The 72,089-nt window shown below is 25.1% G+C and overlaps 3 protein-coding genes across 3 annotated transcripts in view; all 3 read left to right on the forward strand.

Annotated features, from left to right (window-relative positions):
- Positions 1–26,984: 26,984 nt before the first annotated feature.
- Positions 26,985–35,147, forward strand: LOC145839142 (alpha-(1,3)-fucosyltransferase fut-5-like). Its single transcript, XM_082946752.1, has 8 exons — positions 26,985–27,044; positions 31,800–31,829; positions 32,374–32,469; positions 32,698–32,774; positions 33,405–33,518; positions 33,762–33,971; positions 34,391–34,589; positions 34,818–35,147. Exons 1-8 carry the CDS (start codon positions 26,985–26,987, stop codon positions 35,145–35,147), a joined length of 1,116 nt encoding a protein of 371 aa, XP_082802878.1.
- A 9,743-nt stretch (positions 35,148–44,890) lies between these two features.
- On the forward strand, positions 44,891–50,206 carry LOC145839143 (alpha-(1,3)-fucosyltransferase fut-5-like). The gene is made up of 8 exons (XM_082946753.1): positions 44,891–44,902; positions 46,878–46,907; positions 47,451–47,546; positions 47,761–47,837; positions 48,462–48,575; positions 48,821–49,030; positions 49,450–49,648; positions 49,877–50,206. The coding sequence occupies exons 1-8, from the start codon at positions 44,891–44,893 to the stop codon at positions 50,204–50,206; spliced, it is 1,068 nt and encodes a 355-aa protein (XP_082802879.1).
- Positions 50,207–68,241: 18,035 nt separating this feature from the next.
- LOC145838076 (WD repeat-containing protein 36-like) overlaps positions 68,242–72,089 on the forward strand; it is a 9,797-nt gene continuing 5,949 nt past the window's right edge. Inside the window, exon 1 of the mRNA XM_082945612.1 lies at positions 68,242–68,460. Within this exon, the coding sequence (XP_082801738.1) occupies positions 68,347–68,460 (114 nt within the window). The 5' untranslated portion in view covers positions 68,242–68,346. The remainder of the gene's footprint in view (positions 68,461–72,089) is intronic.

Here is a 72,089-nt window from a genome sequence, read left to right on the forward strand (position 1 = left end):
AAACTCTCAAAAAAAGTTCTAACTAGGATTTCTCATTTCTTGGTTTCGATCAAGTGTCAATTGCGCGGGTGGTAACTAAGCGGTTGCCATAGTTTTTTTTTTACCTTAATTTTAAACAATAATTGAAACGTTTTTTATTTATTGTTTTTTGATTCTTATAGTTTGTCTTATGTTTCACACATTTACATATTTTTAATGAAATGTTTTTATTCCAGATTAAGAATTGCTATAAAGCTTAAAAAACATTTTTTTTCTATATATTTAAGTAATTTATTTGTCCATTCAAGCTGACTTATAGTATCTTTTTGATATATATTTAATTCAATGTTAGACGTCTTTGTTATTTCTTTATTTTGTAAACTTTATTTTAAACAGGGCTGCCAAACAAGTTTAAACGGCTAGTTTAAAAAACTAAGACTAGTTTAAATGTGTTTAAGACATTTTTTAAACTCATATGCGTTTTAAACTTTTATTTTAATTACTTTAAACAAATCTTCGAATTTACAAAATAGTTTTTATGACTAGTGTGTAGTTTACTAAACTTATTTCACAATGGTTAACAAAGTTATAGCACAACTATCAAATATAAAAGTTATTTTAATTACGTGGGCAGCTAACTACTAAATAGTATAACAAAAGATGAAAAAATGCTCCTGTTAAACGTAAAAATATACACGCTAAATCTTATACTAGTATCTTATTTGTATGAAGGCGTTTAGTTTTAAAACAATAAATTATTCTGTACAACAAACAATGAACTTCACCGCATGATCAACAACAACAGCAATCGAGACAACCCACGACCGGTCTCGTCCTAATTAGGACTCATTAGGCAGGCATAGTCGCGAGAAACCGCTGTTGAGATCTAACCAAGCGGGGGTAAGTATGAAGTACTGAAACGACTGTTTGTGGGTAAAGTTGAAAAATTTTTGTTGATGATGGCCGAAATAAACACTAGCTAAAACTGATAAAAAAGAGTGTAGAGACTAAATCTCACTTCAAACTTACAATATCTTAGACGTTGGGCTGTCAACAATTTGGCTTCGTCATTTTTTTAAATTTATCTACAAACGGACGCTTCAGTGCATATTCAGTTAAGCCCGCTAGGTTAAGATCACAACAGCAGTTTCTCGCGAATAAGTCTATCTGATATGTAAGGACAAAACCGGTCGTGGGTTGTTTCGGATGCTGTTGTTATTGATCGTGCGGTGAAGTTCATTGCTTATTGTCGATGGCGAATTACATCTTAACTTTCTTGATGATGGCCGAAATAAATACTGGTTATTCTGTATAAGTGTTAATGTAGAATATAGTGGTTTCAAAAATTAGTAAAAATTATAGTAACTTGATGAAAAATTAATAAAACTTTTATAAAAGTCTTAACTTAAAACAAATCAACAATTAATGTTTTTTTCGGCTATAGTTTATGTCAAATCTTAATGATGCCATTTAAAAAGTCTTAAACTCTTAAATAAACAAGAATAGATTTTATTAGAGTATGACGTCACAAAAAGTATGGGTGCCTGAAAAACTTATACCTTAAAATTTGTATTACAAAAAAGTATAACGTAAAAACAATTTTATAATTCATTTAAGTTATTGAAAACAAGTGTTATAAACAAATTATGCCTTTGTAAGTTGAAAAGGAATCTAAAATACCTAAAATTTATTTTTATAAATTTTTTGTTTAGCACGGTAAAGAAATCGACGTACAAAAATAAGTTTAAAAAATCTTTTGGTCATAATGCTGCTTAATTGTTAAATTTAACTTTGTGGTGTTTTAAAACAGTCGCTTTATCTAAAAATTAAACATTTAGAATATTTTTATTTAAACCTCAAACTACTGTCGAAATGATTTTTTTATTGTTACGAGTTTTTGGACAGTATATACTTCCGCTTAAAACTAAAAATGTTTACTTTAAATACTACAAGTATAAGTAAAACACAATAATTGAAAAAAAAAAGAAAACTTTTTTTTTAATATTTATATCATCTAAATTAGCTACGGAATCAATTAATTATTTATTCTTTAAAATATAAGTTATTTTATTTCCAAACACCTCCCCCTCCCTAACAGACTATTAATTTACTTATATCAATTTTGAACAAATGTGTTATGTCATTTAAACAATGCTTTGGGAAAATCGGCTATTTGGTTGTACTTTCTTATAAATGTGCATTTACTATTTGTTTTTGTATGTACTAAATTATTGCGTTTTATATTGAACAAATAAGTTTAAACTTAATAATTAGTTCTTTATGAATTTAGATTTGTTTATTCTTTTGTTTATGTTTATTTTTAATCTTAAAAAGTTAAAGAAATAATTGTTTTAATTTCATTTTTCTTCTTGTGTCCTGTTAAAAAGACTCAAGTTTTAATGCCTGAGTCCAACATTGCACAACAATTATTATAAAATATAATCAATAATTCTAATTAGTTTTAAAATTTGTTAGTACTAATATTTTCTAGATGTTTCTAATTGATAAGCTTATATCATTAAATGTTTAAAAACACTTGTTAATTCTTTGTACTTGATATTTTTTAGACCAAAACTTTCAATTAAAAAAAAACTAGCTATGGTCAGCATAAGCTTTTTGTTAAAATGCGAAAGTTAAATAAAATACTTTTTATCAAACCTTAAAATTTCTAAACAGTTAACAAAACAAAATGACTAAATTTCACGATAAAAACACAATTTTTAGATTTGAATACACTAAACCAGGGGTCGGCAGCTTTATGCAACTCGCGGGCCAATTTTCTTAAGAAAAATTGCTCACGGGCCGCACTATTTAGAAAAAAAGCTTTGAGAGCCACATTTATTAAAAATATTTTTTAGTAATCATTAGCAAAATATTAATTGAGATCGAAAATGGATAAATTAAGCAATATTAGAGCACTAATAAAGAGTATTTATTGAATTAAGAGCTTAACTATAAGTTTTTATCACAAATTTTTAAATTTTCATTGTTTTCGAAATGTATATTTTTGGCTGCAAAGGAGTTTGCGGGCCGCAGATTTTGTCTTCGAGAGCCGCATTTGGCCCACGGGCCGCTTTTTGCCGACCCCTGCACTAAACTATTTCACACACAAAATTTCAAAAATGATTATTGTTTTAAGTTTTCAAAAAAAAGCAAGAAGCTGTTAGAAATATAAACTATTACTAATGATTTCAATAACTTTTACATATACCAATATTACTTTACTACTTTATTTTTTAGAACAATAGGAAAGGTTATTGTTTTAAAATTTTTAAACATTTAAACAGTATTGCAATATTGGTATACTTACGTTTCCCACCTGCACAATTTCCATCCATTTTTTTTTTCATTTATTTATTTGTTTTACTTGATTTTGTTTTTTACTATAACTCTTACCCATAACTCTTAACCTTGGTCGGTAACCGGTTCTAGGATATGATCGGGTGGGGATTGTCCGGGTGGAAATGAGCAGTTTCCGTAAAATTTAATGCAATATTAAAAATAAGAACTTAAAAGAGTGTATGTTCACGGAACTTATCTTAACATGTTCACGGAACTTATCTTAACATGACTACGAAATTATAATAACAACTATATTAAAATATAACACAACGTACATAAAAGAGTAGAAGTATACTTGACATGCTAGACCTGCATAAAATCTCTGTATAAGCTGTCACTCATAGCAGTTCAAGCTAAAACTCTATTCGGTCAAGGTTTCTGACTGAATAGACATAACGAGAATAAATGAAATTTGTTATACATAAAAATGTTTTTAATTTATTTATTTCAATAATGTATTTATTGTGATTAGGCAGTATTGGATTTGTTAAAACCAATCATTTGATTAAGTACATTCTTGCTTTTCGAAAAATTATTTGAGGTTTGACAGTTTTAATTTTTATTTTGATAAATTTAGACTTGTTGAAAAAGCTAGCATGTTAATAAAATATTTAATAGAAGACTAGTACTCAGAAAGTATAGTAACAGAACAAATAAGTATAGTAGAAGTGGTAGTATAACAAGTAGTAGCCAGCTACTTGTTTCTAGAAGTGCAACGAAGGAGTCAACAATAAGTTTAAGAACCAAGGGAAAATTAAAATTATATGACTGCAATGTAATTATTTAAAGTAGTTGTAACGCTATTCCAAGTTTCACTTGAAAACCGTCTTGTTTTTAAGAGAAAATTAAGAGTTTATTGCAATTAAATTCTTGCCCGGGCAAGTCTGATGAAACAAAAAGTGAAAAAGAGAACAAAGAGAATGAGAGCGCAGTTCTCTTTTAAGAAACTGACTGACGAAAGTTTTTAATGTTTTTGGTCACAAGTTGATAAGGTGATACGACAGACTGAGCTGTGTGGACAGAACCGCCAGGAGTTGCATAGACTGTTTACAAGAAAGACACTTGAATATTGGTAATGAGTTGTTTTATAAAATGTTAGTATATATATTTATAATTTTATTTGTTGGATTTAAAGATTGTTATTTAAAGAAAGTTTTGTAATTCTTTTACTGTACATTTTATAGCTCTTTTGATTTTCAATAAGTGAATTACTGAAAGCATTTTTTACAGTTTATAATATAAAGTATTTTCCACATAAGTGACAGAATTTTATAGTTCTTGAAGTTTTTTACACTTGGTTTTGCATTTAATATTAAGTGTTTACTTGGAATTTTTATAAGTTTCTTAGAACTTTAATGAGTTTTTCATAATGGTTAATATACAATATTTTAGTACACAAATTACATATTTAATAGTTTTTGTGATTTTTACAATTGGTTTGTATTCATTGAAGTTCGTTTAATAGAGAAACCTACTCAACTGTTGTGCCTATATTATCTAGTAACATTAAGTCTAGAGTAAAGTAATAACTATGCCAAATCCCAATAGTAAAGTCACACTCAGATTAGGCCCTAAGCGTAAGAATTCTAGGGTAAATGAACCTTTGGATGTTGGGTCACTAACTCCCTATGGTTTCATAGTGAACTTTCTAATTATTTTCTAGAACTGTTATGAGGGAGTCATCAATAGTTCAAGCAAAAAAATACAGGTTTTTTTTTCTTGTGACGTAATAAAGTAGAGAAGAGAGTATAAAAAGAAAGGAGTATTCTTAATAAGCTAAAAAGATGTCGTTGTTGGATGGAACGGTCGCAAGAGACATTCGGAATTCTGCAGAGGGTTTCATCTTATTGAAGTAAGATAGAAGAATTGACTTAGTCGTTGAAAGAACTCAGCCTACAGTTAGTTACTAAGTTTAAGAAAGCCTCGAGTCAGTTGTGGTAGAACTGTGTTTATTTCATTCACTTTACCACATATTATTGTTTTTGAACTCGCACTAAATAAATCAAAATTCCCTTAAAATTGTTTCGTTAACATTAGCTGAATAGTAATATTAACATAACATTTAACGAGCGTTCCATTTTAATGTTTGTATTACTATCATTAAACAACCTATTGTATAATTCCGTCCAAACGCTTTTCCCTAAAAATTCTTAATAAACGTCAAACTAGATCGCAAACGCGGGGAAAAACCCTAACCTAAACAACCCTTTAACTTGACCACGACCGAACGACAGAGTATGATTGTATATTAAAAAGTAGTGTTAAGCATTATAATTCAAATATGCTGAAATAAGATTAAACATTTAAGTTAACATATAAAGTTTCTTATATAATCAAATCTCAACTACATACTGTTTCTGTCTCTTAAATAAATCAATAATGACAAAAGATTTTCAAAGGGATAAGTTTTCGATACTTACTTGCAGAAATCAATCTTATAATATGTTTTTGAAAGCTTATTTAAAAATATTCTTAAAAGTATTTAATTTAAGTTTTGTCGGGTATTTTATTACGTGTAGAAAACAAATAATCAACAGTATAGAATAAATGCATGTAAAACTTGGTGAAATCATTTTTGATAGTTTTAAACTCAAATACATATTTTGTAACTTAAGTGTTAGATAGTTCCGATATTAAATGTAACCCTAAAATTCTAGTTGTAAAATGATAGTTCAATTTGTTATAAATTTTACGTGTAAAGGATCGAAAAAGTATTAAAAAATATATAAGTTATCATTATTTTTTTTCATCAAATAAAAAAGACCACATTGCACTGCACGCTTTAACAACTAAATTTTAATAAGAAAACTGAGCAGAAAATTACTAAAAGTCAAGTGCAGTAAGTTACTTTAAATATACAAAATTTTATATTATAATTAAAAACAAAAGGTTTATAAACTTATAGCCTTTCTCTTGTATTTTCACAATTAGTAAAAGTGTACACATGCATAATAAAAACAAAAAGCTGTTATTTATTTTTAACTTGTTGTTTTACAAGCTTTTTATGACAAACTAAACTATTTACAGGTTAAAGTTAAACTAACAGTAAAGTATAACAAATATACGCAACCATGTAAACAACAACAGTAAAACAGAGTGTTTGTAAAAATGTAAATTATACAAATTTCGCTTATGTAAAATTTTCTCTTTGTGAATTCTTATGAATAGCGGTTGTAGAACTGATAGTTGACGTGTGTTTCTCTCTCTATAAAAATTTATGAATCTGCTGTAACTTCCTGCACAACTACGATTACTCGGAAGGTGTTCAGGATGAATGGCTTTCTTCTAGAATGTTCCTTGTCATTTAAAAATGAACTTTTTCGTTTTTTTTTTTTGTTATTTGTCCAGCCTGTTATGAACTCATTGAGAGACCTACGTAGTCATTGCGGAAACAAATTTAACGAATAGTTGTTAGTTTATGTAGCAAAATAAAACTGTTACTTAACTAATTACGATAATTTTGACATACCAGGAAATATAAACAAGGAAGGAGTTAATTAAATAGTAACAAATTTTAGTATAAAAATGCATTTTAATTCTTTTTAAATTATTAGAACAAAAACCGATTGAAAATCGGTAAAATCGAAATACTGAATTCGAGAGAAGAACATATGAAACTTGTTTTATGTTTACTCATTGTTCGTTTGGAGTAGTTATTTTTTATAGTAATATTAAAATATTTATTTTTGCTTAAAGTTTTACAGAGTGTTGTGAAGTTTAATTTAACACAGCTCAAAGTTATATACAACTATTAAAAGAATATTTTCATAAAACTAAGTTAATAAACACTATAATTTAAAAAGTAATTTAATTTTTTTATTTTACCAAGTTTAAATAGAAACTAAAATTACTAACAAGGTTCATAATTTTCAGATTGTAGCAGCTTTTTGTGGCTCATCAGGTGCTGTTACCAGTGAGTTTAACTGTGTTTTATAATGTACGTATAACATATTAGAAAAGTAGTTTAAACTTAAACTGTTTTAGAACTTATAAAGTTTTTAGAGTTCGATTCAAAAAAAAATATTGTTAAATATGTGCATTTAAAAATTGTATTGGTTACACAAAAAAATAGTACATTCGATTAAAATATATTATAAGACATGTTACTGGTATTACTGAGTAACAAAAAAAATGAAGTTTTTTTCAACTTTCTTAAGTTCAGAGAGCAAAGTCGCGGTAAAGCACAGCTTTATTACCATTTTAGACAACTCTTTTTACCTACCCTAAATATATCAAAATGTATATATACAAAAACGTAAAACGTTTACAGATTTGTATGACGTGAAAATTTCAACTGATACCGGTAAACCGTGCGACTTGTCAAAATCAACATTTAACGGCAAGACCTACCAGTTCTGCGCTCTCGCTGAAACTATTCTCGATCCGTTCTGCTACATTGAAAAATCCGCTGTCACTTTCACCGATTGGGACTATTGCAAATGTTGGTGCGACCTCAATTTTCAACTCTTGCAAAACATTTTGTTCTTACAAATGCGATACATTTTTGCTTTTTATTTTATTCACGTTGCAGCAAAACGTAATACAGCAAAAAACTAGAAAAAAAAACATGTGCGTTTGTTTTGCTTAAATTAACAAGTGTTTATTTAAAGCTTACAACTGGAATGTGGCGTTCAGCAGCAGTGTTATCTCAAACGAAACCAACGATCACAAGGACAGAAGGTACAAGTTTGATTATTATGGCGAAAATTTTGCGGTTTCAAAATACGCGGCAGGTCGCCTTGACCAGGCTGATTTCAAAACCAATTTCACCGTCGAGGGCGACTTCAAAACCGGATACAAGGTTTGTTACGTCATAATTTCCAAAAAATAGTTCTAATAGTATATATCATGCTCGGATGTCTACTTCTTTTTTTAATAAGCTTCAAAGTTCAAACTTTTTATTTGAGTTAATGGATACGAAAATCTTTTGAGAAAATATAAAAACTAATCTTCTACAAGAGAAGCAAAAAATTTAGTAAGCTGTATGTTTTCTAACTGCCATATACTATTTAACTATTCATTTTAAGTATATTTTTTTTGATAATAAAAACAATGGTTTTATTTATTAAATATTTCATTAAAAAAAAACTAGACTCCTTTTCAAAGTTTTAACTTTAAAGACTATATAGTTTTATCCAAATAAAAAAAAAAATTAAACTTATTTAATCAAATATATATCTTCATAGATTGTTGTGCCTGAAAAGTACACTGGAAACCAAGAACTGTCTCTCGAAAGAAGAATGTACGACGAATCGATGGACAATCTCAGGTGAGGTATTGAAAAACACTGAAACAAGCACTACTCGTAACCGCTGTACTTTACACATCTTCATGTTCATTGAAAACTTCAACAACCCAGCGCACTATAATTTCAGGCAAATACTCGCTCCGTTCGCCAGCGCATCCGGCCAGATGGCCAACTGGTGGGTGAAGGACGTCAACGGCAACAACGGGGACTACTGCATCGTTTACAACCACGAGAAGCACTTCGTGGCGGCGGTGGGCTGCGACCTCGCCGAAATTTCCGACCCGAGCCTCGAGTACGCGTGGGTCGTGCAAGAGTACAAACTGAATTGAATAAAAAAGAGTGTTTTTGTTTGATGCGTTTGGATGCAAAACGACGCAAATGCGAATAAAAGACGTCTATATGTAAAACCTTTTTCGATGCTCTACTTTTATCTAACACAATCTTGAATAAATTGACAATTCATTTGTAGCGCTTAAACCTTCGGTATAATCGTGTTTTAATCTTAGTTTAATAATTCGCGCAGTTGTCTTTTACTTTTCAGCTACTTGAAACTTGTTAAGATGTGTAAAAAGTGCCTTCATATTTAGCCTTACAAAAACTAAGAATAAAGAAAACAATCGAATTTATTGATTTTTTGTTCATTATATTAAACGTAAGATAAACTATTTCCACTTAAAGAGATATGAGTAAAATGAATAATATAAACGGGGTAAATTTTTATCATAAAAAATGTACCAAATAAGAGCTTATCTTTTACTTTCTATCTGTTGTTTTGGCTTATTTTACAATTAAGCATTTTTATGACCTGAAGGTAAATCATACTTATGACGTCATAAATATTGCAGCATCATGTTAAATGTAAATTTCCACCTAACTTCCAAGCGTTGCGGTAAAAGCGTTTGAAATCAACAATGGTGTGGTGACAATCTGTTAAGAAAAAAATGTCACGTAACTGAAATTCATGAGATTACTTAAAAGAATATAACAGAGATATGCAGTAGTTAAGAAATTTTTGTCGCCAAAAACAAATAAGTGGTTAAAATAAATTGAAGTAAAATTAACATAAAGTGCAATCTAAATTTTAAGGTAAATGTTCTGTAAAAATTTACTCTTTAACTAGAATTGTAATATACGACTTTAAAGTCGACAGTTCAGAATTACAAATAATTTGCTAGCTTTTTATGACGTCGTGTTAGCAAGTTTTATTTGGCTAGTTGTTATTTACAAACTATATTTTGAATCTGCTAGTGATCTTTGTCGCTAAACTTTTGTGCTTTTACATTTTAACCCCACCAGGTACATTACATTGCGATGTTTCAAATGTTAGTATTTTAGTATCTTATTTTAAATATCTAAATACTATATGCATTTATTTCTAACAAATCTTAATATGTTTGTGGGTCCAATATACAAAGTTTCTACTAATTTGTTTAAAAGTTTCCTTAACTAATCCAATAAATTTCTAACTTGACATTTTTGATTTAAATTTTAAATTTTATACCCTTATCCCACCTTACCCATACGTATTAAAAATTATTCAAAAAAAAAATTGATTCTTAAAAGTTAAAAAATTCATGAAATGTTTTTTTTCTGACTTAGAAAATATTAGGGGAAACATCTTAATGTTTAAACAAGACTCTAACAAGATGTAGTCCTACAGGGCATATGGGAGCTACTGTTAATATCTACGAGGGGTTGCGCGTTTAAGTTAGAGGGTAGTGAGCTAGAGCTTGTAGGTTCTATGGGGAGCTAAGAGGTAAAGAAGATGTTCTGCCTGCGTATCTTTTTTTCCGCTAATCGTTTAGACCTTTTCAAAACTGGTGCCAGTAGGTTACTTACAATGTTATAGAATAGTATTCCTGAGTTTCCTGAACTCATAAAGTTAATTATAATTTTAATGAAATTATTAATTAACTTAATTAATATAGTTTAAATGTAACGTGAGTTTATTCAAGTTACAAAAAACAGCTAAACTTATTAGTGATTTCATAAAACTGCGAATAAACGATAACAAAACTAATAAATTCTAATGACAAAAAATGAAGTTATTGTGACGACTAGAAAGTAGAAGTGAAAAAATTTTTTTAAGTTGTTTACGTTTTTAGTACGAGATCACGTGGCCAAGTTAATATTGACCCTCTCGCGCCACCTGAAGTGATTTTATAACAACAAATACAAAGTTTGTTACAAAGATATCCGATGGATAAAAAAGAAATTAAAAAAAAAAAAAAGTCATATAAAGTTTGAATAAAAAACTTTAATGGTCCCATGCAGTTTTCATTTGGGTTGTTTTCAGAAAATCAAAGTTTGCTAGTTGCTTCAAATCATCTGAAGTTTTGCCCAGAGTTGTATTTGTAAAATTTGCAAACTCGATTTTAATTAAAGCTGAAAACTTAAAGTTGTCTATTTTCTTTGTTACTGTCATATACAGCAATAAAATGTTTGTATGGAATTATATAAAACCAGAAATTTGATATTTATTTAACAAAAATTACAGAAAATTTTTTTGCTTATTTAATTTATTTGCTTCTATACCTTAGTTAGATTGAAATTTAAAGATCTTTTATAATTCACATTCTTTTTTTGTTGCTTAATTTACTTGTTAGCTTACAAATCGTCTTTAATTAGTTTGCGTTGAACTTTGAAAGCTAGTACTTGTAACGTTTTTTTCATGCTCAGTATACCATTTAAAACTGGTGCATAATTGCAGAAATAGAATACCTATTTGGTAAGAAACCCACAAAATACCCCAAGTTAAAAATAAGAATTTGAAAAATTTAAAAAGTCATACAAAATTTAAAAAAACTGATTTCATTAGGTTTGCTTTCAGAAAATCAAAATTTGCTAATAGCTTCAAACCATCTGAAATTTGCAGAGAGTTGAATTTGTAATTTTTGTCAGTTTGAATGTTTTAAGAGCTAAAAGCTTAAAGTTTGTCTTTTTCTTTATTACTGGCATAAAGTAATAAAATGTTGGAAGGGATCTATATAAAACCTGTTTATTGATAATTTTTGAACAAAAGTCAGAAAAAAAAATCAAATAAGTTTTGCTTGTAGTAAACTTTAATTTTACACTAAAAAAGATTGTGGCCTGATGGATTAGGGGCCCTAATGTCGGCTTTAGAAATTCTCTTTCATGCTACCATAGTTTTTATAATCTACACATTTAATTTAAACCTTAAAACAAGTTATTGATTACACAATAAAAGTTTTTTTAAACTAAGTAAAATCAAGTTATGACTTATGGTGTTTCTAACATTAAACTTTACTAATTAAACTACAAGTTGTTACCTAAACTACTATAAAAGTTATGCCAATTAAATGTTCATGTTCACAAATTAAATAAAGTTTTTAAGTTAAGTTGAATAACTATTTTTTTATTAACATTTTGTTTTTTAAGATGAATGTTGGTTTACATTAAAACTTGGTTATCTGAGCTCACTGCTGACTTAATTGTGACGTAATCATTTCGATGTGAGGCGATAGAAAAATTTATGTTGTTTGCAATTGCTAGGTTATTTATTTCACCTCAAAAACATATTATGTTGAGAAACAAATTTATTTTTAACTGAATTCAAACTTTGTTCAACTTTTCAGCACAGCTGCTTTTTTATTTATCGAAATATTAACAAATTTCGGTTAATCAATTTCATATCTAAAAATCCACATTTAAATAGCCGAAGTTTTTCAATTTAGAATCTGCCGAAAGTATTACTTCTAATTTTCAGTTTGGCTTCATTATCCCTATTCAATTAGGTCAATTTTTTTTTCTATGCACTGAATTTTTTAAAATTTTATCTGCTTAAAACTATAAATACCTGACTCTTTTTAAAAGTTACACATATATTTGATACACGAAAGTCAAAAAAATATTGCATTCGATATCTTAAACTTGTTTACTAACATTATTAATTTTTAAATAATTTCTATGATCAGATATTTTTTGCTTTTTGTGACTTCATTTATAATTTGGATGTACTGAACTTACTATGGTGTCTTAAAAAAAATAAAAGTTATTTTGTTTAACGTTCTTCTGTTAGATTTTTTGTTAGATAACATAAAACTTAATAATATGATGTTTATTTAATTTACAAAAAGTGTTGAATGCTTTGATTTGCTGTAAAACAAAAGAAATCACTTTAAGTAATAAACAAAAGAAAAAATAAACCTTACATCTTGCAAATAACTTGGATTTAAAAAAAGATTATTGGTTGTAGTTAATATAAGCAGAAAAAAACTTATGATATTGAAACTACAGATATTGTTAGTTTAGATTATAAAATATATAAAATATTTTTAATTTTTGTGAAACAAAACAAATTATTTAAAATAGCTATTAATTGAAATTAACATCTAGAGTTGTAAGAAGCAAAAAATTTTAATAAAAAAATATTACTTTTTGTTGCTGTAAGCAGACAAAATTCTTTGAGTATAAAAAAAGTCTTCTAATAAACATTTATAGAACTGTTTTTTAAAGTAAGCCTTTATATATTCTAACAATTTTAAAGTTCTGTTTAACAAACGCTCATTCGTGACTTAAAAAATAAAGTGTTCGGATCAAACAAAGTCAGTATTCACAAATAAAGTTGCGTTCATGATCGGGGGAGTTGAAAACGGTGTTTGTGTACGCGTTGTTCCTGAAGTACCAGTACAAAAAATCATAACCGTCGTCGCTACGAGGGTAGCCGTGAGGATACCAACCGTTGATGTCTACCTCCGCTCCGTCGATGCTCTTCCTCCAGATGCTGGTATCCGTCTCGTCTCTCCTGATTCCCAAGTGGTAGTGATCATCAGGCGATATTCCTAATTCTTGGGCGAGTATTCTGAAGAGTTTTATTTCAACAGTTGATTTAAAATAAATTAATATTTTAATGCTTAATAATAACAAGTTATACAGTATCCTTCTTTTATTACACTGACATATGTTTCTGTGTGTTAAACGAGTTAACAGTAGAGTAGAAGCTAAAGTAGGTATGTACATGTGTCCATTAAAAATGTAAGTAATTGCTGTAGATATAATAATATATAAAATACTTAATGTTAAATTCTACTGTTGTAAAACTATATAGTATTTGTAATTATTAAGTCTAAATTAAATAAATTAAAGTAAAAATATAAAATGAAATAAAAAACCATAAAATAAACTATTTACTTAAAATGAAGGAAGAACTTATTCTAAGTATTTATTGGTTACTAATCATTGAAAAATTATATCTAATAATTACGTCACAAATATATGAACATTAGGACTAGATAGTTAATTTATAGTACAAAGTTAGATAATTTATTCTTTATATTTGAAAATTCATTAAAGCGCTTTAATTTAAAAAAGTAATATGTAATCTATTGTGAATAAAAAGTAAAACAACAAACATAAATTATTTAGTTAATATATTTAACAATAGTAAAGGCAATAAAAGCCAAAGAAACTTGATTTGTTATGTATTTTACTTATTCAATATTTACAATAGTTTAATCTAATTTATAACAAATTAAGGTTAGATTCAATTAGAAGACAAATTGAATTTAAATAAAAAGTTTAAAACAAAGCACAAAAATCAAACTTGTTATTAATCTTTCAAAGCCCTGGCCAGTAATTAAGCCACAGCGACATACATAAAAAACATCATGACTTAAACTACATATATATTATAAAATAAGTAATTGATAAATTAGTTTTTTAGGAAGGAGCAGTCGGGTATCTAAATTAAAGATCTTATAAAGATAATTTAAACATTTATTAGTTTAACTATGTTCTAAGTTACGGGTTTGTGTTTAATACAAAAGTTGAAAAGCAAAACATAAAACAACAAGGTGGTTATTTGCCAAGTATAAACCTGCAGTAAAAATACCTCTAGAAGTTCTATTGGGCGTAGTAGGTAAAAAAGCACGGCTTCCGTAATTTGAATAAAGTTTTCCACTTAATTTTGGAACTTAACACATAAAAAAATATGAAAAATTATAGTCGAAGAATAAAACGACCATATAAATTGTCGGAGAATAGAAAGCGACACGTGTTAAATAAGTATATCAAACTAATTGAATTAAACTATGTTTTTAATTAAGATATACAATTATATTGATATATACTAAGTCAGTGTGTGTTTATGTAACGGTAAATGAAAAATGAAAGGTGATAAAGTGCCAAGGTGTTGTTTAAGAGAAATCGTCAGTTGTGTACACAGCTATCTGAAATATCACGTCTTTTATTTGTAATTGTTTACTATCTCCTGCTACAACTTACTTTAATTAAAGGTTGCATATTTGGCAGATCTTGCTCACGCTACTGACGTTATTGTTGGTGTGACGATGGATGCTCTATTCCATTTCTGGTTTGGTTCCATACCTATCAAAATACTGCCAAACAAAATATATTAATCTTATAGTATTCTTTTTATTTACATGCTTAAAAGTGTATTTATGCCCAGTGTACCTATGTTTAAAATTGCCTCATGTTGAACAGAAATACAATTTAATAATAATAATAATAAGGCGAATTGTATATGGGTTAGACATGAGATCATTTTAAAGATAGATATACTGGGCATAAGTACACTTTTAAACATGTAAATAAAAAGAATAGAACAAGATTGTCTAATTTTGAACGAACATTAAATGAACCCGAATGGCAATTGTAGCAGAAGATAGTAAACAATTACTAAATAAAATAAATGATATTTCAAACAAATGTGTACACAACTGTTACTTTTTGTTCACAATAGATTACATACTAGTTTTTTAAATTAAAGCGCTGTAATACTTTTCCAACCATTAAGAATAATTTATCTAAGTTTGTAGTATAAATTAACTAGATATTCCTAATGTTCATACATTTGTGACGTAATTATTAGATATATTTTTTTGAATGATTAGTAACCAGTAAATGTTCAAAATATGTACTTACTTCTTTTCAAGTAAGTAGTTTATTTTATGATTTGTTATTTTATTTTCATTATTACTTTATTTTATTCAATTTAGACTTAATAATTACAAATATTACATAGTTTTACAACAGTCGAATTTAACTTTAAGTATTTTATCAATTATTAAACATTAACGTATAAAAATCTATAGCAATTACTTACATGACTTACATATAATATTAATTTTATTGGACACATGTATATACCTACTTAAGCTTCTATTTTTTTCTAACAGTACTTATTTTTTTACAGAACTCCGTTGAAGTGTATTAACTCGTTTAACACACAGAAACATATGTCAGTGTAATAAAAGAAGGATAATGTATAATTTTTTATTTTATACATTCCAGTATGCTTGTTTTGCTAGGATTTTTTTACTAACAAACGCTTAAATTTATACTTTGATTAGTTATTTTAATGTTTATTATTATTTTGTCTTATAATTTAACTAATTTGGTTGAAGTTGTTAATAAAACTAAAAATGTTCATTTTTATAAGCTTACTTTAAATAAAAGTTAATGCAAGGTTTCTTTTATACAACAATGTATAAGAAAAATAATAAAACTATTTACCTAGTTTTAATACATTCAAAAAATTAATTTCTTGATGTCATTTATATGATAAAAAAATTAATAAATGATAACACGTTAAAAAAAATTTATGTTACATAAAATTTGTAAACTATATCGACTTTTTTACAAACCTAAACGTTTTCAAAACTTAGAAAGTAAAATAACCCAACTAATTCTAGAATCTAGATGTTAAGGAACTTACATTCTTCCGTCATACGTCAAAATTTTTTGAGTTTTCTGGATGAGATCACCACCTCTTGCCTGGCAGTGATCTCTCGCTTGATCCCAATACATTTTTTGATTGACAACTTCAAATTTATCTGTTAATAATACAGTACTAATCAATAACTTACGCAATATTAAATCGGTATTAATTAAAACTCATTTACTGACAGTCAACAAGTTTTAAAGTTCTCTCAACTAAACAGTTAACTTGTATCTTTTCTAGTTTTCTTTATTTGAAAGCAAAAACTTTATTTTTAACTAACAATCGTTATCTGAAAATAAAAATATCAATGAAATTTCAAATATTTATAATCTTAGTTTGATACTTAACTTTAATTCTTATTAAGCCTTAGATATATTTTAGTGTGTATTTTAAAGATTTTTCACTAGACTACACAGTAATAATCTTCTTTAATAAAGTATATGTAGTTAAAAGTATTTTTTGTTAGTTTTAATAAACTTTTAAAGTAAACAATTTTTAGACAAACTTCAAAAGATATAAGCAATATTTTATAATTTTTAGCACAAAGACACCTTCTGCTTTAAGTAAATATATTTTTTTCTAACATTTTTCTTCATTTATTTTAGTCATATTGTAAATAATTACCGTTTGACGTAAGTGTTATTTTTTAACCTCTACTCAAATCTTAGATTCTCAAAAATACATTTTAAAGTTTATGGATTAAAAACAAAAACAAAAGTCTAAACAAAGTTTTAGATTAACTCAATGTAATGGTATTTTGGCGGGTAGCTGTCAAATTTTCACGAGCGTACAAAATTACACAAGGGGACAAAATTGCACTAAGATACTTTTGCACGAAGACAGTTTTGCACGAGGGGATAAAAATTTACGCAGATAAAATTGCATGAAGGGTCACTTTTGAACTGCAGACAGTTTTGCACGGAGACATTTTTGCACGGGTTAAATTTTATTTTTTTTATTTAATTTAATTTATTTTTTTTTTACTATCACTGTTATCCCTAACCCTTACCTTCGGTCAGTAACTTTTTTTTTCTTTTTTGTATCAAAATATTTTAAAGTTCTTTTTCTGTTTTTTATGTTTTTAATCTTTTTCTGTTTATTTTTTACTCTCGGGCAACAATGTAACTCGTGCAAAATTGACCTTTGATGCAAAATCGTCTTCGTGCATTTTTTTTTCCTCGTGCAATTTTATAATTTATAAAGATTTCATTACATTTATATAATTATTGTCATGTCACAGTATGAATTTTATATTGTTAAATATACAAACCGAAGGCTAGAATCCGTCCCCGAAAAAAAAAACCACCACAATGATCAAATCCAACCTAACTTAATTTTTCGTACGTTATTTATTTATTTTTTACTTCTTTTTAACCATAAACCCTTACTTTTGGTCGATAAGTAGCTTTCAGATTTGATTTCGCGCAATAATGTAATCAAATATTACAATAAATAATAATTGAAGTTTTTTTTTTCTGATAGTGTAGTTAAAACTTACTAGTTAAACATTTGAAGTTTAAATAGTTTTGTCACTGATATTACTTTTAATATAATAATTATAGTAGGGGATTTCCTTTTACTCTACAAAAGGAATTTTATGCTCTCGTGCAAAATTGATTTTGGTCAAATTTGGCTTCGTGCAATAAGTGCTTTTCGTGCAATTCTGTTCTCGTGAAATTTATTCCCCTCGTGCAATCTAGACCCGTTCACATTTTGGCTAGGTAAAGGATAATACTTGAAAGATTTAAAAAGATTATTAACCTAAAGTTTCTTGAGTTGTTGCTACTGTAGAAATCTTAGATGTTTGCACCGCAGTTGTTGCTGCAATAGGAATCTCAGATGTTTGCGCGGTTGTAGTTGTAGTTGCAATCGGAATTTGAGATGTTTGCGCAGTTGATACTGTTGTAAAATTCTCAGATGTTTGCGCGGTTGTAGTCGTAGCTGCTTCTGTGTAGATGTGTGTTGAAGTTGGGACATCACATCGAGCCTTTAATTCTGAAAAATTAATTCTCAATGCACAGCAGTACAGTAGTGTGCCCTCAAAAATGGCGACCTTTAAGCTTTCAACCGAAAAAATATTAATATTGAAAAATATTTTAAAAACACTATATGTACAATTCGAGATGATTTAAAGAAATTTGAATAGTGCCAGAATTGATTTTCTGAAAGCAATTTAAAATAGTTGAAAAAAATAACTTTTTTACTGTAAATTACACCATGAGGTATAACAAAAAAAACTATAATTTTTGAAAGCTTTAAAGTCAAAAAAAAATAATTTTTACATACGTTTACTGTATTTTGTCAAAATTTTTAATAGTTCTCCTTCAAAGTATTTTTTTAGTAACATAATATTAAATTATTTTTTTACTCTGTAGCTCTTACTTTTCATAAAGGTTTGTTTAAATTTTAGTTTAATACGATTAACTGCTTTAAATTAGTTTTCTTATGCTCCAAATATATAATATATAAACACTTACACCATAAAAGGATATTTTTATTGAATTTTAAAGATACTGAATTAATTTAAGTTAAGTTCGCTTATTTAAACGTCATTAGCTTTAAAAAATTTATAATATTTTAAGTTCACTTCAGGTGATTTCTGCTCTTATGACGTCATAATTGTACAAAAAACAATCTTTGGGTTTGAGCTTTACAAAATGCCTTTAAACATAGATCCGCCTACAAAAAGATAATACTTATAGTGTTTTTTGTTTTATATTTTACTAAAATTTGAATATTTCTATTATTTTAAATTGTTTTTAGAAAATCGATTTTAGCACTATGAATTTATGAAAAATCATAAATTTCTATGCACATTGTATTTATATGATATTTGATAACTATAAGATTTTCAAGTCAAAAAACTAAAGGCGGCTTTTTAATAATTTATTCATTTGTTTTTATAAACACCCCAGTGCAAAAAGCTCATTGTTAATAAAGAATAAAAAAATTGCTTTTACCCTTAGTTTTATACAATAAAAAACTTTGTGTACCTTTAATATTTCTTAATGAAACGAAAATATTTATTAACCTTCAAATGTGAAATTAAGTATAAAGTTTGTACATTGTTTCTAATTTTTGTTAATTAGAAAGTTTGTATTAACATTGAATTTTTTATTAAGTAAAAAGTTTTAATTTACCTTCAATTTTTTGTTAAGTAAAAAGTTTGTATATGTCTTTTTTTTAATTGTTGAAAAGTTTGTATTTATATGTAATTTTTATATAAAAAAATCTTTGTATTTACCTTTAATTTTTTTGTTAAGTAATAAGTTTGTATATACATGTACCATTTTTTTAAGTGAAAAGTTTGTACTTATCTTTAATTTTTTTTTAATAAAAAGTTTGTATTTACATTCAATTGTTTTTTCTTGCTCGTTAATTTTCTTTTCCATGACCTTTACATAAAAAATATAGTTAAGTTTTTTTTAACTATAGTTTTAAAACTAACAAACCTTCTCAGTTTCTTTGGTGATGGAAAAAGTACCTACAATAAAGAAAATGCCAATAGTGATTAAAATCACTATTAATATTAAATTTAAAATCAAACTAGTTTTAAAGTATTTATCCATTTTCTAACAAAAAAAAAGCATTTTTAAAAGCTTTATTTTACTTTTCGTTTTGGATGTAAATTTGCATTATATTAGCAACTGTTTTATAATTTTTTTCATAATTTTTAACGAAAAATGTAGTATTTTGTACAACTTCCGTTTTTATTTCTTTTAACACAAAATTTACACAGAACAAAAACGTTATTTGATTAGCTTATGCAAAAAGATCAATGATAATATATTTAACATTTTCGTCATATAACATTATGCTAAGAGTGTATTAAATCTCATGATATTATGTAAAACTTTTAAAAATAGTCTTTTATAATATTTTTTTTATAATATTAAAACAAGTTGCTCAATAGTTAACTTAAGCAAATTATTAAAGTTAAGCCTAACTATTTGTAAAATACTCTTATAACTTTAGCTTGAAATTAAATTATTTGGTTTTTTAAAAACCAAAAATTTGAGCTAAACTAAAATGGCTAGTATTAAAATTTTTTGTTTAAAAATTTTGTAAATCTAAACCCTTACTTAAAACTGTTCTAATAATTTAACTTGAAAAAAAAAGTTTTTGCTTGTACTGCATCAACTAAGTTAATCTAAAACGGAGGGCTATCAACAAAATTCATGTTGGCTAAATGTGCTACTGTACAAATAAAAGCTAAACTAATCTGACTATGAGTTTGTATAAACTGTAGATTGGTGATTCATAGCTAACGCGTACACGAAATTTCAACACGTTTAAAACACGGGATTTAAACGCTTTTTAAACAAGTAAAAATTAAGAAATTTAATCTAATTACTTTGTTCTTATAAAAATCAATTTACTCAGTAAATACACACGAATTCATAAACTTATAAATTGTAAGTTTAAAAAAGATAGGATAACGATATAAAGAAGTATTCTTTTAAAAGTTAAAAAGCTTTAAACTGCATCTTTAAAAGTCTAAAAATAGATATATTTCAAAGTCAGATCTGTTGCCTTCAGCTTCCATGCCTCGAAGGCTTTCTTCATACATTCCAACCTCATTGGAAAGCTTCGCGCGCGATCGTGTTTCTTGCTTTAAGCCTTATATGCCTTTCGGCCACACTCGAGTGAATGATACGATACAAATTTTTATTGAAATTATAACTTATACTTTTATTTTTACTAGTTGAATGCCTTGAATCAATTTTGATTGAAAAGTTGAGAAAAATAAATTTTCTTGCAAGTTACATATGGGTTAAGCATTGGAAGTGAGTATTTAGTAGTGAATTAGTCGAAAAATTTAAAATAATAGTAAAATTTAGATTAAAGTTTTTATGCTAAAACTAATTAACTACTTTAATTTTAAAAAAAGTTTTGAATAAATAGCTGAGAGTATCGCACACCGCGCGCAGAGCTTGCTTTTGTGCTAGCCGAATAAAGCAAATAAATAATATTATAAAAAAAAAAATACAAAAAATTAGAAGTTTTTAATTTTTGTACTAATTTTCAAATACTCTTAAAAATTTAAGAAGAAGCAAAAAAAATATATCTTATCAGTAAACTTTAAAACAAATGTAAACGAATGTATCTCAACGAGTTCATTACAAGCAGGACAAATAACAAAAAAAAACGAAAAAGTTTGACAAGGAACATTCTAAGAAGAAAACCATTCATTCGTGAACACCTTCTGAGTAATCATAGTTGTGCAGGAAATTAGATCAGATTCAAAATTTTATCTAGAGTGTGAAAAATATGCCGCTATTACAACCGCTATTCAGAAGAACTCGCAAAGAGAAAATTTTATTTATGCGATATTTGTATAATTGAATTTTGTATTTATACTGTGGTTTTACTTGTGTTGTTTATGGGAATGGGTAAGAGTAACACGGTGCGTCACTTTGGCACGGTGTGTCACTTAAGCGTAGTTTGTGAAATTAAGGTTTTAATAAACTATTACCCTAAAGAAAAACAATTAAAATGTTTCACCGCAAAGCAGACTTTTAAGTTAGTGGTAATAATGACTGATATTAAAAAAAAAAGTTTAGCTTTTAATAAAAATTATTTTTTAATTAATAAAAATTTTTACAAACACTTTGTTTTCCTTTTGTTGTTTATATTGTTACGTATATAATATTTTACTGTTTGTTTAACCTGTTAATAATTTAGTTTGCATTAAAATGTTTGTAAAACAACAAACCATAAATAAAAAACAACTCATGGTTTCTATTATGCATACAAACTTTTACTATTTCTAAAAATACAAGATAAAGGTTATAACTTTACAAACCAAAGTTTTTTTTTAACTCTACTATAAATTTTTTGTATTTAAAGTAACTTAATGCACTTGACTTTTAGTAATTTTCTGTTCACTTTTCTCACTTTTTTAATTAAAGTTGTTAAAGCGTGCAGTGCAATGTTGTCTTTGAAAACTTTTTTTTTGATGATGAACAAAAAAAAATTATAATTCATATTTTTTAAAATAATTTCTTATGTCTTTACTCGTACAATTTGTAACAAGTTGAACTATCATTTTACAACTAGTACCGAATTTTAGGATTAAATTTGATATTGAAAAAACTAATACTTCAACTACAAAAAGTATATTTTAGTTTAAAATTATCAACAATTATTTCACAAAATTTTACATGCATTCATTATATATTGCTGATTATTTGTTTTCTATACGTAACAAAATACCCGACAAAACTTAACATTTAATACTTTTAAAAATATTTTTAAATAAGTTTTCAAAAAATATTATAAGTTTGATTTCTGTAAGTAAGCATGAAAAACTTATCCCTTTGAATTTTTTTTATCATTGTTGATATATTTAAGAGACGGGAACAGTAAGTAATATAATTTAATATTATTAGAAACTTTATATTTTGATTTAAATGTTTAGTGTTATTTCAGCATAAGTGTATAATAAAACTTAAATTTTACTTTTTAATAGATAATCTACGCTTTTCAGTTATAATAAAGTTTTTTGGTTAAAAAGTAAAACACAAAAAAAATAACACTAAAAAAACACTAAAATAATCGTCATAAAACATGTATACGCGTAGTAGCTTAACCGGATACACCTTTTCTGCATTTCTTTTGTTTTTTATTTTCAAGTTTAGCTGCTCACAGCTAACAGAACAAGTTTATTTCCTTCAACAGTGCTTGATTAGCAAACACTTGTATATTTTAACTAATTAAGAGAAATAGCTGATACCAAATACCTTCGATAATTTTAGTTTAATACATACTCTTTTGAGGCAAAAAAAAGAACTTCAGAATCATTTTCATTGTTTACGTTTAAATACTAAAATCTAAAGTTAATGTTTCTTTTGAATAAATTTATACATTTATACAAGTAGAAACAATCGAAATAATAGAAATATAATTGTAAGTATTGTATATTTGTAAAAATGTTAAGCATAATCAATTGTTATTAACTAAATCAAGAAACTTAATTATTTTATAATTAAGTTTTTTCTAGTACTCCGACTTTACAAGACTGATTCAATAAGCTTATAAAGTATACTGTGTTATACAAAAACTTATATTTTTGTTTTAAAGTGGTATTCAGATAAACCTCGATTCGAGCAGCGAAATATATGTTTGATAATACGATATGAATATAGTCAAAACATTTAAGTATTTTGCATATATCTAAAACTTAAATAAAACTACTATAGAGTTACATTTGTTACTTTATTATTTATAAAGTTATCAAATTAATAATCTTCACAGACTATTTAAGTTTAGCACATATTGTACATAAATACAGCAAATGATTGTTCAATGTTTTTACAAACTTAACAAAACTTTACAAAGACTATTTAGTCGTAACAAATTTAAACTATACTACACATAACTTTTTTTCATTTTCTGCAAAAAATATTTGTTTGTTTTTTTAACGGCTTTGTATAACTGATTAGTAGTAAGTACCAGTAGACGTTTTAAAGAAAAGGAAGCAAGTATCTTGTTGTTATTGTGTGAAATAAAAGAAAAAATACTAAAGTTAATATATCATCACGTCTTTTGAAAATACTGTCGTTACGTGCTTACAATAAATGACCCCCCCCCCCTTAATTACAAAAATTAATTTTAGTGTTTTGATTGAACAACAGTATTAACTGTAAGTTTTGTTATTAAGTTCACTAAATATTATCTTAATTTGCTGAACTCAAAAAAATTGAAAAATGTAAAACTATAATTGCAGCAATTCTCAAAGTGGAATGAGCACAACTCTTTTTTTTTCTTTTTTTTTTTGCATCTTTAGTCATAAAAGTTTTCAAACATCATTATAGTAAATAAAAAGAAAAAGCTCAAAGTTTTCATGACCCTTTTAGAATAAATAATCATCATATGTAAAAACTAAATACTTGAACTTTATTTAGCATCGACTTTGAATTTATTATGTAATACTACTGCATAACTTCATAATACAAAATAAAGTATCAAAAAACTATAAGTTTAATATAGCAAGTTTTTACTGATACCTGATCTTACAGCAAACATTACAACTAAAAGAAAATGACACAAAGTTAAATAACAATTTACTTGGTTACTTGCAAGTTTTACTTTTAAACAACATTGTAAGAAAAGTGCCTTCAAAATTTCTTTATTGGTTCGTAAGACTAATATTCGTTCATTTGGTGTTTTATTCGTGATGAAACGCCAGCCGTTTAAAAAAGTAATTTTAAGCTTACTGTAAGTTTACTTAAACAACACAATTAGTAATCGAATATATTTTATAGACGCTTTTATGTTTTTTTTTTTTATAGATAAACTTTATATATTGCATTTTATTGTTTTGATGAACATTTAAAGTTCGTTACCAAGTTGTGTAATGCAAGCTATACCCACGATAGGCCAAAATAAAAAAAACACGTTATTATTACTTTTATGAAATTAGTGTTTGACTTATCTTTTTCTTATTTCAAAATTCTAATGAACTTTGGTAAGCTTTTTGAAATTAGAAGAACAAAGTAAATGTTTGTTATTTTAAAAACTGACGATTAAATTTTGATACTAAATCTGTCATCACGTTATTTCGTAACAATAAACTTTGGTGTGATTATTGTGTTTATAAAAAAATATCTTAGATTAGCTTTAGTTGTAAAATTTAGTTTAGTTTTATATATTTTTTTACTTTAGCAGTGTTAAGCATTTTATTTTTTACTTTAAGTAATATATAATTGTTTTTTTGTAGGTTTGGTCATCAAGAGAACATTTTTTGCAAAATTTTTGATCAAAATAAAAGCAATGTTACTACTCACATTACTCACTACTCAAATTAAACTTATACTTGTAGTTTTTATCCTATTTAGAACATGTTACTAGTATTACAATAGTAAATATACACGGTGTTAGTCTGTGTGTATAAAATTTATTTTATTGGCACTGAAAAGTTTGTAGCTTAAAAAAACACTTTAAATGCCGTTTGGTTGTCAATTTCTATCAGAAAAAGTTAGGCGCAGCATATATTAATAATTCCTAACACGAATGTTAAAATGAATGAATGTTAAATATAGTTTGTGTTTTCCAACAACAGTTTGTATTTTTTGCAGTCTAGTGTGCAAACAACTTAGTTTTTATTAATTAGTTGTGCGCAGTTTTTAAGCTGCTGTTTAAATTTTAAATCTCGTTTACATTGAGTAATAGAAATAATTTTTGTGGTTCTATAAAAAAAACAAAGTAAAGCATTAGCTTATAGTAGTGATTTAAAAAATTTAAACGTACAATATCTTGAAAGTACATATAAAAGGTTTATAAACTTAACCAAAAACTGAAGATTTTTATCAGTTTATATTAAAATCACAAATTTAGAAAGTTTGGAAGGTTTATTTATTAGTTTTGTAAACTGATTAATGTAGAGTATAATTAAGGATTTCCTAAAGTGAGCAATATGACCGCCTTAAAGGGCATTAAAAAATTTAGGGGGCCATAAGGAGCAAAGAAGCCAAAATGGGTGCTATGAGTAGCTAAGGATCCACAGGCATTGGGATACAATTTTAAACTTATACTAGATATTCTGGAATTGATGGTAAAAGAGCAAAAAAGAGTTCAGGTTTTTTTAAAGAAAGTTTTAAAAGAAATCTAATCAGAGGAGGCCATAGCTTTTTTTTACAGTGGGCCTTAAAAAAGTTGGGAAAACTGCTTCAAATTTTAGTTTAGTATAAAGATTTTTTAATATTTAACCGAAAATAGTTACCATCTCTCAGGTTTACAATCATTGTTCAATTAAAATTCGCGAGCCAAAAAATTTTAAACAATGAGATTTATATAATAGAAAACTTTATAAACATCGTGTTTTTAGTATTCCTATTATTGTCAATTTTTGTAATTTTTTGCTTTTTAAGTTCTGTTTTATGTAAAGTTTGTACAGTTACAAATGTTTTCATTCTATTAATTCTATCTTAAAAGTAGCTTATAATCTTGAAAGTATAACTTAATCTTATTTTTATATTTGAGTCCTTATTCCTTTACACAGATTTTTACATTTGAGTCTATGTAATGTAACTATTTTCATTTTGATATTTAAAAATCCTTATACTAAACTAAAAATAATACTACACCTTTATCAGTTTTTAGCAACTTTATTATGACGATGTGCGCAACGAAATTAATTAAAAAACTTTCAAAAGTTTCAAAATGAGTGATTTATATTTGTATTTTATAAGTAACAATTGTAAAATTTGTTTTATTTTTAAAATGTTTTTTTTTTCCTTTGTTTCAAGACTTAAAACTCCCAATGAAAACAAATCGACAGTTCAGACCTTTCTTGATTTGTGGAATAGTTACAACTTTTGTGATACTACTGTTGCAAACAGAGCTAGACTGCACAAAGCCTTTTACTTTACTAAAAGAATACTATTTCAACGTAAGTTAAAGTTTAATATTAAAATAAAGACATTAACATAAGTAAACGTTTTTTGTTACTGAAAATAAGTCTTATGTTGCACATTATAAATGTTAGGTATTTTTTGAATATTTTACAGAATGATTCTTCAACTTCTTTAATAGCTGTAATATTAAAAACAACAACAACAACAAAAGCAATAACAACATCACAAAACAAGTTATTTGAAAACAAAACTAAAACGATTTCAGCACATAAACCGGTTATTTTAAAACTTTATTTAGTTTTTAGTTATATTAAAACACTTTTATGTACTTTTTAACGTAGTTGTCATTGTGACAATGAATACATCGCACTACGTTGTCAGAGCATTACATCTCGGACTAAAACTAACAATTTGGGTTTTTAAATACTTATATATGAAATTATAGCAACACTGATTTTCACTATGATTTATTACTCTGTTCGTTAGAAAGTAGCTTTTTGGTTTTTATTACACAAATTACTTTGAATAAAGAAACAAGAACTTGAGAAGCTGACAAAAACATAAAAGTAAAATCTCTCATCACACCTTTTTATAACAAGTTATTGTTATTTTGTAAGCAAACATCATTTACAGCAGATAAACATTTTAACATTTGTATCTAACGATTTATGGGTTTATATTGTTTTTTTAATAAAGTAACCGTTATAAGATTAGTTTTTTATACATAATAAGTGTTTCAAAATTTTGATCTAAGTTTCGTTTAACAAACAAACTTTGTCTTTGCGTATTCACGCTGGTAAAAGTTCACGCCTTTTAGTGACAATAAAGTTTTGTTGTTCTATGAGTAAACTGTTTTTACAAAAAAGAAATCAATACAAACTAGATTTAGTATATAGTTTACTGTGTTTTTCGGTTGGTTTTAGTTGAACAAAACCGTTTTCAGTTTAAGAAACGAGTATTTTATAGAAAGTTTTTTTAATTGATAGATTTGGTATTTATTTTAGTTATTGTCATCTCAGCTACACGCTTAGTAGATAAAGTTTATTTTAAGTATTAATCATACTTATTATTAAACATAACTGTTAAATTTTTATTCTTATTTTTTCAAATGAGTAGCATTTTTTAGTAGTTGTTTTTTTTTAGTTAGTTATTAACATAATTAGTCGGTAATAAAAAGAAAAACATGACGTTTATAATTTTGATTAAGTGTAACAGATTTTTCTATTTTATTCTAAGCCAGTGTATTTTTAAAGAAGAAAAAAAGAATAAGCTTTTTGTAAAGCAGTATACTTCATACAGTTTAGTTTGTTAAATACGTAGTGTTTTAGCTTGTTCAAATATAGATTTTTTTTAAAGGCGAGAAACTTATAGTTTAAAATTTAACTAATTTTGAAACTTTGCAATTTTAGTAAATAGTATTCTTGAATACACTGATATAAATATCGTAAAAAACGTAAAATGGTGCATTACCGATTCGAAAAAAGTACATGTTTAAACATTTGTGTCTGTCCTAACCAGTAAACTTTAATAATTGTAGTTTGATTAAGTGAAGTATGAAAAAAAGTTTTGTATTAAAAAAAAAAACGATTTTTGAAACATAAAATGTAAAAATAAACAACTTAGTTAAAGTCTATTAAGTAAATTAAGATAAGTTGTTTCACTTCTTTATTTACTTAGATTTTTATTTACGTTGTAAATTAATAAAAACTTAATGTGTTGCAAGAAGTTACGGTATTTTATACTAGTTTTTATTGTTTTCACATAAGTATTTGTTTAAGTATAAACATAAAGTAAAAACTTATTTTAAAATAAGTCAGAGTAAACATGTAATGACCAAACAAAAAAAATTCTTTACAAAAAATAGATATTTTAGTAAACAATAAAGAAAATCTAAATAGTTAATTGTTAATTACTAAGAAAACTTATATTATTTTTAATTAAACTGCATTATCGCTGTCATACGCTATACGAAGGTTATCAAAAACAATTTACTATCAATATAACTTTTTTCGACTCATTGAACTGTTCTAAGAAAACAAGAAAACTTTAATATTGCAAACTAAAATGTTTTATTCAATTTGTTCGTAAAAATTGGATAAATATAAACTTTAAGCAAAAATTTTTAGCTGTTAGCTTTTCTATGTTTAATCATGAATCATACAAGTTCAATTTTTTAGCTTTAAAAACAGTTTACAATTTTTGTTGAATGGATGAGGTAATTACAAAACTAAATCGAATTTTATAAAACTTAAAAGAGTTTAAACAGTTTTTTTTTCTAATTTTTGAAGTGTACATTTTTTTTGGTAAAACAAAGCGTTTTTAAGGAAATTGGTTTAGCTGTTTGTTTAGCTTGCTTTAAAAAATTAAGCAACTTGTTCGAAAAAAAAAAAAGAATTATTTTTTTCTTTAATTAATTTATTAATAAAGAACACTAAAATAGTAAAATAACATAACTGTGAATCATTTGACAGTTTAAAATGTTTTGAACTTTTTTTTCTGTATAGTTTTATATGCACCTAAAGCTTTTTATTAACTACTATTGTGCATAGGTGCATACTGTCAGAAATGCTGCTTTCAAGTGCTATAGCATTTTTACTAATTAAAACAAATTTTTTAGGTATAAAATGAAAGCTTTCACACTTTTTTACACAAATTCAAAAATGCTACTAGAGCTCAAACAAGGCTTTCCAATGAAACGATTAATCAAACTAGTGTCCAAAGCTTTCGTCGTTTACTGAATTTTTCAATGGTTCAAACGGCATAAGTTTTACAAATTGTATAACTGTTTATAATAATAAACAACTGGATTTTTTTTTGACTCGGACTAAAACTTAATTTAATTCAACATTTATTACAAAAATTATTAATTTTTTACTAAACGCTTTCAAGGGTACAGAAATAATTAAATAAAACAATTAATTCATAAAATTTAAAAAATTTTTTTATTCAATTACAACCCTATTTAGTTTCTAACATGACTTAAATTTTCGTGACCGTTTAATTAAAGCAACGTGAAAATAACTGTTAGGTAGCTCAACTTAGCACAATAAAATGCAAACAAAAACCCTAAAATTCTTTGTAATTCAATACGCAAACTTTATTTACTTTTTATTTTGTGTTGCGGTATCCATTGTTACTGTTTGTCACAAATTGCAATGTGCAAGTCCGTTGGTCAAATGTTTACTGATTGTTGTTTTCCGATGGTATTGAAGAAAAAAGTAATACTCGGTTAAATGTATAAAGTCAGAGCATGCACTTACTAAATTAGACGGCAGTTGTTTAAAAATAAAGAATGAGTTATATAATCAAATTAGGTGCATTTAGTTTATGATTGTAAAGACAAGTCTCACAGTTTATAACTGAACTGCAGTATCTTAGTCAAACACCATTAGTTTGTTGTTGAAAAAGTTTGTTAATCAGATAACGTTTTTGAACTTAAAGTACTGTTCTAAAACAATTAAAATAAAAGCTTTGTTTAAATTCTTTTAAGCCTACATAGGGTTCAAGTAAATATAAACTTTATTTGGTTTGTAGTTGCTTTGTAGTTGTGCTACATAAAGTAAAACGTTTTAGAGTTTGAGTTTTTAGTTCAGGATTTTTTTGTTGAAAGGATGTACAAAATAAACAAAAGCATAAAATATGCAAGTTTTTAACTAAAAATATATAGAAGTAATTATTTAGATAGTTCAATTTAGTTAAAAAATTTATTCTTTGACTTTTTTTTAGATAACATACTTAAATCTAAAAGTACAATCATGTAGAGATGATTTAGTTGTATTAGTACGCAAATAGATGCTGTGAAACCAAAAAAGTTAATGATGTTGAACAAACTATTTTATCAATAAATAGTTAAGGTTTTTAGGTTAAAAATTAAGTTTTTCTCAGTATTTAACCTTATCTAAAAAATTATAACGTTTTATTTGCTTTTAAACATTCGCATAGTTATACAAAAACAAAGAACTAAGTAAAACAAAAACTTCGAACTATGTCAATTTTTTAATTTAAATTTATAAGTGCTTTGTATAAATAATAATCATGCTATAAGAATAGTTTTAAAACTGTCATTCGATATTTTTGTTATAGCTTCGTACTTTAATTGATTGTTTTGTGTTTTAAAAACTTGCTTTTAGTCGTTATATAAAAGTGTTTGTACAATAAAATCACAAAAATCATTAAACAAAAGTTATAACTAGCCTTCATAATTTTTTAAAGATATTTAAATTGCCTTCTATAGTAAGATATATTTAGATTTTGGTTAGATTACTAGTTTAGGTTTTTTAATCTTAGCAAACCTTAACAAAGTTTACAAAAAATAATTGTAGTTTAGGAGTTAAAAGTATTATGTATATTTTAAAAACTTAAATTATCGCTTAAATCAAGTTTTTCCTTTAAAACAATTAAAACTGTTACTATTGAATAGATATTAATTGTTATTCCAGTGACTAGTTATAGGTTTGTAATAAAAAAAAAACTATTTTAGTTTTAACAATCATTGATAATAAATCTTAATAAGCAAAATTTTGAATTTAATATTTAACGCATATAGAAGTAATTTCCAAAGAAGTATAAAAAATTCTTATTAGTGCTTGGTTTTAATAAACTTTATTTTTTTTCTAGTTTAGGTGTATAAAAAGAAAGACTTTAAAAAAAAAAAACATGAAAAGAATTCATAAAAATAGATTATTTTTAGCAATCTCAGTAATAGCAACTTTTGGATTATGTTTATTGTTCAGTAACCGTTCAAGTGAAATATTTTATTTTGTTAATAACCTCTACTTTGATGTTAGTTGGAGCAATTGTTTAGTATAATAATTATTTTATAGATCGTAGCAAAAGTTCTCGACATAATGATAAGGATATTTATATAGAATATTTGAATAAGGTTTTATTCAACTGATGGTCTTGTTTGATTTAGTTCAAACGAGTGAAACATTGTTTTGTAATAAAATTTCAAAGTTTGAATCGCAACAAAGATTTAACTAATGGTTGTTTAAAAACTGCATTTATAGATGTTATGCTTTTTAAAACAACGCTAAGATTAGAAACAAAACACTTGTAAACTTGTGATACAAACAGTTTTTCATAAAATTTTCAAATAAATGTTTTTAAAGGTAAATATTGAAAAATAGGCTGTATTTTCTTACATCTAAAACATAAACATTTTTAACAGGATGGTTTCGTTTTAAACGGAGATGAGACTGTGAGTTTACTGTTTTATGATTAAAAGTTTTGCATGACGTTGATCTTCAAAAACAAATACTATTTAAATTAACTAAAGTAAATCAATCTAAAAATTTTATTGCAGAAAATTAACAAAATTCAATTGTTTTAGGCAATTATGCGCAAAGTCTGAACATAATCTTTGTATAAATTTAATACTTATTGGAATAATTACGTTTAACAACATGTAAATTGTAAAGTTTGATTAATCCTGTAAAAAAAAAACTATAATGAAACAAAATCATATTATTATAATGAATATTACTACTTAAAAATGAGCAATTTTTTATCATTATATAAAAAGATTATTTTTAGTAGAAAGCAAAATAGACAAAGTGTAAACAAAATTATCATTAAGTAATTGAAAAATGACTAATAATTATTTCATATTAAAATGTTTTTATTTCAATGTTTTTAATAAGTTTTAAATTCTATATATACTTATAGTTACCATTTATAATTTTAGTTACAGTAATAAGATAAAAACAAACTTTTAGTACTTAAAATTTTCAAAATAATTGCAGATAATACTTTATTGGTATCGTCCTTGGGGAAGTCCGGTTCGTAGGAAATTGGGGTCAGAATGCGGTAGTTGCGTGGTAACAGACAACAGAAGGAGGGTTTGTTGTTGTTTTTTTTTTTTTCATTCATTTATTTTTTTTTAAACTAAAACTATTGTCAAAAACTAAAAAATATATAGGAACAAATTTAATTAACATTTTTGAGTTTAAGTAAATTACGTTTTGATTTGAAAAGTGTTTGTTTTAAACTAATGTCATTTATAAATAATGATGAAACCATGTCACTGAAACTAAATAAAAATAGTTTTTTTAATTGTACTTTTGTAGATTGAAGAGGAAGGCACTAAAGCTGTAATATTTCATTACCAGGAACTGAACAAAAACGATCTACCCAAAACAAAAAGGTAAATTGAACTGAAATTACATAAAATAATAGTCAGAGTTATAAATAAAAATTTTAGATCTACAAAAGAATTTTTAGGAACTCATTTTATAAAAGTGTTTTAAAAACTGTATATATGGTAAAAGCATCGCAGTTTTTTAAATATATGAGTACTTTTTACAAAGAAGCATATGAAAATATTTTGTTGTAATCAAAACATATTATATAATTACTATGTCACAGTTTAATCTTTAATTTTGAATATCAATTTATACGGATACAATTATTTAATAAAAGTTATGAAGTTTTCAGCTTACTTTTAATAAACCTTCTTGATTTGTAGTAATAATTTTTATGAAGAAAAAAAACCTTGACCAATAAGGCAGCTCTAGTTATATTTTATTAGTATTAAACAGTAACAATGTTACTTAATAACAGAATACTACTTGTACTTGTGGTTAGAAGTTTAATTGTTTGAAGAATTTTTCTTTATTTTTACCTTTATAATTTTATTTGCTTAAACTTAATTAGTTTGCTAGTAAATTCGTTGTTTAAATTTTTTTTTCCTAGTAATATCCATGTAAAGTATGTAAGTATTCTTTTATTTCAGTGAGAACAATTTAACAATTGCTCACTTTTTATAACAAAACAGGCGCTCAGACCAGTACTACGCATTTCATTCGATGGAGAGTCCGGCTTATGTGAAATCAGAAAAAGGGAGTTTGAAGAATTATGACGAATATTTCAACTTGACCATGACAGTAAGGTGTGAATTTTTTTTAAGTAGCAGAAAATAAACTTTCTGGATACGTTTACTTAAACCTAGTAGAACAAAAAAAAAGTTGAACTTAGGAAATAAACAAAGTTATTGAAATTGTGCAAATAAACCACATTATTTTTATTTAATTTTGTTTTATTGTATTATTTTTTGGATAATATCTCTAAAACATTTTAAGGAATATAATTTATTGTGTTTAAATTGGTCTTAACGTAATACTTAATTTTTCAGAAGGGACGGAGATGTATTTTATCCTTACAGCACTATGTACAAAACCGCTTTAGAAGTGAAAAAGAAAAACACAAGTTTACAAGAATTGATGAAAAATAAGAAACATTTAGTCACTTGGTTTGCGACTAACTGTGGCTATACAGTGGGTGCCAAGAATAGATTTAATCTCGTGCAAGAGTTGGTTGATATGGGGCTAGATGTAGATCGTAGGTTATTTGAACACAATTATTTTATTTTATTGTAAAATTTACAAAATTAGTTATTTTTAAACGCCCAATAAATAATCCTAAAATTACAATAAGTTGTTTAATAAGAACTTGTTTTAGTAAAATTCTAAGTAAAAATTTGTTTTTATTTAATTGTTTAAATTCTTTTTCCATGACTGTTACATATTTTTCTCATTTTTAAATTTTTATTTAAGCACTGACAAAGTCTTTTACCGAAACATAGTTTGCATAATCAAGTCTTTAAAGAATAAGTACAAATTGATTTCAGTAGTTATGGCAGTAAAATATTAAACTAGTAAAGTAAACAATTATTACAAAAAAATTTAAAACTAGTGAAAAGATTGTTTTGCAACTTTGCTACTACATTAATAAGTAGGTCGTTTTAGTGTTTCAAGTTTTAAGGGGAAACTGTTTTCCGGGGGCACCAGTCGTAAGCAACCGGCTACAATACATGGGAAAAATAATGCTGAATTTTATATCAAAGCACAAGTTCTACCTTTCATTTGAAAACAGTCACATGTGCAAGGACTACATTACTGAAAAGCTGCACAAAAACGCTTTCTTAAGCGGGGCTGTCCCTATTGTTTACGGTGCAAGAAAAGTAATTTTTGTTATTTGAGTCTTTCACAAAATAAAATTAAAACAAGGCACAGTTTTAAATAAATACTAACTAATTTTAATACTTATACAAATGTAATAAATTATAAATACAAAATATTTTTAATAACATAAATCCATACCACACAAAAAAGTATACTTGTGCAGCTGATAAACGCTTACCAACTTATGCTGAAATTTTGCCAAGTTCTTAAGTAATATAAACATTTAGCAAGACTACGAAGCGGTGATTCCTAAGAAAAGCGCCATTTTTGTCGACAATTACGCCGACCTGGGACAATTGATCGACCACATCAAGTACCTGGACAAAAACGACACTGCCTACATGGAGTACTTGGCGTGGAGACTGGACGACCCGGAGAAATTCTATGGATACAACATGGCAACGGGGGCCTGCGAACTTTGCTTGAAGTTGACAAAGTTGTCAGGTAAAACGGGATATAAGTTTGCAAACGGAAGAAGGGAATTTCCGAAAAGTAAAATTTTTAACTCGCTTGATAAATGGTTTTACAATGAAGAAGATAAAGAGTGTATTTTGTGATCTTCCTTTTAAAAAAAATTTCAAATGAACGTAAAACTAATAGTTGTTTTGTATAATTAATCTATTTTAGTTGGTAGTTTAATAAAATTAAACTTTATTGCCAAAAGTTTTTACACAATATTTTTCGTAGACATTTTTATTTTAGTGTTTACTGTTTTACAACTAATAATTAAATAGTTTTTATTACTTTAAACGTATTTTATTGCAATGACTATAATTTGTTTGTGCCAAGAAGTTTAAAAGTATTTTTCTATTTTAAACTTCGTATAAAAAGAAATTTATGAATGAATTTACCAAATTAAGTGTAAACTCAAAAACAGTTTTCTATGGTTTTCGTTAGATTTTAAAATGAAAGTTTATGACTAAACAAATGTCAAGGTGTATACTTCTTCTTACACTTTGTTTTTAAGCTATGGTAAAATATATCTTTTGGTAAAATAACCTAAAAAATTTATTTTGTAAGCTATACTTTTTATTTTTTACATTTATATTCATCAAACTATGCAACAAGTTGTACCTAATTCTTTTCAATTTTATTTTATAACCTAAGTTTTAACTTTGATATTTTTTTGCTGTTTATGTAAACACTGTATTATAGGTTTGAAATTCACTAGCAATTTGTTTTTGTCCAGTTAACTTAACTTGAAAAAACAAACTAAAAACGGTACACACATTATTTTTAGATTTTTTTTACAATTGTGGTTTAAATTATTTGTCGTTATAAAATACTTTAAAACAATTTACACAACCTTATCATCCTTCAATCATTATCTTTATGCTAAGAAGTTAAAAGTTATTCATACATGAGTGAAGTATTTTAAAATGATGAAATTATAATGGTTTTCTTCAAACTTTAAAATTTAAACAATGCGTATAAATGCTACAAACTATACTCTGTAGTTTTTCTGAAAATTTTATAATGAAAAAACTATGTCTAGTAATTTATAATATTTGTGCTTAACTGTTTTATATAAAACTGTTCAAACGTAGCTGGTAAATGGTTTTGCATGAAAATTTGATAAAAATTAACTAGAAATGAAATGTTTTCATTATTGTTTTTCTTGTTTGTAAGGTTTTTTAAGTGAACAACAAAAGTATAGTTATCATGTTTTGCTATACAAAAAATGAACTTAGAAATTTTAAAACAAAGAAAGATAATTTAAAAGTTGATATAATAAAAGTAGTTTTTTGGTATTTTAAATTGAAAACCAACAAAGTTAACTATAAAACTTAAGTAATTTTTTTTTTAATTAATGTTTATTAAAAATTTTACTATTTTCCGAAAACAAGAGTTGAATTTGAAAATTAACTTATAAAAAGTGTTGTATTAACATATTTATATCAACTTATGAATCAAAATTTTAGTTTTTTGTTATAGATAATATGTTTATTCTACGATTCGATATTCATTTAAAATTCTAAACGTGTTATTTTAAACGTTACATCACCTTAATTTTAATATCACCTTATTTAGTATTATTATCATTACAGTATTACAAAAACTTAAAAAAATAATCTTAAACTAGAATTATAGTGGCTACTTAAAACTAGTATGAGATGTTTTCGTAGTTGCACATCAAACATTAGCCTGCACACATTGAATTAGTAGACTGTCTCGGAATCTGTTGTTGATGGTCGTACGATGCCAGAGCATAGAGTAATTGATGTTTTAAATTTTCTTTTATACTGATTATATATTTTGTAAATTCTAAATGCATATTAAATTTCTCTTTGTTTCTTTTAAAAATTAATATTTTTGAAACGAACTTAGAATAAGTTTTTATTTTAATTAACAATCGTAACTTGTTTTCAATGTTCTAGCTTAGTTCAGCTAGTGGTATTTACATATAATTTTAAATACAATTTAAGGGTTTTATTAATTCTTATGCTATATTAAAATTTACTATTTTAAAACGAACTTAGAAATAGTTTTTAAATTAATTAAAACACGTAACTTCTTTTCAGTTTTCTAGCTTAGTTCGGCTAATGGTATTTACATATGATTTAAACAGTTTAAGGGTTTTATTAATTCTAATACTATATTGTATTTTCCAAAAACAAGACTAAAAACAAGCTTTTTTTTTGTAAAAATAGTTTTTCAGCTTAAAAATAAAAAATTTTAGATGAATTTTACTTGATATTTAGTAGGGATAAGCCAACTGGTCAGGCCTAATTCAGTCCTTAAAGCTGCAGCTAGCAATTTATATCTAGCGCAAAACATGCTCTTTTTGAACAGAAAATAAGTTTAGTAAAAAATAGTGTTTATTTTGATAATTAACTACTACTAGTAATTTTTTATTCCTTATTTATCACATTTTGATATAAACTAGTTATTCTCAATAATTACTACAGTTTTTTTAATAACTGCGATCCACGGAAGACATTTTGTTTAAAGTGTTCCCCGTAACCAAGTTTTTATATAAAAGTTAAATTTATACACAAAACAATTTAAACGTTAAAAACTGAAAGGTATTAAATAAATGTTTCTTTGCTTTCGCAGATTTTCAAAAAAAAAAAAAAAAAGTTTGAAAAACTTGCGAATTTGTATATATCTAAACAGTCAAAACTTTATTGTCTATTTGTTTAAAAAAGTAGCAAGTTGTTAGCATTGCTTTCTAAAATTGAAATATTAATATAGTTTAATTTTTGACAGTTTTTATTTTTGCTTAAGTTCGATTTTTTTTGAACCTAAATAAACTTATTCAGAAGATTTAATATAAATCATTTCATAAAATTGTTATTCAATATTTATTTTAACAATTTATTACTAACAAAACAATGTTTTACTCCTATAATTGGATATAGGAGATCCTCAGCTGTTGTCAACAAATCTGAAAAAATATTTGGACCAAAATAAATGGAAGTAAAATAAAATTTAAAGCTAATGGTTTATCAACAAAAATAAAACTTAAAGATCCTAAAATTTAGTAAAAATTTAATTGTTATGTTACGCTATGGTTTACCAATTGTACATCTGTCTAAAATAATAAAAAGCTAGATTTTGCTTAATTTAATTTAAAATATTTTACAAAAAACACTAGTTTTTTTACTAAGTTTTCAAGAGTTCAGAACAAATAGAATAAAACAATTAACTCATAAATTTATTTTTTTTTCAATTTCAAGTACAACCCTGTTTAATTTTTAAGATGACTTAAATTTTTGTGACCGTTTAAAACAACCTAAAAATAAATATTAGGTTGCTTTACTTAATACAATAAAATACAAACAAAAATGATAATAAAAATTTTGGTGTGTACTTTCTTTTTCCTCGTACATTAACTTTTTTGATAGTATCTTTTAAATAATTTTCGAAGTGTTTTTACATCTGTTTTTAGGGTAGTTAAAATTATAATTGATACAGTTCGTATTATAGTTGAGTTTCTTCTGTAGGCTGCAGCTGTTTAAGAATGAGTTTTGTAAGACATCCAAGAAAAAAAGTCGGCCTGAAAAATCACTTCTTATACCATAGTTTCAGTATGGACTTTTATTAGATGGACCTATGATATTTCGTTGGAGATATACGGACCTGTTAAATCACACAACTACGCGCTGAAATTTTCATTATTGGATGGTTTTGTCCAACTATATTATCATTTATTTATTGTTTAAACTAAGCTACTTATATAAAACTATCGTTTAAATAATAAATGCGATGTTACAAAATGAACATCTAAAAAATTTTGTTTTTGCACAAGTTTGATTTAGATTCAGAAATATTCAAAATTTTAATGTCTTTATAAAATTTTGTACATAAAAAAAATATATTATATTTTTATGTTTCATTACTTACTATTCATAAACAGTTATGTTGTAATATATGTAATTTAAAAATACTTTAATAATCAATAAACATGCATACTAAACAAGTTTCGATTCAAAACAATCTAAATCAACAGAATAATGTTCAAAACTATTAAAATTTAAGCTGTTTTATTTTGTTTGTTAGCTAAAAGCATAAATTTACGGAAAAAAATTACTAGCTATATTTTAACAAATCCAACATTGCATGATAGCAGTAAATACATTTTTAAAACATTTAAGTTGAAAATATTTTCATTTATAATCAAAATTCATTTTATCTCGTTATGTCGATTCGCTTAAAATCGTAAGCAAGGCAGAAAACTCAACCAAAACTAAAAGTAATTGCATTGCAAATAATGTTGCAAAATATGTTGCATCATTTAGTTGCAAATTATGTTACAAATTTTGTAATGCGTGCTGAAGTCATTGAAACTTAGCAGCAAACTGTAAAACCTATCACTTTTATTTAAATTAGCTTACTTTGTTATTAATACTTCTGTCTATTTTCTCCAATTGTCGTAATATTTTCAGTCTCGCAAAAGGCTCTCTAAAATAAACAACTAGTAAACAAGTGAAAAAGCAAACAGTTTAATCGTGAGAATTAAAAGAAAGACCTATCGAAGCTAAAAAAAATTATTTAAAATAAGCTGTGTCTAAAAATAATGAAAAACTAGCGAAACTGTAATTCGATTATTTTACTTAAAATTGTCTAGTTATATTTAAACAACAAGACAAAATAGATAATCATTCAATTTAGGTTAATTTTTTTTTTTAACTTTGGTTAAAAAGGTTAAAAAAATATCATTTATATTACAATATTTAACTGTAAAACTCCATCATTTATGAGTTTCTGGTGTAGGCTGCAGCTTTTTAAGGATAGGTCTGGTAAGACATCCAGGTAAAATGTTGTAATGAAATAAACAGTTACGAAAACTATGTTGCTGAATTTTACAAAGATTTTAAAGTCGGCCTTAAAGATCGCTTCTTATACCGTAGTCTCAGTATGGACCTTTATTCGATGGACCTATGATATTTCGTTAATGATATACAGACTTATTAAATCACACAACTCTGCACTGAAGTTGTCATTATTTGATGTTTTTGTCCAACTATATTAATATTTATTTATTGTTTAAAATTAAGCTACTTATATAAATCTATCGTTTAAATAATGAATGTGATGTTACAAAATAAATATCTAAACAATATTTTTTCGCACAAAGTTGTTTTAGATTAATGAATATTCAAAATTTTAACTTCTATATAAGTTTTTTTCGAAAAAAAAAAATCTTATATATTTATGTTTCATTACTTTCATTGGACAACTTTGTTTGAGCTCTAGTAGCATTTTTGAATTTGTGTAAAAAAGTCTAGGAGCTTTCATTTTGTAACTAAAAATTTTGATTTAATTAGTAAAAATGCTATAGTACTTTAAAGCAGTATTTCTGACAGTATGCACCTGTGCACAGTAGTAGTTAAGAATAAGTTTCAGGTGCATATAAAACTATATAGGAAAAAAAAATTCAAAACATTTTAAACTGCCAAATGATTCACAGTTATGTTATTTTACTATTTCGATGTTTTTTCTCTAATAAATTAATTTCTTCAGAAGTCTTACTTTTTTTTTTCGAACAAGGTGTTTAAAATTAAGCTACTTATATAAATCTATCGTTTAAATAATAAATGTGATGTTACAAAATAAACATCTAAATAATTTTTTTCTGACAAAGTTGTTTTAGATTAATGAATATTCAAAATTTTAATGTATTTATAAATATTTTTACATAAAATAAAATATATTATATTTTTATGTTTATTACTTAATATTCATAAACAGTTATATTTTAATATATGTAATTTTATGATGTTTTACTAATCAATAAACATGCATACTAAACAAGTTTTGATTCAAAACAAATCTAAATCGACAAAATAATATTCAAAACTATCAAAATTTAAGCAGTTTTTTTTTTTTTTTGTTAGCAAAAAGCATGAATTTATTAAAACAAATTACTAATTAAACTTCTACAAATCCAACGTTGCATGATAGCAATACATTTTTAAAACAATTTAGTTGAAAATATTTTCATTTATAATCAAATTCTATCTCGTTATGTCGATTCGCTTAAAATCGTAAGTTAGGCAGAAAGTTCAACCAAAACTAAAAGTAATTGCGTTGCAAATAATGTTGCAAAATATGTTGCAAAATATATTGCATCATTTAGTTGCAAATTATGTTCCAAATTTTATGATGCGTGCTGACGTCATTGAAACTTAACAGCAAACTGTAAAATCTATCAATTGTATTTAAATTAGCTAACTTTGTTATTAATACTTCTGTCTATTTTCTCCAATTGTCGTAATATTTTCAGTCTCGCAAAAGGCTCTCTAAAATAAACAACTAGTAAAAAAGTAAAAAAGCAAATAGTTTAATCGTCAGAATTAAAAGAAAGACCCATCAAAGCTGAAAAAATAAATTACTTAAAGTAAGCTGTGTCTAAAAATAATGAAAAACTAGCTAAACTCTAATTCGATTATTATACTTAAAAATTTTCTAGTTATATTTGAACAATAAAACAAAATATTTTAAGATAATCATTCGATTTAGGTTATAAATATATTTTTATTTTCAACTTTCATTAAAAAGGTTAGAAAAATATCATTTAAGTTACAAAATTTAACGGTAGAACTCCATAATTTATGAGTTTCTGGTGTAAGCTGCAGCTGTTGAAGGATAGGTCTGGTAAGACATCCAGGTAAAATGTTGTAATGAAATGAACAGTTATGAAAACTATGTTGCTTAATTTTAAAATTTTTATATTTAAAAATCCTTATACTAAACTAAAAATAACACTACACCTTTACCAGTTTTTAGCAACTTTATTACGACGGTGTGCTAAACGTAATTAACTTTCAAAAGTTTCTAAATAACGGATTTATATTTAAACTTTCTAAATAACAGCTGTAAAATTTGTTTTATTTTTAAAATGCTTATTTTTTTCTTTGTTTCAAGACTAAAAATTCCCAATGAAAACAAATCGACAGTTCAGACCTTTCTTGATTTGTGATGGTTACAACTTTTGTGATACTACTGTTGCAAAAAGAGCTAGATTACACAAAACATTTTACTTTACTAAAAGAATACTATTTCAACGTAAGTTAAAGTTTTACATTAAAAAATATACTATAGCACAAGTTGACGTTTTTTTTTACTGAAAACAAGTCTTATGTTGCAAATCATAAATGTTTGGTATTTTGTGAATATTTTACAGAATGATTCTTCAACTTCTTTAATAGCTGTAATATTAAAAACAACAACAAAAGCAACAACAACAACAACAAAAGCAATAACAACATCACAAAACAAGTTATTTGAAAATAAAACTAAAACGATTTCAGCACAAAAACCGGTTATTTTAAAACTTTATTTAGTTTTTAGTTATATTAAAACACTTTTATGTACTTTTTAAAGTAGTTGTCATTGTGACAATGAATACATCGCACTACGTTGTCAGAGCATTACATCTCGGACTAAAACTAACAAACTTCAATGTTTAAAATACTTATAAATGACATTCTAGCAACACTGATTTTCACTATAATTTATTATTCTGTTCGTTAGAAGGTAGCTTTTTGGTTTTTATTCTACAAATTACTTCGAATAAAGAAACAAGTAACTTTGAGAAGCTGACAAAAACATAAAAGTAAAATCTTTCATCACACCTTTTTATAAAAATTTATCGTTATTTTGTAAGCAAACAGCATTAACAGCAGATTATTCAAACATTTTAAATTTGTATCTAACACTTTATTAGTTTATATGGTTTTTTTTATAAAGTAACCGTTTTAAGACTAGTTTTTTATACATAATAAGTGTTTCAAAAATTTGATCTAACTTTCGTTTAATAAACAAACTTTGTCTTTGCGTATTCACGCTGGTAAAAGTTCACGCCTTTTAGTAACAATAAAGTTTTGTTGTTCTATGAGTGAACAGTGTTTACAAAAAAGAAATCAATACAAACTAGGTTTAGTATAAAGTTTATTGTGCTTTTCGGTTGGTTTTAGTTGAATAAAACCGTTTTCAGTTTAAGAAATGTATATTTCATAGAAAGTTTTTAATATTGATATATTTTGTAATTATTTATAGTTTTTGTCATCTCAGCTACACGTTTAGTAGATAAAGTTAACTTTAGTTTAATCATACTTATTATTAAACAAAACTGTCAAAGTTTTATATTTATTTTTTTCAAAGGAGTAGCAATTGAATTATTTGTTTTATTCTAAGCCAGTTTACTTTCAAACTGAGAAGAAACAAAGAAGAACAAAAAAAAATCTAAGTTTATTGTAAAACAGTATATTTGATATAGTTTAGTTTATAAAATACCTAGTATTTCATGCTTCTTTTAATTTTAGATTAAAATAAAAGGACAAACTTATTGTTTATAATTTGGTTAGTTTAGATAACTTGTTTTACTTATTCATTTATTTAGATTTTAATTTACTTTGTTAATAAATATAAAATTGTGTGTTTCAAGAAGTTACGGTATTTTATACTAGTTTCTATTCTTTTCACACAATTATTTGTTTAAGTATAAACATAAAGTAAAAACTTATTTTAAAAAAATCAGAGTAAACATGTAATGACCAAACAAAAAAAATTCTTTACAAAAAATAGATATTTTAGTAAACAATAAAGAAAATCTAAATAGTTAATTGTTAATTACTAAGAAAACTTATATCATTTTTAATTAAACTGCAATATCGCTGTCATACGCTATACGAAGGTAATCAAAAACAATTTACTATCAATATAACGTTTTTCGACTCATTGAACTGTTCTAAGAAAACTAGAAAACTTTAATATTGCAAACTAAAATGTTTTATTCAATTTGTTCGTAAAAATATGATAATTATAAACTTTAAACTAAAACTTTTAGCTGTTAGCTTTTCTATGTTAAATCATGAATCATAAAAGTTTAATTTTTTCGCTTTACTAACAGTTTGCAATTTTTGTTGAATCGATGAGGTAATTACAAAACAAACTCGAATTTTATAAAACTTAAAAGAGTTTATACAATTTTTTTCTAGTTTTTGAAGTGTACATTTTTATTGGTAAGACAAAGCGTTTTTAAGGAAATTGGATTAGCTGTTTGTTTAGCTTGCTTTAAAAAATTAAGCAACTTGTTCGAAATAAAATAAAAGTAATTTTTTTTAAAGAAATTAATTTATTAAAAAAGAACACTAAAATAGTAAAATAACATAACTGTGAATTATTTGACAGTTTAAAATGTTTTGATTTTTTTTTCTGTATAGTTTTATATGCACCTAAAAATTTTTATTAACTACTACTGTGCATAGGTGCATACTGTCAGAAATGCTGCTTTCAAGTACTACAGCATTTTTACCTAGTTTAAAAACTTTTTAGTTATAAAATGAAAGCTTTTACACTTTTTTACACAAATTCAAAAATGCTACTAGAGCTCAAACAAAGCTGTCCAATCGAACTAGTGTTCAAAGCTTTCGTCATTTATTAAGTTTTTCAATGGTTCAAAAGGCTTTAATTTAACAAATTGTACAACCGTTTAAAATAATTAACATCTGGATTTTTTTGACTCGGACTAAAACTTAATTAAATTCAACATATATTACAAAAATTATTAATTTTTTACTAAACGCTTTCAAGGGTACAGAAAGAATTAGATAAAACAATTAATTCATAAAATTTAATATTTTTTAATTTCAAGTACAACCCTATTTAGTTTCTAACATGACTTAAATTTTCGTGACCGTTTAAAGCAACGTGAAAATAACTATTAGGTAGCTCAACTTAGCACAATAAAATGCAAACAAAAACCCTAAAATTCTTTGTAATTCAATACGCAAACTTTATTTACTTTATTTTGGTTTGCAGTATCCATTGTTACCGTTTATCACAAATTGCAATGAGCAAGTCCGTTGGTCGAATGTTTACTGATTGCCGTTTTCCGATTGTATTAAAGAAAAAAGTAATACTCGGGTAAATGTATAAAGTCAGAGCATGCACTTACTAAATTAGACGGCAGTTGTTTAAAAATAAAGCATGAGTTATATAATCAGATTAGGTGCATTTAGTTTATGATTGTAAAGACAAGTCTCACAGCTTATAACTGAACTACAGTATCTTAGTCAAACACCATCAGTTTGTTGTTGAAAACGTTTGTTAATCAGATAACGTTTTTGAACTTAAAGTACTGTTCTAAAACAATTAAAAAAAGCTTTGTTTAAATTTTTTTAAGCCTACATAGGGTTCAAGTAAATATAAACATTATTTGCTTTGTAGTTGTGCTACATAGAGTGAAAAATTTTAGAGTTTGAGTTTTTAGTTCAGGATTTTTTTGTTGAAAGGATGTACAAAATAAACAAAAGCATAAAATATGTAAGTTTTTAACTAAAAATTTTTAGAAGTAATTATTTAAATAATTCATTTTAGTTAAAAAATTTATTTTTGACTTTTGTTTAGATAACATACTCAAATCTAGAAATACAATCATGTAGAGATGATTTAGTTGTATTAGTACGCAAATAGATGCTGTGAAACCAAAAAAGTTAATGATGTTGAACAAACTATTTTATCAATAAATAGTTAAGGTTTTTAAGTTAGAATTAAGTTTTTCTCAGTATTTAACCTGATCTAAAAAATTATAACGTTTTATTTGCTTTCAAACATTCGCATAGTTATACAAAAACAAAGAACTAAGTAAAACAAAAACTTCGAACTATGTTAATATTTTTATTTAAATTTAAATTTATAAGTGTTGTGTATAAATAAAAATAGTTTTAAAACTGTCATTCGATATTTTTGTTATAGCTTCGTACTTTAATTGATTGTTTTGTGTTTTAAAATCTTGCTTTTAGTCGTTATATAAAAGTGTTTGTACAATAAATTCACAAAAATCTTTAAACAAAAGTTATAACTAGCCATGATAATTTTTCAAAGATATTTAAATTGCCTTCTATAGTAAGATATATTTAAATTTTGGTTAGATTACTAGTTTAGGTTTTTTAATCTTAGCAAATCTTAACAAAGTTTAAAAAAAATAATTGTAGTTTAGGAGTTTGAAGTATTATGTATATTTTAAAAACTTGACTTATCGCTTAAATCAAAGTTTTCCTTTAAAACAATTAAAACTATTACTATTAAATAGATATTAATTCTTATTCCAGTGACTAGCTATAGCTTTGTAATAAAAAAAAAAACAATTTTACTTTTAACTGTCATTGATAATAAATCTTAATAAGCAAAACTTTAAATTTAATATCTAACGCATGTAGTAGTAATTTACAAAAAAAATATAAAAACTTCTTATTACTGTTTGGTTTTATTAAACTTTTATTTTTTTTTAGGTTAGATGTATAAAAAAAGACCTTAAACACAAAAAACATGAAAAGAATCCATAAAAATAGATTATTTTTAGCAATCTCAGCAATAGCAACTTTTGGATTATGTTCATTGTTCAGTAACCGTTCCAGTGAAATATTTTATTTTGTTAATAACCTTTACTCTGATGTTAGTTGGAGCAAGTGTTTTGTATATATTTACTTTATAGATCGCAACAAAAGTTCTCGACATAATGATAAGCATATTTATATGGAATATTTGAATAAGGTTTTATCCAACTGATGGTCTTGTTTGATTTAGTTCAAACGAGTGAAACATTGTTTTGTAATAATATTTTAAATTTTTAGTTGAAACAAAGAATTAACTGATGGTTGTTTGAAAACTGCTTTTATAGATGTTAGGCTTTTTAAAAAAAACCTAAGATTAGAAACAAAACACTTGTAAACTTGTGATACAGTTTTATATAAAATTTTCAAGCATATGTTTTCAAAGGTAAATATTGAAAAATAGGCTGTATTTTCTTTCATGTAAAAGCTAAACATTTTTAACAGGATGGTTTTGTTTTAAAAGGAGATGAGACTGTGAGTTTTCTGTTTTTTTATGCTTAAAAATTTTGCATGACGTTTAACTTCGAAAAAAAATTACTGTTTAAATTAACTTAAGTAACTCAACCTAAAACTTTGATTGCAAAAAATTGACAAAATTAAATTGTTTTAGGCAATTATATGCAAAGTCGGAACATAATTTTAGTATAAATTTAATGCTTATCAAAATAATTACGTTTAAAAACATGTGTATTGTAAAGTTTGATTAATCCCGTAAAAAACTGTAATGAAACAAAATCATTTTGTTTTCCAAGAATAAAAATTACTTAAAAATGAGCACTTTTTTTTCATTACATAAAAAGATTATTTTAGTAGAAAGCAAAACGCACAAAGTGAAACAAAATTATCATTAAGTCATTAAAAAAAAACTAAAAAATATTTCACACCAAAATGTTTTTATTTTAATGTTTTAAATAAGTTTTAAATCTTACATATACTTATAATTACCATTTATCATTTTAGTTGCAGTAAGTAGATAATTAACAAACTTATTATTTTAAATCTTCAAAATAATTACAGATAATACTTTATTGGTATCGTCCTTGGGGAAGTCCGGTTCGTAGGAAATTGGGGTCAGAATGCGGTAGTTGCGTGGTAACAGACAACAGAAAAAGGGTTCGTTATTATTTTTTTATATAATTTTTTTGTTTTCATCTATTTACTTTTATGTTTAGTCAAAAACTAAAAATTTCTAGGAACAAGTCTAACCAACACTTTTTAATTTAAGTAAATTAAGTTAAAGTGTTTGTTTAAAACTAAGTTTATAAATAATGATGAAACCATGTCACTGAAACTTAAAAAAAATATTTTTTTAATTGTATCTTTGTAGATTGAAGAGAAAGGCACTAAAGGTGTAATATTTCATTACCAAGAACTGAACAAAAACGATCTACCCAAAACAAAAAGGTAAACTAAACCTAAACTTTTCAAAACTATAACTAGAGTTGTAAATAAAAATAGATCTATAAAAGAATTTTTAGGAACTGTCATTTTATAAAAGTGTTTTGAAAACTGTAATTATGGCAAAAGCATCGCAGTTATTAAAACATACAAGTACTTTTTGTAGAAAAGCTAAATATATTTTGTGGTTATCTAAACAAATAAATAATAACCACGTCACGATTTAATCTTTAATTTCGAATATCAATTTATACAAACACAATTAATTAATAAGATGTATGTAGTTTTTAGCTTAGTTTAAATAAACCTTCTTGATTTGTAGTAAACGTTTTTTATGAAGAAAAAAATCTTTGACCAATAAGGCAACTCTAGTTCTATTTTGTTAGTGTTTAACAGTAACTATGTTACTTAACAATAGAACACTACTTGTACTTGTGTTAAAAGCTTAATTTTTTCAAGAATTTTTCATTATTTTTATTCATATAATTTTATTTGCTTAAACTTAGTTAGTTTGCTAGTAAATTCTTCGTTAAATTTTTTTTTTCATAGTAGTGTCTATGTAAAGTATTTAAGTATGGTTTTATTTGAGTGAGAGCAATTTAACAATAGCTCACATTTTTAATAAAACAGGCGCTCAGACCAGTACTACGCATTTCATTCGATGGAGAGTCCGGCTTATGTGAAAACAGAAAAAGGGAGTTTAAAGAATTACGACGAATATTTCAACTTGACCATGACAGTAAGGTGTGAATTTTGTTTTAAGTATCAGAAAATAAACTTTCTGGATACTTTTACTTAAACCTAGTAGAACACAAAAAAAGTGGAACAAAGGAAATAAACAAATTTATTGAAATTAAGCAAATAAACTACATTATTTTTATTTAATTTTGTTTTATTGTATTATTTTTTGGACAATACCTCTAAAGCAACATAAAGAAAAATAACTTATTGTCTTTAAATTGGTCTTAACGTAATACTTAATTTTTCAGAAGAGACGGAGATGTATTTTATCCTTACAGCACTATGTACAAAACCGCTTTAGAAGTAAAAAAGAAAAACACTAGTTTACAAGAATTGATGAAAAATAAGAAACATTTAGCCACTTGGTTCGTAACTAACTGTGGCTATACAGTGGGTGCTAAGAATAGATTTAATCTTGTGCAAGAGTTGGTTGATTTGGGGCTAGGTGTAGATCGTAGGTTGTTTGAACATAATTGTTTTATTTTATTGTAAAATTTACAAATTTAGTTATATTTAAACGCCTAATAAATAATTATAAAATTACAATAAGTTGTTTAATAAGAACTTATTTTAGTAAAAATCTAAGTAAAAATTTGTTTTTATTTAATTGTTTAAATTCTTTTTCCATGGCTGTTACATATCTTAATCATTTTTAAATTTCTACTTAAGCACTGACGAGGTCTTTAACCGAAACATAGTTTGCATAATCAAGTCTTTAAAGAATAAGTACAAATTGATTTCAGTAGTTATGGCTCTAAAATATTAAACTAGTAAAGTAAACAAATATTACAAAAAAAATTAAAACTAGTGAAAAGACTGTTTTGCAACTTTGCTACTACATTAATAAGTAGGTCGTTTTAGTAATTAAAATTTTAAGGGGAAACTGTTTTCCGGGGGCACCAGTCGTAAGCAACCGGCTACAATACATGGGAGAAATAATGCTGGATTTTATAACAAAGCACAAGTTCTACCTTTCATTTGAAAACAGTCACATGTGCAAGGACTACATTACTGAAAAGCTGCACAAAAACGCTTTCTTAAGCGGGGCTGTACCTATTGTTTACCGTGCAAGAAAAGTAATTTTTGTTATTTGAGTCTTTCACAAACTAAAATTAAAACAAGGCACAGTTTTACATAAATACTAACTAATTTTAATTCTTATACAAATGTAATAAATTATAAATACAAAATATTTTTAATAAAATAAATCCATACCACATTAAAAGTATACTTCTGCAGCTGATAAACTTTCACTAAACTTATGCTGAAATGTTGCCAAGTTCTTAAGTAATATAAACATTTAGCAAGACTACGAAGCGGTGATTCCTGAGAAAAGCGCCATTTTTGTCGACGATTACGCCGACCTGGGGCAATTGATCGATCACATCAAGTACCTTGACAAAAACGACACCGCCTACATGGAGTACTTGGCGTGGAGACTGGACGACCCGGAGAAATTTTACGGGTACAACATGGCAACGGGGGACTGCGAACTTTGCTTGAAGTTGACAAAGTTGTCAGGTAAAAAGGGATATAAATTTGCAAACGGGAGAAGGGAATTGCCGAAGAGTAAAATTTTCAACTCTCTTGATGAATGGTTCTACAATGAAGAAGATAAAGAGTGTATTTTGTGATCTTCAATTCAAAAAATAACTTCAATAAACGTAAAACTAATCGTTTTTTCATACTGTTAATGTATTTTAGTTGATAGTTTTATAAAATTAAAACTTATGACCAAAAGTTTTTACACAACAATTTTCGTTGACATTTTTATTTTATTGTTTACTGTTTTACTACTAACAGTAAAAAAGTTTTAATTGTTCTTAATGTATTTTGTTGCAAGTACTATAGTTTGTTTGTGCCAAAAAGTTTCAAAAGTATTTTTAAACTTTAAACTTCGTATCAAACGGAATTTATGACTGAATATGCCAAATTAAGTATAATCACAAATATTAATTTTATAAGATTTTAGTTAGATTTCTAAGTGAAAAGTTCTGACTAAAAAAATTTGAAGATGTGTACTTCTTCTTACACTTTGTTTTTAGCTATGGTTAAACATATATATTCTTATAAAATTACCTAAAAGAATGTTATTTTGTAAGCTTTACTCTTTATTTTTATCATTTATATTCATCAAACTATGCATCAATTTCTACCTATTTTTTTTAGTTTCATTTTATAGTTTTAGATTTAAATTTTGTTATTTTAGTTATTTATATAAATACTGCATTATAGGTTTAAAATTCGCTAGTCTTTTTTATTCTAGTTAACTTAACTTGAAAAAACAAACTAGAAATAATATGTACAGTAATTTTAGATTTTTTTTAACTTCTAATTTAAACTATTTGTCATTTTTAAAAGTACTTTAAAACTATTTTTAAAAAGCTTTGAAAAAATTGCGTCTCAAAAACTCAAAAAAATATTGTCTATTTGTTTAAAAAATAGCAAGTTGTTAGAACTGCTTTCTAAAATTAAAATATAAATGTATTTAGTTTTTGACAGCTTTATTTTTGCTTTAGTTCGATTTTTTTGAACCCGATTGAAACTATTCAGAAGGTATAATGTATATTATTTTATAAAATTATTATGTATTACGGTTAAATTTTCTAACGAAATTGATATTTTATTAAAAAATTTTACCAAGTTCACAAGTTTTTTTTACTAAAAAAGAATGACTATATTAAAAATATTTATCTTACACATTAAATTTAAGTAGACATTTTCAAAACTATGCAATAAAATTTTAAATAGCTTGTTTTGCAGTATTTAAAAAAGTTTTAATTTTTCCAGTTTATTTTGTGCATTAATAACTAGTCTTTCTTTTGTTTGTCGTGTTTAAGTTATTCACTACTTTACTTGTCTACGAGTTGCGTATTTTGGAAAGCCTCTTACGAGACTAAAAATAAAGAAGAACATTGGATATTTATCGCGTTATCTATATTTAAGGTTAGCTAGTTTATATACAAGCAGTAAATTTTACAGTTTGCTGTTAAGTTTCAATGACGTCAGCACGCATTATATAATTGGGAACATAATTTGCAACTAAATAATGCAACATATTTTTCATCGCATTTACTTCTAGTTTTTGTTGGATTTTCTGCTTTGCTTACGTTTTTAAGCGAATCGACATAACGAGATTAAATGAAATTTGATTAAAAATGAAAATGTAACTTAATTGTTTATAACATTTATTTATTGTTATCATACAATGTTAGATTATTTAGATTTGTTTGTTTTAATATATTTTTACTTTTCACATAATTAAAAATAAAACAATTTGAGGTTTGAAATTTTAATTTTTATTTTGTTAAACTTAGATTTGTTTTGAATGAAATTGTTTTCTATGAATGTTTATTTATTAATAACTCTTTTTTTAATTACATAACTTACAATATGACTGTTTATCAAAGGAAATAATAAAGAATAAACATATAATATAGTAAATAATCTCTATATAAGTTTTTATAAAAACATTTTATTTTCAATATTTCTAAATCTAAAACGAAAATGTATAAAAACAAATTTATCTTGATGTTTTATTTTGTAACACTACATTCACTGTTTAAACGACAGACCACAATTTCTAAAGCTTTTTTTTTAATTGCCTTTGAAGAAATTAAAAAGGTTACTGACCCCTCCAACAAGACTTCCATTTAAAACACCTAAGACCTTTTTTTTTGCTCTTCATCTGAGTTTTAAAGTTTAAAATTGCTCAAAGTTTTAAAATTGTTCACTTAATTAATTATTGCCCCCCCCCCCCCAACTTACTAAAATCGCCCCCAAGGGAAGATACCAACCTGCGATAGACCTTTGCAAGTAGCTAAATTTTAGTTAGTAATATATCAACTTTAATTAATTTAAATTATCTGTTTTAAAAAGTAAGCTGAATAAAACTTATATTCTTAGTATATCAGCCCAAATCAAAAATTTAAATTTTCAATTTAGTTAAGTTGCAAAAGCAAAATTCATTAATTACCCTTTAGTTTCCAAAGTTTAAGTTGTTTTTATTGTGTTTGTTATTTAATAAAATGTAAGTTTAATTTAGATTAAATTTAATGAAATCATTAGCCGTTTTCTTTTTATTGCTTTTCAAAAAAATAATGTGCTAACTCATGATAAAAGCTAACATTAGCAATCACGTAGAATTGTGCCTACATAATGGCAAGTTTATTAGAACTTTTGGTTTGGGAAGAAAAAGTACATTCAACAAGAAATAAAAGATTCTGTACGTAAGAGTTATGATAGTTTTATAATACATTCAAGTTTTTGATAACTTAACATATGTTTTAAAACCTACTTATCAACATCAAAATTTTAATTTTTTAATTCTTATTTTAATTCTTTTATTTTAGTATATGATATAAAAAATACTTCTGTTTTTAATAGTTAAAAAACTAAAAAAGTTAATTAAGTGTTTATACATAATCTAACTTTTTTAGTAGTTATATCTTGCTTTGTAAACTTAATAAGATATGCTTAAAACAAAACATTGTAATAAAACTAGTGCATTAATGTATTTTTAACTTTAAAATTCTAAGACTATAATGCAAGGAAACTGTTTTTTATAACATATTAAAGTATTTTATAATATTACCTTGTAAATAAGTTAAAATTAAAACATCTTAATACTAATTATTATATGTATAATAATCTTTACTTCTGCGTTTATGTGTAAAATAATGATGACAAAAACTATTTTTTTTGCAGAGAATTATAGCTTGTAGCCAAAAAAACATTAACTATTAACAATTTAGCTGGCAACAAAAAAATTTTCTAAGCTAAAAAGTGTTTATATAATAACTAAAGCTAGTGTAATAATAAAAAAGGTAAAATAAGTTATTTTAATAATATTTATAAATGAACTGTTTCCAACAAAAGCAATTAAAATGAGTATTTTTGAAAATTCATGTGCTATAATTTTTCCAGTTGCTGCAAGTTGCAAAACTATAAATAAATATGCTAGTCTGTTTAAATTGAAACTTTATAAAATTGTAATAACCGCAGATGTTCTTGTGCTAAAACTTTATTTCAACTAACGGTGTTTCACTGCTCTAAAATACATTTAAGAACAGATCTACGGAGTCTATAAAATATTAACACACATTAGAAAAAAAAGCAGAAAAAGCATGTATAATTATGTATAGTGTACGCCGTTAGTTGAAATAAAGTTTTAGCACAAGAACATCTGTGGTATTTATTCCGATAAGCTTAGCTTATCAGGATCTCCAGGATTTAACGCCTATTAACGTTACATCTTATATCTTAAAATTGTAATTATATTGCTTAACTAATAAAATACGACTATCAAAAAATTAGCTGCATCTAAATTTAAACTTTTTTTGTAGTTGAAGTTTAGTATTCAAAATTCTATAATTGTTAAAACTCTGGACTGAATTAATCTATGTAGTTAGTTAGTCTTATCAATAAATATTTGGAAAAAGAAATGTTTCAACAGACTTGAAACAGAACAAAATGGTATTTTTATCACTACACAATAATAAAAAGCCTTTTTAAAAACGTTTTTAAGGTCAGAGTCTTATAGTATTGTTTTATTAGCATTATGAGAAAAGGTTTTGTAGAATTTTTGTAATATTTACATTGACTGGCCGAATTTCAAATAAACTTTGAAAATGCATAGCGGGCCGGTCAATTTTTAATCCGTGGACCAGATTCTATTTAAGTTTGAAATGGTTTGGGGGCCAGTCAATTTTACTTTGCAGGCGGGATCCGGCTCACGGGCCGTACGTTGTTTATCCTGTTGTAAAGCATAAGGTTAAGGCCATAGGAAGGTCTTTGATTTTTACAAGTTGGTCTTTATTATTAGGGTTTTGTGTTAGTTATCAGATATTTTTCACCAAAAAATAAAATTCAAAGTAACTTCGAAGATATAAACGATCAGTGAGCTCAGTAGATTCCTTGTGGAAGGGGCAAACCAAAAGCAAGAAAACAACTATTTTACTAATTAAGTTATCTTGTTCTTCATCTGTAAACCAATCTTCAAAATTTTACACTAAATCAGCAAATAATACTTAAATCTTTTATTCAGGATATTTTTTATTCCAACATCAAAGTCTTTTATAACCATATGAGAAAATATTTCTGAACATTTAAGGTCTCTAGCTCAAAAATGAATTAAAAGATGACTTTAAAGTAAATTTTAAAATTTCTTAGAAAGTTGACAATAAAAAGTTAGCTGTCCAAAGTCGAATCCGTGGACCAGAATCGAAAAATTTTTACAAAAATTGCAACATCTTAAAAGTTATATATATTTCTAGTTATATAAAAACTGGCATGTAGTTTATACTTGAAGCTTAAGGGCAAATGATAATTTCTGTAAAAAAGTTGTTGGACCCCTCTATGGTCTTAATGTCTTGTTAATATTATACAAGCCTGCTTTTGTGATTTATTAAACTTTATCATGGATATGTTTTGACATGATTTAGTCATTATTACACTAAAAAAGCTAATAAAAATGGTATCAAAATTTAAAATTACAAGTTATTGTACAAAAAGATTAAAAAAGTTTGAAGTAATTAAGCTTATAAATCACATAAGAAGCATATACAAGTAATAAATAAACAAATTGTTTCAGTTGTATCCCCTTTATAATGATCAATAGTTCTTATATGAATATAATGTACTGGATACTTTTACTCTTAAAAAATGCAATTTAATAGACTATTTTAGATTTCAATTTAAAAGCTACTACTTTTTTAGTGTAATACTTAGTGACTGTAGTAAAGGGATTAGAAATCTAACCCTGCATGATTATAAGTTTCTTCTGAAATATTTTTAAATAAAGTACTAATTTTTAAGTTCTAAGTACGCACAAAATCTTGGAAATGAGTGATGTTTTAAATTAAAAAGAAGAAGATTACTTTAAACGAATGAAACAATTTAAAATATGATCTTATTTTGATCAAAGCAAGTATTTCTAAAAAAAATTTTTTTTTAAATGTAGAAACTGTAAAATATATTCAAATAGATCTTTTTTTATTTAAAATAAGAAACTATAAACTTTTATTTGTCGTGAGAGGCAAATTATAAGGTATTACGTTTGCCTGGGTTTCGTTATGCGTCTCTAACGTATATTTTTTTGATACTGAAAAGTTCCATTCACTAAAAGATATATCTAAATTAGTTTTACTCAATAATTACTACAGTTTTTTTAATAACTGCGGTCCACGGAAGACATTTTGTTTAAAGTGTTCCCCGTAACCAAGTTTTTATATAAAAGTTAAATTTATAAACAAAACAATTTAAACGTTGAAAACTGAAAGATGTTAAATAAATGTTTCTTTGCTTTTGGAGATTCTCAAAAAAAAAAATTTTGAAAAACTTGCGAAACCGAATTTGTATATATGTAAATAGTCAAAACTTTATTGTCTATTTGTAAAAAAAGTAACAATTTGTTAGCATTGCTTTTTAAAATTAAAATATAAATGTGTTTAATTTTTGACAGTTTTTGTTTTTGCTTAAGTTCGATTTTTTTGAATCTGATTGAAATTATTCAGAAGATTTAATGTAAATTATTTTATAAAATTAATATCCAAGATTTACTTTAACAATTTATTACAACAAAACAATGTTTCACTCCTATAATTGCATAAAGAAGATCCTCAGTTGTTGGAAACAAATCTGAAAAATTAAAAAAAAAAATAGAAGTAAAATAGAATTTAAAGCTAATGGTTTAACAAAAAAAAAAACTTAAAAATACTAAAATTGAGTAAAAAATTAATGGTTATGTTACGCTTTTAGGAATTTTGTTGGTAATACAGACAGGAAAAAAAAATATAATGTTATATACGTTAAATTATCATGTTAATTTATTAATCAAAATTATTATGTTATATGGTTAAGTTTTGTAACTAAACTGATTATTTGTTGAAAATTTTTACCAAGTTCAAAATTTTTTTTAACTAAAAATAAATGACTATTTAAAAATTTTTCATCTAAAACATTAAGTTAAACTAGAAATTTTCTAAACTAAACAATAAAACAACTAATAAGCTAGTTTTTCAGTATTTAAAAAAAAATAAGTACTTTAAGATTTTTTCAGTTTATTTAGTGCATTTTTAACTAGTCTTTCCTTTGTTTCTAGTGATTACTTTACTTGTCTACAAGTTTCTTATTTTGGAAAGCCTCTTATAAGACTAAAAATTAAAAATTTCACTGGCGTTTCGTCGCTTTATCTGAAATTAAGGTTAGCTAGTTTTTATACAAGCAGTAAATTTTACTGTTTGCAGGTAATTTTTAATGACGTCAGCACGCATCATAAAATTTGCGACACATTTTACAATATAATTTTCATCGCATTTACTTCTAGTTGTGGTTGAATTTTCTGCTTTGCTTACGTTAACTGAATCGACATAACGAGATTAAATGAAATTTGATTGAAAATGAAAATGTATTTAACTTAGTTGTTTGAAAAATTTAGTTAATGTTATCATACAATGTTAGATTATTTAGATTTGTTTGTTTTAATATATTTTTACTTCTCACATAATAAAAAATAAAACAATTTGAGGTTTGAAATTTTAATGTTTATTTTGTTAAACTTAGATTTGTTTTAAATTAAAATTATTTTCTATGAATGTTTATTTATTAGTAACTCTTTTTTTAATTACATAACTTACAATATGACTGTTTATTAAGGGAAATTATTAAGAATAAACATATAATAAAGTACATAATCTCTACATAAGTTTTTATAAGGCATTATAATTTTCAATATTTCTAAATCTAAAAACAAAAATTTGCCAAATAAATTTATCTTGATGTTTTATTTTGTAACACTACATTCACTGTTTACGACAGACCAGAATTTCTAAAACATTTTTTTTAGTTGCCTTTGAAAAAAATTAAAAAGGCTATTGACCTCTCCAACAAGACTGCCATTTAAAACACCTAAGACCTTTTTTTTTTTGCTTTTCATCTGAGTTTTAAAGTTTAAAATTGCTCAAAGTTTTAAAATTGTTCACTTAATTAATTATTACCCCCAACTTACTAAAATCGCCTCCAAGGGAAGATACCACCCTGTGATAGACCTTTGCAAGTAGCTAAATTTTAGTTAGTAATATATCAACTTTAATTAATTTAAATTAGCTGTTTTAAAAAGTAAGCTGAATAAAACTTATATTCTTAGTATAATAGTCCAAAATCAAAAATTTAAATATGCAATTTAGTTAAGTTGCAAAAGCAAAATTCATTTATTACACTTTAGTTTTCAAAGTTTAAGTTGTTTTCATTAAGTTTGTTATTTAATAATATGTAAGTTTAATTTAGGTTAAATTTAATAAAAACATTAGCCGTTCTCTTTTTATCGCTTTTCAAAAAAAAACCATGATAAAAGCTAACATTAGCAATCAAGTACAATTTGTGCTTACATAATGGCAAGTTTGTTAGAACTTTTGGTTTCGGAAGGAAAAGTACATTCAACAAGAAATAAAAAATTCGGTACGTAAGAGTTATGATAGTTTTATAATCAATTCAACTTTTTGATAACTTAAAATATGTCTTAAAACCTACTGATCAACATCAAAATTTTATTTTTTTAATTCTTACTCTTTTATTTTAGTACATGATATAAAAATACTTCTGTTTTTAATAGATAAAAAACTAAAAAAAGTAATTAAGTAAATATACATAATCAATTATTTAGTAGTTATATTTTGGTTTGTAAACTTATTAAAATATGCTTAAGACAAAACATTGCAATAAAACTAGAACATTAATATATTTTTTACTTTAAAATGCAAAGATTTTAATGCAAGGAAACTGTTTTTTGTAATATATAAAAGTATTTTATAATATTGCTTTGTTAATAAATTAAAAATAAGACATCTTGTTACTACTTATTTTATGTATAAAATCTTTACTTCTGCGTTTATGTGTAAAACAATGATAAAAACTTTTTTTTGCAGATAATTATAGTTTGTAATCAAAGAAAAATATTAACAAATTAGTAAGCAACATAAAAATTTTAATCTAAAAAGTAGGTATATAAAAACTAAAGCTAGTGTAATAAAAAAATGTAAAATAAGTTTTTGTAATCATATTTATAAACTAACTGTTTCCAACAAAAGAAATTAAAATGAATATTTCGAAAAACTCATGTACTATATATTTTCAATTTCTGCAAGTTGCAAAACTAAATAGAAATATACTAATTTGTTTAAATCAAAATTTTGTATAAATTGTAATTATATTGCTTTACTAATAAAATACAACTATTAAAAAATTAGCTGCATATAAATTTAAACTTTTGTTTATAGTTGATACTAATATATACTTTAGTTTATAGTAAAAATAGTTTAAGCAAGTTTTTAATTTAATTAATTTCTTATTATACACTAATTGTTTTTATTACTCTTCTAGTGAAAAAAAATGTTTAAAAAACTATCAAAATATATATTTTACGCAAACTAAAAATATATTTATACTGTTCAATAAATCTATTGAATTCGTATAAAATATTACTTAGCTGTTTTTAACAGCTTTAAAAATTACTCAAATATGATGAAACCTTATCTAATTTGAAAATCATAATTTATCTATACTCTCCAAAAAATTTAGCGTTTGTGTTGATTTTTATGGCATCTACAGTTCCTTTGTTGCGTGAATTATTTTACTAAACGATTTTCTATCATAAATGTTCTAACGAAAACTTCTAACTTAAATTTGAGTGAGTTAACAATACAGGAAGTATTAACAAACCTGAATTAATAAACTGCAAAAAAAAAATAAAAAATACTTATAAGTTATTTTAAAAAAATATTGGTCAAGTTGTTTAACATTTTTAACTTCGTTAGTAAACTTATCAATACATCTTAGTATAAACAGTAAAAACTTTTTTTTAATTTGTGTGAATAATTTCATAAAACTTTTTGTTAGATTTAATAAGAAAAGTAAATGTTGTAATACAAATTAATTTATATATTAAAAATAAAGCTAAATAAACTGGGTTTCACAACACAAAAACGTTGTTTTATTATTTAGTTAAAATATACAAACAAACATAGTTCTCATAAAAATTAGTCTTAGTATCAGAAAAATATTTTTAAAGATACTAATTATATTGGTAAATTATGTCATCATTTACTACTAATAATTTTAGCTTCTAATAAAACCTTTATATAGCTAGTAAGAAATATATAAGACAAAGTATTGAGTTCGCATTCTGAGGCATAAGGTTTAATGTAAATTAACTCAAGTCAGACTGAGATTTGTATAAAACCTTTATATAAAATAAAAACTTTGCATTTTATTAGCTGATAAATCAACGAAACCCAATTAAGTATAGAAATTATAACAATAAATATTTGTCTACCGTACCTAGGTTCTGGATTCATTAATTTTCGTTCCAGATCAGGTAGATCAATAATTGTGCACTACATTGTAATAAAACATAATTAGACAAAAAAAAACACTAAGTTTATTGCAAAACTTGCGCTAGAATTATTCGAGTATACCATGATGACTAAAAAAATATTTACTGCGTATTTGTGAAGAGTTATGAGACTTACACTAGATATTCTAAAGTTTACCTTTTCTTTAAAGAATTAGAAACTAGTTACAATTGTACGAAACTATTGTAAAAATAAACAAGATAAGCTTAAAAAAAAAACTAGCTATATTAATGCATATACTTAACGCAAAAATCATTTCAGGTTTGAAATGGGTGAAGTTAAATGTTAAGTGACGTCAAACGTGTGCTCACGAGGTGTTGACGTTGAACAAGTGACATTTGTCGTCAATTTCGAAAAACCCACTAAGACACTCACAAGCCTGATTGTGAAACTTATCTGCAAAGGACCGAAAAAACATGTTCCTTTTGAAAATTTGGCGTCGCAGTGAATTTTGTCTCCAGCAGCCAAGACCGTGAAGTATTAATTAAAAATAAAGACTAAAACAAGGGAAAAATTGAGATAAATGACATTGAAGATGACGATAAGCTCGAAGCAAAGCTTGCAGAAAGTTAAAAAGCTCGAAAAACAATAATATATTAGATAATACATATCGTTTTTTTTCTGCAAATCAAAAGAAATACAATTAGAAACTACATTTTTAAATCTATTACAGATTTGTGTCGTACTTTTCTTATAGTCAACTCTTTGATAAACAGTTCTTCCTATATATTAGATATCAAACTTTTAGTAGTAGCTAATATATTTTTTTGCTTTACGCATATTTTATAATAAACTTACATATTTTATTAAATAAATAATAAAGCGAGTTGAACTCGTATTCTAACTGTTTTTATATTGTAACAGCTTGTAGATGTTTAGTAGAAATTAAGTCTAAGTTTTGATAATAAAAATATATTTAACTATAAAACGAAAATTGAAAAAAATTATATTTTGCATTTTTTTATTCACTTCACAGTCCATTACTCTAGTAATCTTTCTAAAATTAAAGTACTTGAAGTCATGTTCCGTTAAATTTATTTTTAAATACTAAATATAAAATTTAAAAAACTATCCACATATATTGGTGCAAGGGGGCTAAAATAATAATTCGAAAAGTATAGTAGAAAGTTAGTAAACATATATAAATAAAGTACTTTTTTTTTGTTTTTTGACAAAAAAGTACTGAATTTTTTTTTTAAACTCAATAATATTTATTAAAGACATGTTTTAATAAATAGTTAATTAAGTTGTTCGTATTGTTATATACCCTTTGCTTATTATTACATTGGTTACCTTGTAAATATATAAGCAAGACTTTAAACTTTATTTTAATTGATTAGTAAATATCTGAAGAGTTCAGTACCAAATATATTTGTAGTTTGATTAATGTGTATCTTTAACTTTAATATTTTTATGTTAAATTTTTGTTTGAAAAGATTTTACACAATCGTCAATTTTAGATTTCTAAAAACATCAAAGCTTGAACCAAATTACAAATTGCTTCGCACCAACTTGGATAAGTTTTGTTATGGATGAATTTTTTAGTTTAATTTGAAGCACTAAAGTGCGCTAAAAATTTTGATTTTTATCCACACTTTTTCACATATTTTTTTGTGCTGTTTACAACTGCAGGCCCATTTTGTAGGATAAGAAAAAAAGAACAATGGCCGAAAGGTTTTGTTGTTCTTCAGTCCTTCAATCATTTTTCGACTGTCAATTTCTTGATTTTTTCAATAATATGAAACTATACAAAATTCCTTTTAATACTTTCTTTTCTTTGGTATAAAAAGTAAGGGTGAATAGTTGAATAGCAAACTTAAGTTCACAAAGAAGCTAATTTTCAATATAGTGTGGAGTGGCTTACAAGTTTAGATTTGAAAAGAGTTATGACATTATGATAAATTTACTTTTATTAATGCATACAACTTTAATTTTTTATAATTTAACATTTTTCTACTAAAATAAAATCAATAGACTCATTTTGAATATTCATACAGAGAATGATTACAATAAACTTCAAAGTATTTTCAAACTTAGTTATTATATTAAACAAGTTGTTTTTACATGTAAAGCTATGTAGTTTTAATAGATACAAAAAATCTGTCATGAAGATAATTTAAAAATAACATATAAAGAAAGAAGCTTGTAGTACTTTCCAATATCTTTATACTGTTCAAAATAGTTTTTTTTTATAATCTTAAATTCAGTTTTACACTATAAAAAACCAAAAAAAGAAACAGATTTTTAAAAACCTGGAAGAAATTCAGAAAACCTTTGGCAAACCTGAATGTAATTTTACCTACCCCACGAATTTTTTACTTTTAGTTTTTAAAAGATAAAATGAAAACAAACTGTTTTTAAACAAATAAAAACTTCCCTTGGTGACACGCAGTGAACACTCACAAAGCTAAAATTTTAACAAAAAAAAAACACTAAGAAAATATGAAGCCCAAGTCCCTGAGCAAGTGTCACTGTTGATGCACAGAAAATCACACCAACAGTCAATGTCATATGATTTGAAAGTATAGAAGAAAAAACCTAAGTTTTGATATTTTTCAAAAAATACCTATAATATTCATCAAATTACTTTAAAAAAAACCTAGAATCTTGTACATTTTCACAGTAAAACAATAAAATTTAGATTAAAAAAAACTATTTAAAAAAATAATATTATGTTAGGTATATGGAATTTAATTAGATCTATTTAAAGTAGCATTGTAGTATTTTTAATACTTTTTTAGTTTAAATAGTTTATATACCTTAAATCTAATTTATAACTAAAAAAAAAAAGAACACTTGTTCTTGCTTAAAAGAAAACCAAAAAGAAAATTAGAAAGCCTTGAAAAAGTTTCTAAAAAACTAGTGGCCACCCTTATCTATTAATACAGGTATGTATTAAACTGAATGAATAACTATTGAAAATATACCAAACTAGCTACCTTGTTTAGTTTCAATGATTTTGTATAGCCACACACATTTGCTAATTTTAAATTCTAGAAAAAATTTACATAATTTTTTTTTGTAAAATTTAAATTCTTTACCATAGCTTGTCTAGTTGAAGTTTTATGTTTGAGCTTAATTTTATTTTGTGTTCATTTTATAGAGCTATAATTTAATTGTTCAACTGATACTTTACTTTAAAGACTTTTGCTCTTGAATTTATGATGAGTTTGTATATGTAGAGACTTAAAATTGTTTTTTGTTAAGTCTATTGTAACTATTTTGATTTGTTCCAATATTTAGCCTAATTAACAATATTTTAAATGTTTTGTATATGTTTTGACCATCAGGTTTTGATCTTGCAATGAACAACTCTGAGAGTTTTCAGAGCTTTGATCAGTATTCTAAACCATCAGGCCATTTTAACTTGCATAATTTTTAAAGTTATTTATAGTTAAATGTCGACTAAGCATAGTATGATGAAATTCAGGTTAGTTTTTTGGTCGCTTTGGCTGGATTTTTTTTGCTTCAATGAGTAATCATATCCAGAGTGGTATCTTATTGGCCTGTTCTAAAGCTATTTCAGACCACTTACTGTAAATTCTAAAAAACATAGAATCTTCATTAGAATTTTACTGTAAACAATCAATGTTCAAAATTTTATTTATTGATGTAAAGAATTATTACTTTTTAAGTCCAAATATTAGCTTATTCTTTTACACAGGGGCTAGTTTACCTAGGTTAGCCTGTCATTTGAAAATTTACAGGGTTGCCACTCACTCAGGATATTTTGAAAATCTCAGGACATCCCAGAATAACTGAGAATGTTCTGAGTTTTTTTTTGAAACTCAGGCTGACTCAGTATATTTTTTTAAATCTGGATAGTTTTACAATTTATAAAAATTTTAGGAAAGATTAAGTTGATCCTATTATTTTTTTGTTACTTTATATAACAAATTTTGTTCAAAATTTGATTTTAAAATAAATTTTTTTATATTTGGGTATATTTCTTCACTACTTTTATAAATAACATAATTTTTGTGCCAGAAGCAAAAAAAGCATTTTTTAATGATTTTCTAAAATCAGAATAACTCAAGGTAGTTAAAGGTCATTTAGTACAGTTTTTGGTCACTAAGGATAGTTTTTCCACCTTAAGTGTTAGTTAAAAAATTGAATTTAGTTATAAAAAACTTGGAAAAACTTAAATTTAATACTCCTTGAAAAAATAGTAAATATTGAACAATTGAATATGTAAAACAAATTGAAATTTTGATTACTTAAGAAATAACTGATATGTTTAATAAAGCATTTATTTTATTATGTAGGGTTTTAATTAAGGTACAAGTTTATTTTTAAAGATTTTTTTATATTTAAACTTGTTTTTCAAATATAACCTTCTAAAGTTGAAAAGTATGTACAATAATGTTCATATAAGGAAGAGAAGCTAAAATGATAAACAAATAAAAGTCTTTCTTATCCTACCGCTGTTGAGATGTTCAGTTCAAATCTTTAGTAAATGTTCCTTGCAACTTTAAGTAAAATTAGAAAAATCTAGCAAATAAGTTCTAAAACTTGTTTCAAATAAATGAATTATTACAAGCATATGAAAACTATTTTAAAAAACAAAGAGTTTAGCCTTGGTTGTAATTTAAGGACTAAAATTTTGAGAAATGTACCTGTGAAAATATCTATAACAACATATTTAAGTTGTCTCTACTACAAATTAAAAATAAATTATTTGATTACCATGAAAATTAACTAATGTTATTTAATTCTTTGCTTGCCCTATATTAAGTTGAATCTTTAAAATGAAAAATATTGCATTGCCTTAATCAGTCAGATGAGTATTTTTAATGTTTCACTAACTATTATGGTTAAAATAAATTAGGTTTGTGTTTTTTATATCCTTTTTAGTGGTAAAGTGTTCTTAAAAAGTAATGTCTTATGTAATTTAGGAATTTAAAGGCACAGAGTGTTGAAACTTTTTTTTCTATAGAAATTAACATTAGCTTTTTAATAAAATCTCAAATTTTAAAGTATAAGTCAGAAAATTTAATCAATTTTTGAGAAACATTTTATTTAAAAGTTTCCAATACAAACAAATTTCACTGTCAATTTACTTTGAAATAAAAAACTCATTAAAGTTCTATTTTATTGGTTTTTTAATTTTATGACCTCTATACTAATTTTCCTTGCATTACAAGAAAATTTTCTACTGTAACAGAGTAAAAAATAAAAATTACAGCCAAATTAGTTTTGAGAATTATAGTTCAAAAACTGATGGAGAATATTTTTAATGAAATAGCCATTTTAACTTTTCTATTCTACAAGGATCATCTCTGACGTTGTCTCTTCATATCTCTAAAACTATTTTTTTATAAGAAATGGTGAAAAGCAACTGTAAATTGAATCTTTGAAATAAGATCAGTATGATTAAAAAAAACTTAACTCCCTTATGACCTTAATATAAAATAAATTGTCATTAAAATGAAATTATTTAGACTTATTAGCAGTACTAGACTAAGTGTTTAAATTTAGCTAAAAAAGATTGAACAGATCTTTACTTAGTACACATTTGTAATGTTTGTGACATAAGCATCTTATTAAGTTTAATTACCTCTAAAACAATTAAAAATTTGTTTCACTAATTTCAAATTATAAAAAGCCAGAATGATTCAAAAACTTAAGATTTTTTTTTTCTTATGATTTTAGAAACTGAAAAAAATTCCATTTTAAACTACATTTACATTCTTACTTATTTTTACTTTTTAAATCATAAACTTTAAAATTACTTGGTTTTGAATAATAAGTAGTAACATAATTTTTATTAATTAAGCTGTATTAAAACTAACCCCTTAGTAAGAGCTTTAACATATTAAAAAAAATTTAATCCATAAAATAAGACTTAGTGAATAAAGTTTGCTTTTTTTGACTAAGGCTGCTTTTTTTTTTTAAAAGAGCATAGACCTTCTAACTAGCTTAATATTTTAATATCAATTTTAAATGGTCTTTAGTTAAGTTTGATTTTTTTTGCAAGAAATATATTATAAAACTTATTTGCTAAAATTTATATATGTGAGTTTTTAAAATTGTAAAGTTGTAATTGTTTTACTAATTGAATTTTAAACATATCTTTCAAAAAGCACCATTCAAAAATTTATATTTGGGACCTTTTATGTTTTAATAACTACTTTTGTGTGTACTATAAAAAGTATTATAGAATAACTTAAAAAGATGTGTATTACTTTTACTTAAGATATGCCTCCCTTTTCTATTTATGAAAATGTGTACTAAGTTGTATTTATATCTTTGTTATGAATAACATAAAATTTGTTTATTGAATTATCCAAAGTTCTTATTAAAAACTGTAATATTTCTATTGGTTTTATTTGGTAATAATATATTTTTTTTGAGTTGCTGATGCTGTTATACAAAATGTATTAAGCCACATCAATCTATCTTTAATATTACTATTCAGTGGTATTTAGTATTCAGTTACAAAAAAGTGTTAAGAGTATGGTTTTATAAAAAAAAGCAGGTTATGAAAAGTAGTCAGGTATTTAAATTTGTTCTGTTAAAAAAATGATCAGAAGTGTTGTAAAAAAATCATTTTAACAATTAAAATGATGTTTTTAAACAGCATTAAAACACTAGAAAATTATAAATAATCATGACTTTAAATTCACAAAAAAATTCTTTGTTGTGGAATAGAAATAAGTTACAATGTTTAGTTAAGTTTTAATTTAGCTGTTATATATATTTAATAATCTATGAAAAACTGTTTATTATATACTGTTTTTATCTTAGTTTTTCTTCTTGGTAAGCTTTGTAATCTTAATTTTGTATTCTATACATTAAATGAATACATAATCTTTCTTATGAATATCAAATTATTTTCTTATAAAGTTATGTTCACTTTTTGAAAAACACGTATTTTGAAAAATAAGCTTTTTTATGTACCGTCAAAATGTATTGTAATATAATTACATGTAGAAAAAAGAAAACCTTCCCTAAAACAGTAACATAAATAGTAATTTTAACAGTAAACTGGCTGTAATAAATTGAGAAAATGATTTTTTTGTTTTACTTATTTCTACAATAATTGTTCGTAAAGTATGTAATTGTTTACTAAGGGTAGTCATAAACTAAAATTTAATTGTACTACATTCAACCAAATAGTTTTTTTAGTTCAAAATATAACTTAAAGAACAATATAAATGCTTAAAAAAAGGTATTATAATGACACATAAAAATTTAAAGAAAATCAAAATTTATTAAAAAAGTTTTTATTTTGATTGGAATAAATTTTTATAGGTCCCCCCTATGCCCTTAACTAATTTTAAGTTTTTTCAGATCAGTTGTTGTTTGTGACATACATTAGATAATTTAACAGTTTTAAAATGAGCATTTTTTATTTTCACTAGCAATTATTTCATAAGTTCTAAATAAAAATAAGAAGTAAGTAAATATTTTTGAAGTGGCTAATAAAATGATTAAATGAATCAATCTTACTTTAACTAAGAAGTTGAGAGTTTCTATGTGATTTTACAAAAAACCTCTTCATTAGTTTTTTGTTTAAAAATTCATTTAAAGTAATGTTATATAAAAAAGATGCTGTATACTTTTCTGCCACACAGCAGAGTATTTTACATAAAGTTTAAAAAATCTAAGTTTGATTTAATATTAATTCTAAAGTGTTTTCTATGTTTTATTATGGATATTAAGTGCTTTTTACTGCTTAAAATAATTACAAGTTTAATGTACTAATACTTATAGACTAGGTACTAATTTATAGATTAATCCAAATGTCATATTTATTTGAAATATTTATTTTTTGAACTAGTATTTTATTTTAATATTTATAAGTTTATCTGGTACAGACTTAAAATCAATTAGAGTATATACATTCATTTTTTATAAAAATAATATCAGCTTTTGTTGAAAAAAATGCCTTACTTTACTATTTAAACATGCCAAGATTATAAATGATCAAAAGAACTATAAACTTACAGAAATTTAGAATTAAGTGTTAGGAACCTAATTTTCATCAGGTTATATTGACTAATATAAGTGTTTGCAAATTAGGCACATCAGTCTATACAATTAGTCTATACATATAAGTTTTGTTTTAAATTGTCTACTAATCAGTTTTTAAAGTCTAAAATTAAAACAAGTCAATTAATAAATGACATTTAGTGTTATAAATTTATAGCTTTATAACTCTAATTCATTTTGCAGAATTTTAAAGTTAAGTAATTTGAACCTATTTTTCATCACTTAATACTCACTGCACTATTTGAAACAACATGAAGAACCACAAGTTCAACAAATTCAAGGAGCTGGGTCTGTACTCCTCCGAAGTTCCCCACATCGTTTCCACCACCAGAAACAACGAGGCGATTGTCCTCACCGCCGCCGGCAACTACATGTACGAGAACGGTCTGAAGAAGCTGTCAAAATATTCGGTTTCAGTGCGGCACCCGGACCACATAACCTGCATGGCCGCCAGCAAGTACTACCAGTTCACTGGGTGTGGAAATGTAAGTTTTCTTTAATGTTGCATTTAATATTGCGTACACATTAATTGGGGTTCCCACTTTACTCTTTACTGGATATTTGCAGTTTTACAAAAATAAGTAAACTTTCCTGGATAAAACTAAAAAGGTATAAAAAGCAATGGCTTTCCAAGAATTTTATTTTTTTTTGCCTAATGCTCAACCAATGTTTAACTACATGCTAATTTGTGTACGATGCATATCATATTAAAGTTATGAATTTAAAAACAAAAAAACTAGTGATTTAAACTTGAACAAATTTAAGGAGATAGTGTACAATAGTTTCTATTATTCAATGTTGTACCATGTTTCATTTAAAACACTACAATATAAAAACTTAATTTTGATAGAACTTCAAAGTTTTTTAAAGAAGATTAAATGGTCTTTTAAAGAAATGCAGTATTTTCAACTAATTAATGTTGATTTTAAACTTTTGAGTTTTTAATAACCAATGTTAAGCCATTTAAAGCTATGAAGGCTAAATAAATTATCTTTGTACATGGTAGGCTAATCATTTAAATTGGAAGTGCCAAGATTAAACTTTGAAATAAAAACTTAATCTGGAATTTTGAAAAATTCTTGTAAGTAAAATAATCAACATTAGATTAAATAAGAAGCATTTATTAGACAAAACAAAAATTATGTATTATTCAGAGTTCTTTTTGTTATTATACTTATTTGAATCAACTTAAAGTATCTTTTCACTATTTATATATTTAAAAAGTATTTTTTACCCTTAAATCTAATTTTGTTCTTAAGAGGAAACACAAAAAGTTGTTCTTTTAAAAACTTAGAAGAAAATAGAATACTGGAAGTTTTCTGAAAAACTATTGCCCCCTTGGTTTATTTAATTGCTGCTCATTTAGCTTGTTGTTAAGTTATTATAGCAATTAATCTTGATTGGGTTGTTGTAAATTGTATAATTTGTATAAAAATTAAAAAAAAATATGAAACCAAATTTTGTTATATACCTGTAATTGTAAAATTCATCTTAAAGTACAATAATATCAATTAATAAACTTTTATTAAAATTGAAAATAAAGATGATTTCTAGCTTAAGGCAGTGGTTCTCTTAAAAATCTGTGCGTAATACACCAGATTTAAGCAGATACTTCAATAATATTGTTTGAATGGTAACTCTATTAGATAAAACAAAATTTCAAATCTGTCAACAAAAGTATTGAAAACATTTTCTTAAATATAGTTGTTCTGAAAGAAATTCCAAGCCTTCTAGCAGATAAAATTTATTAAGAAAAATTTAATGGATTCTTTTTTTAGTAGGAACCCTGAATATGGTATAAACCAGATTATCGAAAAACAGTTCTAGAAAATATATTTTTGGTATATTAAAACTATTTTTCATTAGGAAGAAAAGCTATTATGAAACAGGAAATTGTGCTCCTTTAATGTAAAATTTTTATGAAGTTGACTTATTGTTAGTTTAAGGGCATAGGGACTCCAGCATTTTTTTACTAAAAATAGCAATGGCTTTATATTTAAGCCTTTAAGTACAAACTTTAAAAGCCCTTTTTTTATAGAATTAAAATATATTATTTAACTTTTGAGATATTCTATTTTTTTGTAAAAATTTTCCAATACAAACTTATAGAAAACACACTTGGGGTCAATTTTATCTGAATTTAAAAAATCACTAAAAGTATATTTCTTCTTCATTTTTTTAGCTAAAGACCTCAAACTTTTATGAAATGTTTCTTTTATAGCTTAAAAGATTTTGAAAGTTGGAATTTTAAAAATGTTAGAAAATAAATATTTTAGATCAAATAAACAAAAGAAAGTGTTTTTTAAAAAGTTTTTTGTTTTCAAAATTGAAAAAATTCCTACATTCAATATTTTTAAAATTTAATTCTAGACTTTCAGTGAAAACTTGAAGAAGATGGTTAAAAATTAAAAATAAGACGCATTTTTAATAAAATAGTCTTTTTTTGCGTTTTTGGTTTGCGCCTTTCTTTAGGAACCTATTGAGGTCACTGACTTAGATCAATTATACCTCAAAAAATACTTAAAAGTCTTTCAAGCTGTTAAAAGTGTCTGGTAGCTCAGATAAAACTCTATAAAATAAGATCAACTTGTAAAAATCAAGGTGGACCCCTCCAACTCCCCTACACCCTTAATAGTATATATCAGTAATGATGTGATTTTGGTAGGGGTGAATTTTTTTTTTTAAATTCCCCTAGCTTTGATATTTTTGTATTAGGTTAGGACCTTTTAATTGATACACTTACAATAAATCTTTTACAATAAGTTTTTTTTATTAAAAATTATAAAACCAAAGCTGCTGTACAGAAAATATTATTAATTTACAAACACATACCTTTCTGATTAGTTATAACTATTTTTTTAAGGTTAAAAGTTATTAGAATTCTACTTACCTGTACAACTTAGAAACTATTATTATTATATTATTATTATATATTAAACTATTGTTATTATTATATTAGTATTATAAGTTTTGATTAAGCAATCTAATAAAAGCAAAAATAATTTTTAACTTATTCTTAAATAATATTAAAATATAGAAAAAATTTACCAATTAAAAACTATTACAAATTAATACTTGAAAAAAAAATATAATAACAGTAATAAAGACTATTTTTATAAAAGCAACTTTTAATTTAGAGCTGTATTTTTGTAACTGTTTTAGTTTACCATAATAATGATAACTAACTAGTTAATAGTACTTAATATGTTTGCCTTTTCAACTTACTTAAAAATAATGGTTGTTAAACTTTTCAGGCCAAATTTTCTAAGAATTTTGAAAAATTTACCAAAAATATATCTTCTCCTTCATAATTTGTTTCAAGTTTTTAGGAAATGTATTTTTAAATATGTAATAGTAAATGTGCAAATTAATTGCTTCATTTGATATCCAGTTTCAGTAAAAAAAGTTCCAACCTTGTCAAATATAGCAAAATAGTAAATTAGGAAATGTTTCTTTAAGTATTACTAACTATTTTAAAAACAAGACTTGGGAATATTACTTTTTTAAACTTATGGCTAAAGTTTAAAATATTTTGTTAGATAGAAACATAAATTCTACAAGATGCTTTTAATTTTTTTAAAGTTATATAATTTGAAAACAATTGTTCAAAAGCTAAAGGAGGGGAAAGATTTTTACTGAAGTACTCTATTTTGTCTTTATTCTCAAAAGCTACATGGAATTTCAAAAAATGTTAATAAACGATTGACTTAAAATAAAAACAATTTACCCCTGGTTTCTATAGTTTTAAAAGGTTAAAACTTCAGTTCTTGAAATAATTGTTTCTTAAACCACAAAAGTTGCACGGACCTCCTTGTCCTTTTAATTGGAGTTATAAAAGGAAGCAAAACTTAGTTGCAATTTTTCTTAGTAATTTATTTCTAATTAGTAGATTTAGTTTAGAAAAACTTAGTCGAAAAGTAATCAAATGAAAAAAATACTGTAAAAGTATTACTTGCAATTAAAGCAACTAGTAGAGTTGAAAAAATTCACCAACTTCTAAGACAAACTAATTAACTTGAAATTATATTCTTCAAATATTATTAAAACTAATTTTAAAGACCCTTCTTTTGTAAGGGTGGATTTTAGTTATCAAATATTTATTTAGTTATTAAAA

This window comes from Thalia democratica, chromosome 6, assembly GCF_965202585.1.
Source record: "Thalia democratica chromosome 6, ktThaDemo2.hap1.1, whole genome shotgun sequence".
In the NCBI taxonomy this organism is placed as follows: Eukaryota; Metazoa; Chordata; class Thaliacea; order Salpida; family Salpidae; genus Thalia; species Thalia democratica.

Excerpts from the sequence above, each read along its gene's own strand:
- LOC145839143 (XM_082946753.1), top strand. Across the intron at positions 48,576-48,820 it reads AACTTGACCATGACAGTAAG|AAGAGACGGAGATGTATTTT; the intron begins GTGTGAATTTTG and ends TTAATTTTTCAG. Across the intron at positions 49,031-49,449 it reads GGGCTAGGTGTAGATCGTAG|GGGAAACTGTTTTCCGGGGG; the intron begins GTTGTTTGAACA and ends TAAAATTTTAAG.
- LOC145839142 (XM_082946752.1), top strand. The coding sequence starts at position 26,985 with ATGAATACATCGCACTACGTTGTCAGAGCATTACATCTCGGACTAAAA. Across the intron at positions 27,045-31,799 it reads GACTAAAACTAACAATTTGG|GATGGTTTCGTTTTAAACGG; the intron begins GTTTTTAAATAC and ends CATTTTTAACAG. Across the intron at positions 33,519-33,761 it reads AACTTGACCATGACAGTAAG|AAGGGACGGAGATGTATTTT; the intron begins GTGTGAATTTTT and ends TTAATTTTTCAG.